Source organism: Bufo bufo, chromosome 1, assembly GCF_905171765.1.
Source record: "Bufo bufo chromosome 1, aBufBuf1.1, whole genome shotgun sequence".
In the NCBI taxonomy this organism is placed as follows: Eukaryota; Metazoa; Chordata; class Amphibia; order Anura; family Bufonidae; genus Bufo; species Bufo bufo.
This window is the reverse complement of record NC_053389.1, coordinates 828,629,835-828,701,923: the sequence shown is the minus strand read 5'-3', so window position 1 is coordinate 828,701,923 and position 72,089 is coordinate 828,629,835. Positions and strand designations below refer to the sequence as shown.

Sequence of the window (72,089 nt, the reverse complement as noted above, 5' to 3'; positions counted from 1 at the left end):
GGAAATAAGCAAATAACACCGTATCAGCATGGCTTCGTGAGGAATCAATGGATGTCGTGAATCTGGACTTCTCCAAAGCATTTGACACTGTACCACATAAAAGGTTAGTATATAAAATGAGAATGCTCGGACTGGGAGAAAACGTCTGTAAGTGAGTAAGTAACTGGCTCAATGATAGAAAACAGAGGGTGGTTATTAACGGTACACACTCAGATTGGGTCACTGTCACTAGTGGAGTACCTCAGGGGTCAGTATTGGGCCCTATTCTCTTCAATATATTTATTAATGATCTTGTAGAAGGCTTGCATAGTAAAGTATCAATTTTCGCAGATGACACTAAACTGTGTAAAGTAATTTACACTGATGAGGACAGTATACTGTATATATACTACAGAGGACAGTATACTGTATATATACTACAGAGGACAGTGTACTGTATATATACTACAGAGGACAGTATACAGTATATATACTACAGAGGACAGTATACTGTATATATATATATATACTATAGAGGACAGTATACTGTATATATACACTACAGAGGACAGTATACTGTATATATACACTACAGAGGACAGTATACTGTATATATACACTACAGAGGACAGTATACTACTACAGAGGGATCTGGATAGATTGGAGGCTTGGGCAGAGAAGTGGCAGATGAGGTTTAACACTGATAAATGTAAAGTTATGTACATGGGAAGGAATAATGCAAGTCACCCGTACATACTAAATGATAAAACACTCGGTAACACTGACATGGAAAAGGATCTAGGAATTTTAACAAACAGCAAACTAAGCAGCAAAAACCAGTGTCAGGCAGCTGCTGCCAAGGCCAATAAGATAATGGGTTGCATCAAAAGGGGCATAGATGCCCGTGATATGAACATAGTCCTACCACTTTACAAATCACTGGTCAGACCACACATGGAGTACTGTGTACAGTTCTGGGCTCCAGTGAACAAGGCAGACATAGCAGAGCTGGAGAGGGTTCAGAGGAGGGCAACTAAAGTAATAACTGGAATGGGGCAACTACAGTACCCTGAAAGATTATCAAAATTAGGGTTATTCACTTTAGAAAAAAGACGACTGAGGGGAGATCTAATTAATATGTATAAATATATCAGGGGTCAGTACAGAGATCTATCCCATCATCTATTTATCCCCAGGACTGTGACTGTGACGAGGGGACATCCTCTGCCTCTGGAGGAAAGAAGGTTTGTACACAAACATAGAAGAGGATTCTTTACGGTAAGAGCAGTGAGACTATGGAACTCTCTGCCTGAGGAGGTGGTGATGGTGAGTACAATAAAGGAATTCAAGAGGGGCCTGGATGTATTTCTGGAGAGTAATAATATTACAGGCTATAGCTACTAGAGAGGGGTCGTTGATCCAGGGAGTTATTCTGATTGCCTGATTGGAGTCGGGAAGGAATTTTTTATTCCCCTAAAGTGGAGAAAATTGGCTTCTACCTCACAGGGTTTTTTGCCTTCCTCTGGATCAACTTGCAGGATAACAGGCCGAACTGGATGGACAAATGTCTTTTTTCGGCCTTATGTACTATGTTACTATGTTACAATGTTACTCCACCGCGTTATAGGTGCTGCCTCCATGTCCTTATTTTGTTCCACTAAATAGCCACTGGGACACAGCTCCTGCAGGGGTGCACGGCATTATTATTATTATTATTTTTTTTGTATGCTTTTCTTTTAGTTTAACTGGGGGTTAGCTAGGAATGTTGGTGACCTGCACAATGATGCGCACATCCATATATGTGAACCGCCTGTCATTCTGATGCACAGTAACTGTTTTGCTACCAGGAAGGACTGGCTATCTATGTTGCTGCACTGCATAGTGATGTACACCAGGATACATTCCCCCTAAAGTTTACCTTCAGCCCGGGATAGATCTGAATTAACGAGCTCCATGACGAGTTAATTCGCTGGGAAGCAAATTTCTTGTAGACACTCGGTGAAGCGACCGAATCAAATTTGTGTAAACTTTGCTCACCTCTAATTATTACCACTACTACTACTTCTACTACTGCTACTGCTGCTATTACTACTGCTTCTACTACTTCCACCACTACTACTGCTGCTACTACTACTGCTTCTACTACTTCCACTACTACTACTGCTGCTACTACTGTTACTTCTACTACTTCCACTAATACTACTACTGCTGCTACTACTGTTACTACTACTACTTCTACTAGTTATAATAATAACATAAAATGATTCTGTACTTACCTCAGATGTCTTCATCTTCTTGAAATCATATTTCTCTGCTGTTTCCTTAGAAATACTTTTCTTCTTCCTTTTATTAATGCTTAAAAAATAAAACACAAACAAATAATGAAATACAGATTCTTCTCAGTGTAGAAATCTTGTGTGAGGAGATCAGGCACATGGTCATATATATACCTACACATACAGTAAAGAGAATGGAGTGTCAAAAGTTTTCACTATGACCTCATGTGTCTCCTGGGCTCCAGGAAACGACTGATAATTAGTTGTCAAGAGATTGTTTCTTAAGTAAGTCAAACTTTATTAACTACATTTTACTTCAAGAAAAAAGTTAAAAGTAAAAGCTCTAGAAATATATAATATGCAAGATCTAGTAGATGGCAAGCTGCCCATACAGGAATGATTACTTCCAAACTTCTCTTTCTTCTAGAGATATCTCCATTCCATCCAATTCCTATTGACCTCACCTGACCTCTCTTTCCTATGCAGATCTCTCTATCCCTTCTATGACCTATCTAAACTTCTCTGTACCATCCATACTTCTGTCTCATCCAGACTGTGTTGCTGGTGGTTTGTGCTCACCAGTTTTTCCTTTCTCACAATGGGCACTGTCACCAAAACTCTAATCCCATCTGCCATTCAAGTGCTCTGGCTGTCTGTGGACACTCTGTGTTCTTTCCCAAAGGCCATGGCCACCAAAGTAGCGCTGCTATCTCCACTCCACATTGGCAGTTGCCTACTCCTCATGCTTGCAGTAACTCAGTTTGCCCGTAGGGTTCACACATACTTCCTTTGGATTTTAAGGGGCAGGACATACACACGCTAACCTATCTTTTGGGGGATTGAAGTTTAGAAAAACAGCATATATACGGTTCTTACAATACGGAGGACAGAGGAGGCAGTGGTGGTCTTGACTACCATGCAAACAAGGTAGTTGCGCGGGGCCTCCTTACAGGCAAATCAAACAATTCCAGTTGACAGTGAGGCAGGTGAGCCTATGGCTCCTGTCTCTGCCGTTCCCTCTCATAGGCCTCAGGCTGCTAGACCTGAACCCTATGAGGCAGTATACTAAAACAGGCCATTGAATATTGTCAGAGGTAGGGGTCAGTGTCTCATCATCTAGTGGTTAGGGCCTCCATATTACAGGGGACGCTTCAGAGCATGTGATAGAGAGTGGATGCTGCAGGTTGGTGTGTGGATGGTACAATCATTTTATTTTAGTTTTTACTTGGGGTCCTTTTTGCAGGTGGCTGAAAGGAGGAGAGTGATTCTCTATAGCCATTTTTTGTGGGTGCAATACACCTCCTTTGCATCCATGATGCAGAAATACAATTGTTAATTCTGTAGGTGACATGAACCCATTTTCTTTTGGGTGAGATATTCCTCCTTTGCATCTGTAACATGGAAATAGAATACTTAATCTGACTGTTAATTCTGTGTGTAACATAAAACCAGTTTTTGAATGGAGATTTACCTCTTTGCACAGAAATACAATTGTTCATCTGTCTGTCAATTTTGTGGGAGACCTCAAATAATGCTAGTGCTGTGGTGGTGGAGCTCCTGCTGCAGGGAAAGGATGTTGTCTATCTGTGCCAGCTACACGTCCAAATGAAACACCTTCCTCTGGTGCACGCAGCCGACAGGACTTTCTGCGTCATTTTGTAGGCCTGAATACCGCTGTATAATTGGTGAGGCCAGAACAAATAGAGGTGGTAGTAGATTGGATGTCTGACATTGCCCCCAGTTCCTGCTCATTGTCTTCCAACCGGTCCCTGGCTGATAGCGGCGGCCCATGGACATCTGTCTTCCACCTCAACTCCAAGCAAATCAGCCAAGCAGCCTGAGCCCCAAGTCATACAGCAGTCACTTATTATTTTTGATGACTCTGCTGGTGAGGGTTGGTTTCGTGGGAGAAACCTAACCCTGCCCAAGAAGTGGAAGAGATTGATTGAACTGATGCCCAACCATTTATGTTTCAGGACAAGGATGTGGAAGGACCATCGCAGCACGTCTCTGAGGATGATGATAAAACATAGGTGTCAACTGCTGTGGCTTTCTGCAGTGTGCAGACCGGCGAGTAGGGCAGGGGAGAGGAGTGGGTAGAAGATGATGTGGAGGATGATGAGGTCTTAGACCCCACAGGGAATCAATGTAATCTGAGTGATGTGTGCAGTTCGGAGGAAGAGGTGGTGGTCACACAGCACCAGCCACACAGCAAAAGAGGGAGCAGGGTGAAAAAGCATAGCGGACAGCCCCTAGCCATTACGCCTGCTACTGCCCACCACGCCGAGGGACAGAGCACAACAAAGCCAGCTCAGAGGAGTTTCCTAACCTGGCAGGTCTTCAGGTAGTGTGCTGACGACAAGACACGAGTGGTTTGCACGCTGTGCAGTCAGAGCCTGAAGGGAGGCATAAACGTTCTAAACCTGAGCAGCACCAGCTGCAGTGGAGTAGACACCTGAAAAACCACAAAATATATAAGGCTTCTCCTGCTTCCATGCCTGCTGTGCTCTTGGCCTCTTACTCACCCTGTGGAGCAACAGGGCCACCTGGCTCCCACAAAGAGGATGTGACAGCAACTCCACCACCACCAACAGTGTCACCGAGCATCTCCACACCGTCCCATGGAAGAGTTCAGTTGTTCATCCCTCAAACACTGGAGAGAAAAAGGAAGTACCCCGCTACCAACCCACATGCCCTGGCCTTTGAAATGCTGCCATTCCATCTGGTGGAGACAGACAGTTTTAAAAACCTTATGGCAGTGTCTGTCCCAAAGTATGTGGTTCCCATCTGCCACTACTTTTCCAGGTGGGCCATCCCTGCCCTGCACAAACAATTGGCAGACAAAATCATGTGTGGGCTGTGCAATGCCATCAGTGGCAAAGTCCACATAACCACTGATACATGGCCCTGTAAGCTTGGGCAGGAACGTTATATCTCCCTAACTGCCCACTGGGTAAATATAGAGGCGGCTGGGCCTGAGGCAGAAAGCGGTTTTGCACATGTCCTACCACCACCGAGGATTTCTGGATGTTTCTCGTTCCCTCCTGTTGTTTCCTCCTCCTACCCCGCTTCCTCATCCTCATCCTCCTTTACCGCCTCCTCATCTGGTTAGCATAACATCTGCACCACCAACTTCAGAACATCCAGGGAGAAATGACAGCAGGCTGACGCTTATCTGTGTGAGGGAAAAAAACATGCCGCACAGGAGCTGTGAATGGGCATCAAAGAACAGACTGATTTGTGGTTGGTGCCACTTAGCCTCAAGCCCAGTCTGGTGGTGTGTGATAATGGGCAAAATCCTGTTGCAGCTATGGGCTTAGCCTGTTTAAAGCACTTCTCTTGCCTGGCGCATGTGCTGAATTTGGTGGTGTAGAGGTTCCTGACAAATTACCCTGAGATGCAATTTGAATCAGTTGGCACTGCGGATGTAGCGTGGCGTTGCACGTGTCCTAGGATTGGCATCCAATATGATTATAATAGCAAAGGACCGGCACTCACTTTGGATTTCTTGCAAAGTATTTCTTTATTGCCACGACTGATGCGTTTCGGCATAATCTGTGCCTTTATAGACATGTGGCAAGAAAGAAATACTTTGCAAGAAATCCAAAGTGAGTGCCGGTCCTTTGCAATTATTATTATTAGAGATGAGTGAATTTCCGCTGCATAACGGAAACGGGATGGATCCGTTTTGCAGCTCTTAGACTTCTATTATCACGGAATGAATAACGGAATGCCTCTAAAGGCATTCCGTTATGCATTCCGTCATAGAATTGCGCTATGCTCCGTGGTAACAAAATCCATAATGCAATTCACCTTTTACCACCAAACGAAGTGTAAACGAATTTTAAAATATAAAATTCTCTCATCTCTAATTATTATTATTAAATTACCCTGAGATGTCAGAGCTTCTGCAAAAGGTGCAGGCCATCTGTGGGCGCTTTCGGTGTTCTCACGCTGCTGCTCGCCTGACTGCACTGCAGTGTAACTTCCGCCTTCCAGCTCACCGTATCATCTCTACTCCTTACCATTTATGATCTAGGTGGGGAATAATAAGTACGACCTGTAATTTAGTAATGGAGCCACCTTTAGCAACAATAGTCTAAAGCTGTGATGGCTAACCTCTACCACTCCAGCTGTGGTAAAACTACGCCTCCCAAGATGCACAATTGATTGGCTGTTCTCAGAACTTAATAGAAATGAATGGAGCATGCTGGGAGTCGTAGTTTCACCACAGCTGGAGTGCCGGAGGATAGCCATCACTGGTCTAAAGTGAATGTTTTCTGTACCTTACTGTTTTGGAGCAATTTTGCTCACCTGTCTCTTTGAACATTGCCTCATTCTTCCCCATGAATGAACTGTAGTACACAATATACATTTTTACCTTTTGTGTTGCAACATGCCGCCCCCAGGGCCAGTCGTGTCCCAGGTTTATAAGATTGAGTGAGTGGTGTGGTACGGCCCTTAATAGTAACAGTGTGTGTCACGGTGCTCCTACCTGGATACCGTCGCTCCCAAAGCAATAAAGAGGATGAGTATCGGTGGAAAAAAGAGATGAGCGAATCGAAGTTGACGAAGTGGAATTCGATCCGAATTTCAGGAAAAATTCAATTTGCACCGAATCCAAATTTCCTCACCCTTTGTGGTAATTATTTTATTTTTTTTCCTAAAATGGCTCCTGCACGTGTTAGGACATGGGGCAAGGAACTCTGGGAACAAGGGATCACCCACAATGCCATGCATGCAGCCAATCAGCAGCCAGCCAGCCCTGTGATGTCACAGCCCTATAAGTAGCATCAGCCATCTGGGATTTTGCCATTTTCTAGTGTACTTAGTGCAGGGAGAGACATCAGCAGGCACTAGGGACAGTGCTAGGAAAAATGTAATTGTGCTATAAAAAGATTTACAAGTTCAGGGAAAGATTAATCAAGGTGTAGGGAAAGGATAGGGAGAAATCATTCCACAGCATTTATGTAGAACAGGGTTCATTAGGGGAGGTTACAGCCTGGGTAATAGGAACAATCCTATTACATCTTGATGCACTGACTGGGGACCAAAATTGCCATTATACAGCTCTGTAATTCCAGCAAACCGTTCTTGTTATTGGGGTACAATATTTCTACCTCTTACTTGCCCTTGTGCGGTGCAGTTATATGTTAAGCCGTTGTTGGGGAAGTGCGAAAATTACAGCCCTTTTTGGCGTGTATTAGTGGCAAAAAATATATATTATTTGCCATTCAGCGGTGCAGTTATATGTTCTAAAGCCATTTTTGTCATGTATGAGTGGCAAAAGAATAATATATTTGCCGTTCATCGGTGCAGTTGTATGTTCTAAAGCTCTTTTTGGCGTGTATTACTGTCAAAAGAAAAATATATTTGCCGTTCAGCGGTGCAGTTATATGTTCTTAAGCTCTTTTTGGCATGTATTAGTTTCAAAAGAAAAATATATTTGCCGTTCAGAGGTGCAGTTGTATGTTCTAAAGACCTTTTTGGCATGTATTAGTGTCAAAATAAAAATATATTTGCCGTTCAGAGGTGCAGTTGTATGTTCTAAAGCTCTTTTTGGCGTGTATTACTGTCAAAAGAAAAATATATTTGCCGTTCAGCGGTGCAGTTATATGTTCTTAAGCTCTTTTTGGCATGTATTAGTTTCAAAAGAAAAATATATTTGCCGTTCAGAGGTGCAGTTGTATGTTCTAAAGCCTTTTGTGGCATGTATAAGTGGAAAAAAATCCTATTTGCCAATTAGCAGTTCAGTTATATAGTCCTGATCAAAAGTTAAAGACCACTTGAAAAAATGGCAAAAAATCATATTTAGCATGGCTGGATCTTAACAATGTTCCAAATAGAGCTTCAACATGCAACAAGAAGAAATGAGAGTGAGACAAAACATTTTTTGAGCATTCAATTTAATGTAAACAACGAATAAACTGAAACAGGCTGTTTTTCAGCTGATCGAAATTTTAGGACCACATGCCTTTAAAAGGCCAAATCTGTGCAAAGATGTGGATTCATTGTCATTTTCTGTCAGGTAGTCACACGTTGTGATGGCAAAGGCAAAAAAACTCTCCCTTTTTGAACGTGGTCGGGTTGTTGAACTGCATAAGCAGGGTCTCTCACAGCGCGCTATCGCTCCTGAGGTGGGACGCATTTGGAATTTCTTAAATGATCCTGAGGGTTATGGAACAAAAAAGTCAAGTGGAAAACCCCAAAAAATGTCCTCAGCACTGAGCCAGAGGATCCAATTGGCTGTCCGTCAAGACACTGGACGGTCCTCGACCCAAATTAAGGCCCTTACTGGTGCTGACTGCAGCCCCATAACTATCAGATGGCATTTGAGACTGAAGGGCTTCAAAAACAAAAAACGTCTTCAAAGACCTTGTCTCCTTGAACGCCACAGAACTGCTCGTTTGGACTCTGCAAGAGAGCACCAAACATGGGACATTCAAAGGTGGAAGAAAGTTTTATTCTCTGATGAGAATTTTTTTTACCTTGATGGTCCTGATGGTTTCCAACGTTACTGTCATGACAAGCAGATCCCACCTGAGATGTTTTCTACGTGCCACAGTGGAGGGAGTGCCATAATGGTCTGAGGTGCTTTTTCCTTCAGTAGAACAATGGAGCTTCAGGAAGTGCAGGGGCATCAAACGGCCGCTGGCTATGTCCAGATGTTGCAGAGAGCATTTCTCATGACTGAGGGCCCTCGTCTGTGTGGTAACAGGACAACGCTACAGTACACAATGCCCGCAGGACAAGGGACTTCTTCCAGGAGAATAACATCACTCTTTTGGCCCATCCTGCGTGTTCCCCTGATCTAAATCCAATTGAGAACCTTTGGGGATGGATGGCAAGGGAAGTTTACAAAAATGGACAACAGTTCCAGACAGTAGATGGCCTTCGTACGGCCGTCTTCACCACTTGGAGAAATGTTCCCACTTACCGCATGGAAACGCTTCCATCAAGCATGCCGAAACAAATTTTTGAAGTGATAAACAATAACGGCGGAGCTACTCATTACTGAGTTCATGTTTAGAAGTTGGATTTCTGATTTGGGGGGGGTTTAGTTTTTTTTTGGAGGTGTGGTCCTAAACTTTTGATCATCTGAAAAACAGCCTGTTTCCATTTATTCGTTGTTTTCATTAAATTGAATGCTCAAATTACAAATGTTTTGTCTCACTCTCATTTCTTCTTGTTGCATGTTGAAGCTCTACTTGGAACCTTGTTAAAATCCAGCCATGCTAAATATGATTTTTTGCCATTTTTCAAGTGGTCTTATACTTTTGATCAGGACTGTATGTTCTAAAGTCCTTTTTGCCGTGTATTCACAGCAAAAGTAAAATATATTATATAAAATATATAAGCCTTTTTTGGTGTGTAATAGTGGCAAAATAAAAAATATATTTGTCGTTCAGCAGTGCAGTTATATGTTCTTTTTTTATTATTATTTAAATTTATTATTGAAAGGTATGCAAACATACAAAAAAGTAAAGTTACATACAAAAGAAAGGAAGTTACAAGTACTGCATGATAGTATAACCTGTATGGTTGGTTACGGAAGTAATATATTGACTGATAAATGACATGTATGCAAATTGTGTTCCTTGACACTATTAATATAAAAAACTGAACATTGACAGTCACTGAAATTTCCCTAAGGAGGACCATGCCAGCCGCCGACTCCTATATTAGGCAATCGTTCTATTCTCCCAAGCCGCAATTTCCTCAAATTTGTAGAGTTGATCCACCTTTTCGATCCATTGAGACATAGATGGAAGTTCAGAGGATAACCAATAATGTGGGATCAAGAGGCGAGCCACACTGAGGAGAGTTTTAAAAAGAGGAGGAGGGTCTTTAGCAGAGTTGGTGGGGAAGACTCCCAACAACGCTAATTGAGGTGATAGCAGGATTGATAGATTGCTTATCTTATTGCATTTGCTGAAAATCTCTGACTACCAGGCATGAACCAGCGGACAACTCCACCAAATATGAAAGTATGACCCTTTCTGTTTATTACATCTCCAACAGATATCCCCTCCATTGGCACTATATAGGCATGTGATGTCAGGTGTCTTATACCATCTGGCTAAGATGTTATACCCATTCTCCTGTGTTCTGACACATCTGGACATCCTGTGAGGCACCAGGAACAACTGTGCTATCTCTGATGGGGTGAAAGAGATAACTAGGTCTCTCTCCCACAGACCAATAAAAGCTGGTTTGGGCATGAGTATAGGGGTGCACAATCTCTTGTATATTTGGGAAATCATCTTAGTATGTATCTTCTGATTTAAAAATTGACTTTCAAGCCATGTTAGTGGGCCCAATAATGCCAGTTTAGGCACATGTTTATAGATAAATGACCATAAAAACGAGATCAGAGGAGGAAAAAATCTAGTTTCAGGGAATAATTGCAATATAGCTTCTCCTCCAAAAACCTCCTCTCCCTCACTGAATAGTGTCAAAACTGATTGTGTAGAGGTCCGTATGGAGTGGGGTAAACTGTCACGTAAAGTTGGAGGGGTGTGGGCTAAAATGTCTTGGATCTGAATTACAGGTGACGGTAGTGGAATAGCATACGGAGAATCCTGTAGCCATTTCCAAGCAGACATAGTGGCTTTAACAGATTGGGTGTTCTATTCTCATATAAATATTCCTTTCTACCTACTAATGGTCCCGAAAAAAGCGAACTGAAGCTCGTCTGTTCCATTGGGACCCATGCTCTACCAAGCCGTCTAGTAAACCAGTTAACTACTTTTGATATGAGAATGGCTCTCCTGTACATCTCCGGATTGGGGAGGCCGATTCCCACAACATACTTGGGTTTGTTGTGGGTAGAATAGTCTATGTGTGCCTTCCCACCCACCCATATACAGGTGAAACTAGAAAAATTAGAATATCGTGCAAAGTTCATTTATTTCAGTAATACAACTTAAAAGGTGAAACTAACATATGAGACTCATTACATGCAAAGCGAGATATTTCAAGCCTTTATTTGTTATAATTTGGATGATAATGGCTTACAGCTTATGAAACCCCAAAGTCACAATTCTGAGGTACCCTTTGCTCAGGGGGTATGGATTAATTAGCTGACTAGAGTGTGAGACTTTGAGCCTAGTATATTTTGAACCTTTTCGCAAAAATTCCTTTTAATTTGCATTGCTGAAATAAATAGACTTTTGCACGATATTCAAATTTTTGGAGTTTCACCTGTAAAGGCTCGGATTCGCTTTTTCAGTGTGGCGTAGTATGATCTCGGGACGGGGATGGGTAATACTTGCTGTAAATAAGTCACTTTGGGCAGAATAAGTGATGTGACAATATCAACATCCCTTTGTGGTGCCGTTCCGTATTGTAAATGAGGGTAAAACCATGTAATTAATCATGACTGAAGCTGAAGCATGGGTATAAAGGGAAAAAACTGCTGAAATAAATGGGTCTGGTAATCCAAAGCTCGACATTTAGAAGCAAATTTAGAAGCCTTGTCCCCATGAGCATAGTATTTGAATTTGTGCTTAGCAAGTTTGTGTTTAGCAAGTCTTTCAATGATGCTCTTAAGCCCGTCAGGGCAGTTAGGTGAGCGTCTAGTAGGGATTGTTTATGTAGTCTCTCCATCCTTTGTATCTGACATAAGAGTGCTTCTATTTGGGCTTTTCATTTATTTTTTTTTGTTTAGCACCCATAGATATAAATTGTCCCCTCAGGTGTGGTATGAGATCCCTGGTAGGGAGTTAAAAGAGAAAAATTCCTCGAGCAGCTTTTGCGCTCGGGTCAAGTGCTCTCCATGAGCAAAAATGTGCTCATCTCTAGTGGAGAATAAATATTGAGTCCAGACATTGATAGAGTTCAACAGTTTTACTTGGATAAACAGTTTTACTTGGCTAACTCTTGGTTCCAGCAGGCTTTGGCATAAACTGGCAGGCAAACTTGATAACTCTGCTTTCTTTCTTTCTTTCTTCTGTTAAACTAGGCTTGGGTATGGTTACTGAACTTTTGGTCGGTTCTAGTATCCTTGGATTGGGGTGCCTTCGACTGTTATCCACCTCCTGACACTCAGTAAAGTAAATTAGCTTGGAGTCCGGGTGCTCTTCAAGCTACTTCTTTTTTTTTTCTCCTGCTCCAGCTCCTCTGGCTGCTATATCTTCTGGCAACCTGAAGAACACTTTCCTCTGGTTGCTACTTCTTTCAGGTCTTCTCAGCTCCAATATGGAGTCTAAATCGGAATCAACTAGAACTGCAACCCCTCCCTCTGGTAGGAAGCAGGACTGGCCCACTTCTGCCAAAAGGGGGAGAATGAAATGGTGAGTTCCATCCTATCTAAGTATCTGTCTCTCTGTCATATACACACCGCCACCTGCTGGTGAACCAGACATATTACATGTACAAAACTGTTTCATAACAATATTATCAATGCACAATTGTGAAGGACCTGGAAATAAATTCATAGAATGACATTGGTGTTAGCAATAAAAGACAGTAGCGCAGTAAAAGAATAGTAACACCACTTCAGGGTTTTACAGTGTCACCAGTACGTCATCATGGATTGTAATCTTTATGAGCAAAGTTTTGATAAATTTGATTTGGCCTATTCGCCAAAGTTCACCAAGAAATTGTATTTGTTCCGAATTAATTTGTCACAAATCACTATAAATATGTTATACCCAGGCCACTCTGCCTAATCATATCTATCCTACTTGGTGGCCCAATCTCAGTATGAAGGCTTGGAAGTCAACTGTTTCCAGACCGCTGTCAGTAAATTTATGTTATCGGCTGGGTATTTAAAAATGGCGCTTGCTGGCGTGTTTTAGTGAGCAGACCCCGGCACTAATGTTTGCGACCAGAAGTAATGGACTTTCGTGGTCGTGGACTTTCAACTCTTCAGATGCCGTGGTCATCCGGGTGTGCTCCGGCTCCCCCTGGTGGGGATCTTGGGAGCCGGAGCATGTATGCAGCAGCCCCTGTCCTCCTGTGTGATGGTACCAGAGATTGCACACAGAATTTAGGCGGGAAAACCTTCCTCAATGCAATAACATTGAGGTATTCTCAACAGGGATGACCATAATCCCATGTGGATCCTCCATAAGGTCTGGGATTCCTCCCTACTATGAACCTAATGGTATTTCACTTTTATAGTTATCAGGGTTAGAGCCAGGTGCCAAACATGGTAGAGAGATAAAACATGGCCGCTGGATTATTACAGCAACACTGTCCCTAGCACATGATCGCTTGCCACGTCTCTTCCATGCATAGCTCACAGGAGAATGGCAGAGACCACGCAGGATGAGGCTTTTATAGGGCTGTGACATCACTGGGGTTGGCTATCTGCGGATTGGCTGGCTGATGGGTATTATGGGTGATCTCACGTTCCAGGGCTTCTTACTTTAACCTTGTGTAGCCACCATTTTAGGGAAAACTGATTAGTTGCCACAAAGTGCAAGGAAATTCGGATTCATATCGAATCGAATTTTTCCTAAACTTTGGACCAAATTCCACTTTGTCTGCTTTGTTTTGCTTGACAAGATTTATTAGCATAGCCTATAAATATATACAGGTGAAACTCAAAAAATTAGAATATCGTGCAAAAGTCCATTTATTTCAGTAATGCAAATTAAAAGGAATTGCATTAATGCTGCTAGAATTTTGTGAAAAGGTTCAATATTCTAGGCTCAAAGTGTCACACTCTAGTCCGCTAATTAATCCATACCCCCTGAGCAAAGGGTACCTCAAAATTGTGACTTTGGGGTTTCATTAGCTGTAAGCCATAATCATCCAAATTATAACAAATAAAGGCTTCAAATATCTCGCTTTGCGTGTAATGAGTCTATCTCATATGTTAGTTTTTAAGTTGCATTACGGAAATAAATGAACTTTGCTCGATATTCTAATTTTTTGAGTTTCATCTGTATATATTAGTTTTTCTTTCTGTAATTCCTGATTGTATTTGTACATGTATGCTCTGAAATGTAAAGAGCTGGAAAATATGTTGTCCTGTATAAAGATTATTGTTAGGGCTCATTCACATGGTTGTTCGGCCGTGCCCATATTGCAGCCCACAAATGCATGACTGCCGGTATTCAGGGAAACATGGGAAGGGGAAAACACCTTTAATCACCTCTGGCCCCTTTACCCAACCTTGACCCATAACAAACAACACAGACAACTGTATCATTTTATTGCTGGATGGTGATCGGCCACAGCTTCTTTATTAAATCGGCAAACCTTAATAAACCATAATATCAGAGCAGTATGCCAAACGCTGGACTCCCAGCGGGCAAGTTAAACCGTAATCATCCGAGCGGTATGCCCACAGCTGGACTCCCAGCGGGCAAGCACGCCATCTGCTCCCACCATATCTCCGCTGTACTCAAATGCCGCCAGCTGTGACTTCATAAACTCAACCAGAATTTGCAGCTCTCCAAAGCCAAAATCATCGGAGCGATATCCAAACTGCTGGACTCCCAGCGGGGGATCTGAAGAAATAGAAAAAACAACACAGAATAACCAAGTATCCATAACTGATCATAACCGCGCACCTCGACCTTCCTCTCAATGATAACCGCAAAAGGGAGGGAGGGCCAATTTCTGCTTCCACTTGCAAGAGGAAGTGCTGGAACAGGGGGAGGGGTATATGTACCTTCCGGATTCCTGCACCGCCCCCATCCTGTCCAAGGAGGTTCCACCAGAGAATTAACCCCTTAACGGCCGTCCTGATCTACTACTACTTAAACCTTACATGACGGGGCCAGCTCCCAGAATGACCTAAAGGGGGAATGGGGGGGCCATCAGTCCCTAAGCACCCTCCCTATACAGTCGGGCGCTTGCCAGGAATGGAAAAGCAATGTCCATGTGAATGAGCTCTTCATCCGCAGCACATGAACACCAAAACCATTACAACCATGAGGCTAGTGGGGGACACCAAGGTTAGGGGCTACTGTATTTTGTTGACTTGTGGCCTGGACGCCTTGCAATCATTGATGGAATGGTAATTTTGAGGCGTTTTAACACATTTCGGAGGAGAAGGTAAAGACAGCCATCCCTGACCTCAAACTGAAGATTGGGTGATGAAACATGGCAATGACCCAGAGAACACAAGTAAATCAACAAAAGAAAGGTTGAAAAAAAGGTCTGTGTATTTTTGAATGGCTAAGCAGGAGTCCTGAGATTAACCTTTTGGAGATGCTGTGACATGACCTGGAGAGGGGGGTGCATCAAGGCATATTGATGAACTGGGTCATCTTTGCAAGGATGAACAAGAATCGATCAAGAATAGTACATGTTCTACGTTTTTGCGGCACAGCTGAACTGACATACGGATGCAGACAGAACATGTTGTGCTGTCCGCATTTTCTTCGACCCCATTGAAATCAATGGGTCCTTATCCCATCAGCAAAAAATGTGGATCGGATGTGAACCAAAAATACAGTTGTGTGCATGGGGCCTAGAAACATTCAGACCACATTTTTTTGTAACAAATACAGGAATCCAGTAAGGGGTCACTTACTTTATCTTGCAGCCATAATGGAGGCCTTTTTCCAGCTGCTTTAACAAACAGAGCCGTGAAAACCTGGCAATACTAGTGGACTTTATCCTTGACCAAGGAAGAAATCAGGATCCCCTGACCTAGTCCCAATATTCTTTTTCAAGAAAAATTTTCATGTGGGGTCATAACTAGTGTTGAGCAAGTCGAATTAACTTTCACCCGAATGACAGGAAAAATTTGTGTTGGCGCAAAGCCAAATTTCCTTGCACTTTATGGTAACAAATCTACTCTCGCTACTCCATCTCTGCCAAAGGACCATATTGCCTAAGCGCTTGGCAGTTAATCATGGCAGTTGTACAGGGCTGGAGACGGAGATGCTATATGTACTACTCAAACAAAGTTAAACACAGCACAGGTATGCTACAATATTGTTTCACCCAGGTTCATGCTACGGCTCTCATTGCTATGGGCCTTGTCTCTATGTCCCATTTCTTATATGCATTTTACCTCCACATTCACGGGCCCTGTTCCTCCTCCATTACCTTCTATCCACATCTGACGCTCTCTCCTTCACTCCCCCATGTACAGCTCCTATACTTTATTCATCTTCCTTAACCATCTGAACCCTTCATGTCCCAAGGTGCAGCACAACAAGCCCTCTCACAAATCCAACAAACATTTGCTCTTTCTCTCTTTACTTTTACTTCTTATTTCAGAGGATATCTCTCATAACCTCGGCTCACCCTTTTTCAAAGTCAGACACTCTCCCATCTCACATAGGAACCCTGATAACCTTATTAACATTTGTTGTCACCTTCTCATCCCTCTTTTAATTGGGCACTCTGGAATCCACGGTCTGTCTGCTGCTGGCTGCTCTTTTTTATGGCAGCCTACATTTCTCCCATACCCCCAGACCTGAGAGCAGACATGATGGCAGAGTCGGCATTCTCCTGTCCCCGCAATGCACTTTCCAGGTCATTCCCCCCTGCACTGCCATCACTCTCATTCCCTTCTTTTGAGGTCCACCCCCTGAGGCTCTTCCATCCTCTCTCCCTTGAGTAGAGGTTGTATACCAATACCATCCCTCACCCACCCAATGCCTGGACCACTTTGCAGCCTTGCTGCCACACTTCCTGTCCTCGTAAATACCAACCCTTATCTTGGGAGACTTCAATATCAACATAAACAGCCCTATCTCCCCATCTGCCTCCCATTTTCTCTCTATAACCTCCTCTCTTGGCCTTTTACAACTTTCTAACTCTCAGACACATAAAGATGGTAACAAACTTGACTTGGTCTTCTTCCAGCTTTGCTCAGTCTCAAACTATAATAACTCACCTCTCCCGCTCTCTGACCACAACATCCTTTCCTTTACTCTCATAAATCCACACCCATCCCAGCACACTTCTACTTATTACACATACCGAAATCTACAGGCTATTGACCTCCATACACTTACTGACATTCTACACTCGTTGTCCCCAATCTCTTCCCTCTTCTGCCTTGATCTGGCCGTAAATCACTATAATGACACCGTCAGAAGCACCATGGACAAAGTAGCACCCCCTACTCTCAGAACCTCCAAACACAGAACAAAACAGCCCTGGCTTACACCGCAAACTCGATTCCTCCAGCGTTGGTCCAGGAGTGCTGAACGCCTATCAAGAAAAACCGCATATACCAAATTCATGCTAAGAACTAGGGTTGAGCGAACCCTAACTGCAAAGTTCGGGTTTGTACCGAACTTTGCGAGTTCGGGTAGCTGGACCCGAACCCGGACTTTTCCAATAAAGTTTGGGTTCGGTGTTTGGGTAATTTTATTATTTTCCATTATAAGATGGTTATTATGAAAAATAATAGCATTCTTAAGACAGAATGCTAAATAAAATGTCCATTGAGGGGTTAAAAATAATAATAAAAAAAAAAACTCACCTCATCCACTTGATCGCACACCCAGTATCCTCTTCTTTCTTCTTTCTGCAGGACCTGCAAAAGGACCTGTGATGATGTCACCGGGCTCACCATGTGGTGAGCGGGGTGACCTCATTGCAGGTCCTTTTGCAGGTCCTACAGAAAGAATAACTAAGAGGATACTGGATGTGTGCAATCAAGTGGATGAGGTGAGTTTTTTTAAATTATTTTTAACCCCTCAATTATAACCATGTTATAACGGAAAATAATAAAGTGAAGTTCAGGTCCCCATTGACTTTAATAGGGTCCGGTCCCAAACCCAAACTTTGACCTGAAGTTCGGCCGAACACGGCGAACCCGAACTTCCACAGGTTCGCTCATCCCTACTAAGAACCTATAACTCTGCCCTCCACTTCGCCAAACAGACATACTTCACCACCCTAACTTCCTTACTGTCCAACAACCCAAAATAAACTCTTTGACACTTTATGCTGCCTCCTCAGTCCCAAAGTTAAGATACCCATCACAGATGTCTCTGCTGAAGACCTGGCTGCCTACTTCACAGAGAAAATTGAAAATATCTGGCATGAAATAAACTCCCAGCCCCTAAATGTTATTGTTCCCCTTCCCCTCACATCTCCTCCGGGTCACTGTCCACGTTTCACCTAGTAATGAAAGGAGAAATCTCCAGGCTCTTTGGCTTGTAACATGCTAGAGAGAGTCTGGGTCCTTTTCAATATATTTTCAAAAAACACTAGTGCCAGAATAAAACCAAAGTCAATGAACTGGCGAATGGATTTTTGCCTCAACTGCTCTCTCAGTATGGGTTCCTTCAGCTAAAATATTAAGCGTTTCCAGTAGAGGGTCAAGCGTTTTAAGTACAGCATTGCAGGCCGCATGTTGGCATGCCCACCTTGTGTCACTTAGTTGCTTAAGCTGGATAGTTGGCTTGCTTGACATTTCTTGTTGCACTTTACAAAATATTGAGTGAACTACTGAAGTACTGCAAAACACATACAGCTTTTCTAGTTTTACAAAAAACTCAGATGCTGACTGTACATTCTTTACAGTGTCCACGATCAGGGCCGCTGATAGGCCAGTACAGCTGGCCCAGTTGTACCGGGCCCGGCTGGCAGGGGGGCCCGGGCTGCCGACTCCCGAGCCCAGCTCCTACCTCCGGCTCCTACCCCGGGCCCCCCCTTGACACGCCACCCCTCCCTGTCTGACCTCCGGGCTGCGGGCTCCCTCCCTCCTCCAGGCTGAGCCTGCGCTCATCTGCATTTCACACTGGCCAATCAGCTTTTAGCAGCGCAAAGATCCTGCTGCTGATTGGCCAGTGTATAGCTGGCACAGCAGGAACAGCGCAGGCTCAAGCACGGAGTGCCCGCCATCTGACTGCCGCCCTCAAGAAAAATCATCAGTGTGCCAGTGAGTGCAGCCCCCCACCCCGGCCCATAATGAAGGAAGGACCGCTCCGGTCAGTGGACATAGAACCCGGGGGATGGAATAAACAGACTTGTGTGCCACATACAGTAAGAGGTCTGACAATAAAAAGTTCATATATGTGTATCAGGATGGGTATTCTTGATGGGGGAAGAAACACCAAAGAAAAAAGGCCAGCACAGAAATGAATATATGATTAATCTTTATTATGGTCTCAAACCAGGACCAGAAGTAAAAATACAGATAAAATACAATACATTGTAATGTATTGTATTTTATCTGTATTTTTACTTCTGGTCCTGGTTTGAGACCATAATAAAGATTAATCATATATTCATTTCTGTGCTGGCCTTTTTTCTTTGGTGTTTCATCCTACGTGCAGGCTTGGCACGAGTACTCACTTCAGTGAGTCATATATTGGTGTACATTGATGGGGGAAGGCAGCAGCAAGCATTGGGATTTTTTTGGGGGGGCCTGTGGGCTCATAGAGGACTCAGGAGGACAATGTGCTTTCCTCCTACTCACTGTACTCCTGAGTCCTCTATGAGCCTACAGGGCCCCCCAGCACATCAGTCACCTTACGGGCGGGATATGATTGGTGGCTATGTATGTGCACACTCAGCATCACACTCAGCATCATCATAACAGTGCCATCCACAGATCCCCTCCATAACAGTGCCATCCACAGATCCCCTCCATAAAAGTGCCATTCACAGATCCCCTCCATAACAGTGCCATTCACAGATCCCCTCCATAACAGCGCCATTCACAGACGACCCCCCAGCGCCATAAATATCACTTGTAGACAAATCTGCATGTTGTTTCAAGGCGGCGTCTGGGGAGGGGCCAAGGGCGGGGCCAGGGGTGTGGCTGAAGGAGGGATCAGGGGGTGGAGCTGAAGGGGGCCCCGTTATGTATGCTGTACGGGGCCCCATGATTTCTATCAGCGGCCCTGTCCACGATGACGAGGTTGAGGCGGTGATTCATGCAATGAATATAAAGTGCACAAGGCACCTCCTTTTTAATGCGTGCTTGCACGCCATGCAGTCGGCCACTCATTACAGACGCTCCATCATAGCCTTGTCCAACACAGTCATTTTTGTCTATGCCTAAAGATGTTAGGACATGGAATATATATCTTGTTAGAGATTCGGCATTAAGGCTATCTGCTGCATAAAATTTTAAATAACGTTCATGGACTGTCTGATCATGAAAAAATCGTACTACGACAGACAGTTGTTCTGTTTTACTTAGATCTTTTGTTTCATCCGCAATGATGGAAAAGGGACTTCCTTTAATGCTCTGTGCAATACCTTCTCTAACAAGAGCAGCCATGATTGACAGCAGTTCATTCTGAATAGATGGGTGTAGATATCTTGCATTTCTTGGTCCACTAATTTTTTTTCTTACAATGCTATCTTTTTCAGCAATTAAATATAAAATTTCCCGAACATTCCCATGATTGATATTATCTGCATTATACCGATGCTCTCGCTGGGCAATTTTGGTCTTCGCTGTTAGCAGCAAAACTTGTGCTATTGTTTTTATATAATGCCTATTTTCGTTAACCTCTCTTGTATGAGCTTTAGTCAGATCCTTCATGATCGATGTATCTTGGGTTACACTTTTTTTTAAATCCTCCCATCTGACATATGAATCTTTGTGTGATGCTGACTTCTCATGCTTTAAAATTCCCTTTCCACTTTCAAGTGCATTTTTCCAGTTCGTGTACCCTATGTTTACAAATGGTACTTTTTTCACATGCCCATGGAGATACTTTGAGGTAGAAAAAAAACGGCATGGGAAACAGTACGCTGCATCCTGGGAAATAGAATACTCCAGCCATTCAAATGATTTAAACCACTGTGGTCGGAATGACCTGAAGCGCTCTCCCATTTTTTTAGAGGGATATTTTTTAAACACAGGCTGTCTTGGCCCTTCTGTGGTGCATTGGCTGATATCATCTGGTCCTTGACCCTTTGTTTTTTCACTGGTGGTAGTAGATGTTTGTTCTCTTTGTGGCAGTACTGCTTCACTCAAAACCTCTTCATAAGCACTGTACTGGATATTGCTTTGTGAGGAGTTGCTTCCTTCTTCAATCTGGAATGAAGGTTCACTCATATTCAACGTCATCCTCAAGCTCTTCACATTCCTCAAACAAAGAAGAAGGACCAGGCTGACTTTTTTCTTGTTGTTGCTGCTGCTCTTCAGCCTTCTTGGCCTTAACATTAAATACTGAATAAAATGAACGGATGTCCATTTTCAACTAATGAGTTAAATCTAAGATTTTTTTTTTAAAAAAAAGCATGTTCTTATGGGACCCTTAACCAGAGTGAGCTCACACGAGTATATAGAAATTTTGTGCCTACTTATTTACCTCTTTATTCTAAACAAATGTTTTCAACAATGGACAAATCTTGTAGATACATACCGCTAAATACTACACATCTACCATGCCCATAGGAGACTCAGTCAGGTGTCTTTTTATTTTTATTTACACTATTCACCTTTCAGGATGAGTAATGTTATATTTGGATAGTTCCAACAATTCTGCATGCGGTCATACCACCTTTTTTTTGGAAAATGGGGAGTTAGTAATTTTTTATTTTTTTTTGGGAGGGGTTTAATTATATATTTAAAACAAATAAATTTGTCCACATAGCGAGCTTGCATGAGGAATCATTTAATCAAGGAGATATGCGCTCAATCAATAGCAGAGTCCGAGCAGCTATATAGGCCTAACAAAGGCCTCTGACTGCCATAACAACAGATCTGCTGCCTGCAATCGCATCGTAGGCAATAGATCGCAACCATTGCACCACCAATAACATGAAAAAAAAGGCATTTTAAATGCCTCTGTCAGTATTGACAGCAGCATCTAAATGGTTAATAGCCAACAGCGGAGATTGCTCTGCTCCGGGTATTAACAACAGCCCTCTGCTGTTGAAAACAGCCAAGTGCCGCTGGGTATGGAGCGGACTCAAGTCCCAAGCCCTCTCCATACTCTCTTAAGGGCCACATGATGTGTATTTACATCATGGGTCGTTAAGGGGTCAAAACAATATCTTTAAAAGGGAGTCTTTCACCTAATCTGAGCATTTTAGACCGCTCAGATCAGGTCATAGACTCTTTGACCCTCATTACAATCGTACCTTTCTCTTGTGTGTCCCTCGTCCAGATAATGAAAATAACACGCCTCCAGCCGACGGACGTCACGAGCGGCACCAGAGGACGGCGGGCTGGGAGCTGGCCCGCACCTGCGCACTGCTCTGCCCATTATGGGGAGAGGAGCAGCTTTTCATATTGCGCATGCGCCGGCCAACTAAAGACAGCCGGCCGGCGCATGCGCAACATGGAGGTGTGTTTTTCTGGGCACATTGCCCAGTAACGCCGCCCCTGGGCACCTTCAGAAGATCATTCGCATAAGTTTAATAAGTGTTATTTTCATTATCTGGACGAGGGACGATTGTAATGAGGGTCAAAGAGTCTATGACATGATCTGAGCGGTCTAAAACGCTCCGATTAGGTGAAAGACTCCCTTTAACAAAAATAGAGGCACAAAGGAAATGGTGGAAAATTGTGTGCAAATATTACTCCTAAATAACTGCAGTGTAAGGAATGCCTTCAGTTTTATACACACCTTTGCAGTCTTCCCTTCTTTTCTGCAGGGGGGCATCAAGCTCTCATGGGCTCGCCACCCTGAAGCTGAGCCTCACCCACTGCCCTTTCACCATACAAGTGTTCGTGTCACAGGGTTTTATCTTGTGTTCTTAGGACCTTCAGCATTGAAAAAAAATAAAAAAAGTAAATAAAAAATATATATATATATATATACACACATTTGAATAGCATATCCCTGTTTACAGTAGAAGAGCAGGGGTTCCTGTCAAAATGATAGAATAACATTAAAGTGCGCCAACTCTAGCTGGGCCTGTGGCCATCAGCACTGCAGTATAGTATGACTGTCAGTATATTATGACAGGTCGTCTGTGAGATCCACTGGTTCTGCCACCGATCTCGAGGTGCAGTGAGAATGCAGGACGTATGCATACGTCCAGTTGTGTGAACATTGCAGCTGCAAGGGCATAGGCATACGTCCTGAAGCGGGAAGGGGTTAAAGGGTTTTTCCCATCTCATTAAGTTATATATATCCACAGTATAGGGGATACCAAGCAGATAGGTGGGAGTCTGACTGCTGGAACCCCTGCCGATCCTGAGAATGTAGACATGCATAGGGAATGGATGGAGCGGTGGACACGCAGGTGCAGTCCGCACCATTCACTCCAGGCACAATTATGTCCCAATCTCAGGATTGGTGGGGGCCACAGTGGTTAGACTTCCATCTGCTGCTTTAGCTTATAGAGCAGTGGTCTCCAAACTGTGGAGCTCCAGATATTGCAAAACTACAACTCCCAGCATGCCTGGAGTGGACAGCCAACGGGAGTTGTAGTTTACTGAGGGCAGTGATACGGCTGAATTCAGGAAAGAGCCCGCAGCTGCTGGCCAAGTGCATGTGCACAAGTACCCGAAGCTCCTAGCGTTAAGTAATTCTGAAAGCATCATTAGGATCTGTGGGTGACACTTATGGAGGGGGATCTGTGGGTGACACTTATGGAGGGGGATCTGTGGGTGACACTTATGGAGGGGGATCTGTGGGTGACACTTATGGAGGGGGATCTGTGGGTGACACATACCGTTTATAGCATCTTGTGCTATATGTGTCATCCACAGATCCACCCCATATCAGTGTCATACCGGGATCCCTCTCCCTATAAGGCCCCATTCACACATCCAAAATTTGCATAACGGAATAGCGGACCCATTCATTTCTATAGGGCAACACGACGTGCTGGCGGATACGGAAATGCGGACACGCACTTCCGGGTCCGCAATTCCGTTCCCCCAAAAAAAATGCTAACCCGCACATTGCCGCTGTTACGGATGTCTGAATGGAGCCTAACAGTGTCAGCCACAGAGTAGCACAGATCTCCCCCCCCCATAATCGTGTCATCTACAGATCTCCCTCCCTATAACAGTGTCATCTACAGATTCCCCCCCCCCCCGTAACAGTGTCATGACATCCACAGACCCCCGATCCCCCTCCCACCGCTCCCATTTGAACATGATTTCTCTAAACAGTAAAGTAGTAAGCACTGTAATCATCCAGGCTGCACTGACAGTAACTTTAAAGGGGTTCTGCACTTCAATTTAACTGATGATCTATACTCTGATAGATCGTCAGCTTCTGATCGGCGGGGGTCAGACACCCGGCACCCCCGCCGATCAGCTGTTTGAGAAGGAACCTGCGCTCCAGCAGCACTGCGGCCTTCTCACTGTTTACCGCCAGCCCACTGAGGTCACGACTAGTATCAACTAGCCTGAGCGCGGCTAAGCTCTGTTCACTTAAATGGAGCTTAGCCGCGCCCACGCTAGTTGATACTAGTCGTAACTCGCGACATCACTGCGCCGGTAAACAGTGAGAAGGCTGCCGGTGCCTTCTCAAGCAGCTGATCGGCGATTCGGCGGGGGTCCCGGGGGTCGGACCCCTGCCGATCAGATGCTGATGATCTATCCAGAGAACAGATCATCAGTTAAATGAAAGTGCAGAACCCCTTTAACTTTTAAATCAGGAAGATTCAGGGAATCGGGGCAGCCGCCAGCCAGCTCTCCTCTCAGACTCAGTCAGATCTAATCTGTCTAGTTAGAAATATAGAAAGAGACTTAGTCCACTAAGTCACTAGTAATTCGTACCTGACTCTGTGTCCTGCTACACACCTTCACCTGTTCACCACTAGGTCTGGTCTGGTCTGGTCTTTGGTCAGTCAGTCTCAGTCCAGTCTGTGTCTGTTCAGTATATCGGACGGTAGTAGTAGGTTAGGGTAGGGCCTCGCCAACGCCACACACTGTCTCGTCTGTTTCTGTCTCTAGTCTGGGCCTGGCTGGCTTAAGCAGGTTAGACTACAGGCAGTGGGCGGGCTGCTCACGGTGACGTCACGCGCCGGAGGAGGAGCAGGAGCGCCGCCCGCACTGCTGCCAGACGGCGACACCAGTAATGAATAATTCTAATCACTCAGCACTCACAGTCAGCAGCTGAGCGGCGCCTGAGGCTCTGAGCTAGTCTCGACTAGCGGCAAGCTGAGCTGATTCAACTCGTCAGGTCCTGGGGGCGGGGCTGAGGACGCGGCGCGGCGGCGAGAGTCAGTGAGACTAAATGAAGATGTTGCTTGTCCGGTTACGGTACAGTGAGTGTGCACAGCAGCGCAGCAGGCACGACGCAGCAGCATATGTCACACAACAGACAACTAGTAGTACCAAAATGAATGGGGGCATTTTAGTTGGGGGGGCACAGCTTGATGTAGGAGGGGCCGTGGCCCCCTCTGGCCCACCCCTGGCGACGCCACTGGCTGCATTAGGCCCAAAATGTGTCAGAGCTAAGCCAAGCTAAGCTGTCTCTAGCCCTGTATAACTATCTCATATCTGGCAGTTTTTCTCCATGCTGCTGGAAGACAGAAGCTTTGCCCTGTGTAAGCTCTGCAAGAGTAAAATATACTTTCACTACTACTACCACCACTACTACTATGACTACCCATAGACAGCTGACCTACTGCCTTCAATGCTATGTTCAATGCTATGCTGCTTCTGTTGACGCTACTATTGCAACCAAGTGCCTCTAATATCCTTTCCACATCCACACTGCACTGCTGCCCCCAATTAAAAGGCAGATTTTTTCGGCTTGTTCAGAATGAGTCACTTTTTCTTCTGACAATCAACCCATAATGTTTGGAGGCTTGGTCCCAAAAAAACAAAGACAATGCTACAGCCATCTGCTAACACAACTAAAGTAAATTCAGTAGTGCCATACTCACTATAGATAATGTACTAGTGCTAATGCTACATTTGGCACTATTGAACTTACTTTGTCTTTGCAGAGTGCTGACGCATTGTGTTTGTTTTGCTTTTGTGCTTTTAGCCATGGTGACGTGCACCTGCGCACTTGGTCCCAACAAGCCACTCTTTCTTCTGACACTTGGACGTCTGGTCCCCAACAATCCAGTCTTGTTTTTTTTGTTTATCCCATAACACCATCTGCTCTGATAAGGGACAATTTTTGGAAGCTTTGGAATATAAAAAAGCCATGAGACATGTGCCGGCGTGGTGTGTTTTTAAACATGCTCTACGTTAATGCTGTCAAATATGCATTTACCCATAGCTATGTAAGTCTGTGTCACTCAAGATTTACTACTGCTGGTACCACCAGGCTGGTACATCTTGATGTAATCTCTTCTCAGTGACTGCTGACTCAAGAGATACCAGTGTATAGCATTAGGGAGACAAATTAAGGTGTGCATTTGGTGGCCGTTTAAAAGCCAAAGGAAGTCTATGTGAATCCTATGGCCAGATTAAGGAATTTCAGACAAGAGGATTTGGCTGCAGCCATTGAGGAGTGGGCAAAGCAATGCTAAATTGGTGGATGTGTGTATCTGTCTGCGGGGGCGTGGCCTGACCGGCATGGAGTGAGGACGCTGGTGGCTTCAGCTCCGATTTTATCCTGTTTGTATCCTGACCATCCGCTCTGATAAACTTTGAACTTCTGCCTAAAGACCCTCAGTGAGCCTCTGTGAGTGCCCCCCATAAGTTTTACCTGTCCCGGTGCCCTGCGGTGACTGCCGGATAAAAAGCCCTGGGACTGGGCCTACTTACCAGACGGCACTACCTGACGCCATCCCTGCCTGCTGGCCGGATCGATCGGTGGGGGAGCCGGTGAGAGGGGATTCCCTGCCATACTTACCTACACCGGAGGCCAAGCGGGATCTGGAACTTTAATCCGGTGGGTTCTTTTCACTCCTTCCTTGGCCGGACGGCGAACCTGTGACCCCGGGGCGTCGGACGCTGCGGGCGCCATATTGGCTGCAGCACTGCAGGCGGCTATACCTCTCCCCCTGTAGGCCGTTACCCAGGTAGAGAACTTTTTCATCTACTCTGCCATTATAGAGATTCACCTGGGGCGGTGTGACGCTGGTTGGGGACACTGTGTCTGCGTTATCCTCAGCAGAGAGAGATTTGACACTTATATTAAGCCACAAGCGTTGGTTGCTGAAGTTTTTATGGGCCGAAAAACGGGCACCTCAGGGCCTGCTATCCCTCCTAAATTGATGCTTGACAACATGAGCCAGACAGATGGCCACAACCCTGGGGCTTCTTCTGAACGTCCGGAGGTGGATCTTGCAAAAGTCATGGCAGCCATTACTAACTGCCAAACGACACTCACGGTCAAAATTGATCATGTACAGGCCGACCTAACTCTCCTCAGGCATGATATTGATAAGATCCGTGAGAGGACAACTGAGGTGGAGAGGAGGCTGGGAGAGGTGGAAGATACGGTCCAACGTGAGGATTCGGTGGTCCGTGATTTGAAAAACCAAGTTAAAACCCTGGCGGCAAAAGTGGAGGACGCTGAAAATCGAAACAGGAGAAATAATATTAGGATTATGGGCTTACCGGAGAGGGCAGAGGGCCCTTCCCCTGAGGAATTTACGGAGCGTCTCATCAAGCAACTCCTGAACCCAATTACCCTCTCGGGGATGTTTGCAGTGGAGAGGGCGCACAGGATTCCTACCCGTCCTCTGCCCCCTGGAGCCCCGCCACGTCCTTTTATCTTTAAAGTGTTAAATTATAGAGACAGGGACGCTATCCTGGCTACGGCCCGTCGTATGAAGGACATTCATTTTGACAACGTCCGGATTTCCTTCTATCCGGACTTTTCTACAGAGGTGCAGAAACAACGCAGGCAATTCACGGCAGTGAGAGTTCGGTTGCGGGAGAAAGGCCTGGTTTATGCCATGATGTATCCAGCACGTCTCAGAATCCAGGATGGTGAAGTGGTGAAATTCTTCACCTCCCCAGAGGATGCGTCTGACTGGCTCGATCGCAGGGGCTGAGTATAATGGGACTTATGTTCTGAGAGTCTTATTTTATGTTGCGGATGGTCACTTTATATGGGGAGCTGTTTGTGCTAAAATTGTATTGCCCTACTGCCTAGGTTCAGTTCTTGAGTTTACCTAGAGTGGTGGGTGGCAGCACGGGCCTCCCCGTCCTGATCTACTAGAGAGGAGATTGTTCATGGGATATTCAAGCTTGGATAGGTTGGGGTTATCTGGGCAGGGTGGGGGGATTTGTCCGCTGTTCTGGGCACGTTGGGATGTTCTCATTGCATTCTTGATGTATGGGTGTGATTGTGTGTATGTATGGCTTGGGTGGTGCATTTTCCTCGTATGGTATAACTTTGACACTCCGCCGTAATGGCTATCTGTCGGTTTGTCTCCTGGAATGTCAGGGGACTAAATGATAAAATGAAAAGATCACTGGTCTTTAATTTTATAAAGAAACATAACCCCGATATGTTGATATTGCAGGAGACACATCTGCAGGGGAGGAAGCTCCTAGCGTTGAAAAAGCCTTGGGTGGGAGCAGCTTACCATGCGGTATTCACTTCCAGAGCGAGAGGTGTGTCAATTCTGGTGGCGAAGTCCCTTCCCTTTCGTTCCTGCTCTGTTCAGACTGACATGATGGGACGTTTTGTGATCCTTCATGCTGCAATAAGAGGCATCGAGTACGTGGTGATAGGAGTATATGTCCCCCCCCCTTTTCAGAGGGATGTGTTGGATGAAATTATGAAACGAGTGGCAGCGTTGCCTCCGGTGCCTCTGATTGTACTTGGGGATTATAACGCGGTGTTGGACCGGACAATGGATAGGCTTCGTCCTGGGGGGTCGCATACTGATTCGTTGAATTCCTGGGCAGAGGTATTTGCTCTAACAGAGGGATGGAGATATATGCACCCTGATATTCGACAATACTCTTGCTATTCGGCTTCCTATGCAGCACTCTCCCGGATTGATTTAGCATTTCTCAGTAGGGAGCTGCTGCCCTCACTAGTAGCCACGGAATACTTGCCAAGAGGCATTTCTGACCATGCCCCCCTGTTGGTGGTTCTGAGACAGCCGCTCACACCTGCTGAAAGGCAATGGAGACTGAATAGCAAATGGCTTGAGGTGCTGCCGGTGGTTTGGGCGGTGCAGCAGGGGATGAAAGATTATTGGGAACTTAATGAGGGCTCTGCTAACCCTTTGGTGGAGTGGGAGGCATTTAAAGTTGTCCTGCGTGGTACACTGATTCAGGCAATTGCTTCTTACAGAAAAGAGCTGAGCGCCACCAGAATTAAACTAGAAAACGAGGTAGTAGATAAGGAGCAGGCTTTCATCGCAGATCCTAATGATGTGAACCGTATTTCATGGGACGAGGCACAGAGGAAACTTACCTTGCATCTCACTGAGTACACCCAGAAGAGGTTGCTATTCCAGAGGCGCCTGGTCTTTGCAGATGGCGACAAAAATGGGAGAGCCTTGGCTTTCCTGGCTAAGACTGAGACGCAGCAGACGGTAGTCCCGCACATTACCTGCGGGGATGGCTTGAAGGTATATCGACCCGAGGACATTTGTGAACAGTTCGTTCAGTTTTATACTGACCTATACAGTTCTAAATCCACCTCCTCCCCAGATGGGATCCGTTCATTCCTTCAATCCATCCCACTTTCTCCTTTGGCTGCGGCTGATAATAGATATCTAGGGAGACCTATTGATGTTGGAGAGGTGAGGGCAGCAATCGAGGACATGGCTCCTGGGAAGCCACCTGGACCGGACGGCTTCCCGATTGAATGGTACAGGTTAGACGTTAATTTACAATCTACATGTTTACTCAGACTTTTTGAGTATGCATGTGAATCCGGGAAGTTGCCTTCTTCCTTTGGGGAAGCGACTGTCGTTGTAATTCACAAAGTCGGGAAGCCTCCGGATCAGTGTGCATCATACAGGCCGATTTCCCTCCTAAACACGGACGCGAAAATCTTGGCTAAAGTCCTGGCTAGGCGTCTTGGCGAGGTGATACTGTCCGTTATTGACCCTGATCAATCTGGTTTTATGCCCGGGAAGACGACTGATATAAATCTTAGGAGATTATTCACCAATTTACAGGTCAGGCACGATAATGCGGGTTCAAGAGTCTTGGCGTCCCTGGATAACGAGAAGGCCTTTGACTCTGTGGAGTGGCATTTTATTTGGGAAACAATGTTCTGTCTTGGTTTTCCTTCCTCCTTTGTCAAGTGGGTCCAATTGTTATACCAGACACGTATAGCACGGATTAGAGTGAATGGAGTCATATCCCGGCCCTTCAGGTTGTATAGAGGCACTAGACAAGGGTGCCCTTTGTCCCCATTGTTGTTCGCCCTGATAATGGAACCCTGGACACAATTAATCAATAACAGCTCTTTGATAGAGGGGTGGACGGTAGCGGGGATTCAGGAGAAGGTATCATTATATGCGGATGACCTGTTAGTCTACTTGGCGGACCCTGGCCCCTCCTTAGAAACCCTGCTGGATGTAGTGGATGGATATGGGAAATACTCGGGTTTACGGGTTAATTGGGCCAAGTCTAGTTTATGTATAATAGATGCAGATGAAGATGTGGATATTTCCCCGATATCTCCCCTGAGAGTTGTAGATAATTTTCTTTACTTAGGGATACATATCCATAGGGACCCCAGACAGTTTTGTCAATTGAACTTGAGGCCCACCATGGAATATGTCACGCGTAAGCTGGAAGCCTGGGAAAATCTTCCGCTGACTTTGGTGGGGAGAATTAATATTATCAATATGGTGCTACTACCCAAACTTCTGTATATTTATAGAGCAGCCCCAGTGAGGATCCCTAAGTCCCATTTTGATATTTTAGATAGATCCTTTTCCCGTTTCTTGTGGCTCCATCGGTCCCCCAGACTTGCGAGAAAGACGCTGAAGGCCTCCTACATTCAGGGGGGCTTGCAGCTACCAGATATGTATATTTATTATATAGCCACGCGCCTAATGTATGCATCTTGGTGGATTAGGGCAGATGCCAATAACCCTGCGGTGGTACTAGAGGCGGCGCTGGCTGGTTCATATGAAGCTCTAACTAATCTGGTATACAGGGGGGGGAAACCCGTAGGACTGGGGACTTATACGGACTCTATGGTAACAGTTAGCGAGGCTTGGGTGAGGTTTGTGGAGATACATACAGAAAATCTGGAGGGTGACACCTGGTCCCCCTATATCCCACTATGGCGTAACAAGCTTCTCCCAGAGCTCTTGCATCTTCCTGACTTTGAATTCTGGCCTAGGAAGGGTCTTAAATATCTAACACAATTGTTTCAGGATGGGACCTTCCGTTCCTTTGAGAGCCTGCGAGCTGAGTTCCAGTTGCCCCAGACGAGTTTTTACCGCTTCCTCCAACTGAGACATGCCTGCGAGAAACAATTTAGAGCCCTATCCCTAAATTTAGAGTGCGGCCCATTAGAGTCAATAGCTAGGAGAAAAATCCCTTGCAAACCTATCTCCTCCTTTTATGTTGAAATTGTTAAAATGCAAGAATCTCCTATTAGGCGTTCCTTTGCTAAATGGGCTGAGGATATTCCAGAATTGGAGGATTCTCATTTGGAGGAGTGGCGTCTGAGATGGAGGACGTCGGTTATAAGTGCGAGAGATCAGCTCATCCAAGTGAAGTGGATGCACAGAGTGTACTTGACCCCACTGCGTCTCTATCAGATGCGACAATTACCGAGTCCGGGATGTGATAGATGTGGAGAGGCGAGGGGCTCTTTCTTCCATATGGTGTGGCTATGCCCGGTGATAAAGACATACTGGAAGGGAATTTGTAATTTTATCAATGTTAGGTTAGGGCTCCCAGGGATTTGTAATCCTGTAATATGCCTACTAGGGTTGGTTTCTGATGCCACTCCTTCCAAATATAATAGAACACTGTTAAGATTGTTGATGTTTTATGGGAGGAAAAATATACTTTTGAACTGGAAACCGCCCAAGTGTCCTACAGTGGGCCAATGGGTACTCCTTATAAATAATGACCTGCAAATGTATAAATTGACATACAAGGCAAGGGGATTGACTGATCGATTTGATGATATCTGGGGCCTTTGGGTCCAGGCTGAAGGCACGACTTAAGTCATTGACGGTGGCAAATGTATCACCCATTGTATGTATGTGTGAGTGTATGGGATTGAGTAAGTTCTAGAAGCTTCTTAGAGACAACAGTGACACTTTGTACTAAAGTCATTTATATGTCTTTTATGGTCAAGATATACGTTAATAATGGACTTGCTGATGTGACTGTTGTATCATGGAAGATTGTTTCTTCTTTGTTCTCCCCATGGGAGTGTTGTATTTTTATGCAAAATGTTAAATAAACACTATTAAAAAAAAAAAAAAAATTGGTGGATGTGCCCTCTGGGAAGGAGAAGTAAGTCACCAATGGTTACAGACTGCTGGAGCACTGCAGTTTCAGATGGTGCAAATATTTTGGCATCTGTGCCCACCAGGAGCAGAGAGATGCTGATGTGGACATACCACGAGTATCACAGTCTGGATGGGACAGTGACGTCTAGAGAAGCCTTTGAAGGGATAGAGAAGACTGGATAGGAAAGAGGGGTCAGGAGAGAATATTAAGAACTGCATGGAGCAGAGAGGTCTCAAGAGGAAATAAGGGTCTGGATTCTGGAAGAGGAATAGGCGTCATCTTCTGTAGGGCCAGTTTTTCCTTGCCATCCACCAGATAATGTCTATTAGATAATTATAGCAGATTTGAATGACTTTAACTTTTTATTGAAGTTAACTACAAATGTAGTTGATAAAGTGTAACTTTTTACTGAAGAAACTTTTCGTGATCCCCTGACAAGAGGTAATTTTCAGAAGTTTTATCTTCTTTAAGTTGGAGCCCAGGAGACACATGAGGTCATGGTAAAAACCTTCCACGCTCCATTCCCTTTACTGTATGTGTGTGTATATATATGACCATGTGCCTGATCTCCTCACACAAGATCTCTACATTGGATGGAATCTGTATTTCATTGTTCATTGTTTTACTGTATTTATCGATGTATTAATAAAGGGAAGATGAAAAGTATTTCCAAGGAAACAGAGAAATATGATGTCAGGAACAAGGATACATCTGATGTAAGTACAGAATCATTGTACAGTATTAGTAGTAGTTTCTGTATATGATGCTGTCATCTTCAGTAACATTGCATAAAATACTATAAAATCTATTCCTGTAGAGATACAATAATTACACATAGAAATTTGTAGAACCTGAAATAAAACCCAACTCTCGGCCGAGCTTCCAGTGCAGGATAAACCCTGTATAATGTCTGCTGCTGTAGGACACCTGCACATCTCACCATAGGCTTCCATACATTTCTTCTCCTGAACTGTTTCCAAATCCACTTGGTTTCTTCATCAAGTATATTGTAAAATATGAACCGCTCTCCATATTGTGTACAAATGGCTTAAAGGAAGAACCAAGTCCCCCCCAATATATAAATAGTATTCTATGTGTGAATATAATAAAACTAGTACAGCAAATTTGAAAAAGAATTGATTCGACCGGCTCGGCGATAGTAGCTATAGCCTGTAATATTACTACACAGCAGAAATACATCCAGGCCCCTCTTGAATTCCTTTATTGTACTCTCCATCACCACCTCCTCAGGCAGAGAGCTCCATAGTCTCACTGCTCTTACCGTAAAGAATCCTCTTCTATGTCTGTGTACAAACCTTCTTTCCTCCAGACGCAGAGGATGTCCCCTCGTCACAGTCACAGTCCTGGTGATATAGATGATGGGATAGATCTCTGTACTGACCCCTGATATATTTATACATAGTAATTAGATCTCCCCTTAGTCGTATTTTTTCTAAAGTGAATAACCCTAATTTTGATAATCTTTCAGGGTACTGTAGTTGCCCCATTCCAGTTATTACTTTAGTTGCCCTCCTCTGGACGCTCTCCAGCTCTGCTATGTCTGCCTTGTTCACAGGAGCCCAGAACTGTACACAGTACTCCATGTGTGGTCTGACTAGTGATGTGTAAAGTGGTAGGACTATGTTCTCATCACCGCCATCTATGCCCCTTTTGATGCAACCCATTATCTTATTGGCCTTGGCAGCAGCTGCCTGACACTGGTTTTAACTGCTTAGTTTGCTGTTTATTAAAATTCCTAGATCCTTTTCCATGCCAGTGTTACCGAGTGTTTTACCATTTAGTATGTACGGGTGACTTGCATTATTCCTTCCCATGTGCATAACCTTACATTTGTCAGTGTTAAACCTCATCTGCCACTTCTCTGCCCAAGCCTCCAATCTATCCAGATCCCTCTGTAGCTGTATACTGTGCTCTGTAGTGTATATACAGTATACAGTCCTCTGTAGTATATATATATATATATATATATATACAGTATACTGTCCTCTGTAGTGTATATACAGTATACAGTCCTCTGTAGTATATATATATATATATATATATATATATACAGTATACTGTCCTCTTCAGTGTAAATTACTTTACACAGTTTAGTGCCATCTGCAATTTTTTTTTTTTTTACGGTGCAAGCCTTCTACAAGATCATTAATAAATATATTGAAGAGAATAGGGCCCAATACTGACCCCTGAGGTACCCCACTAGTGACAGTGACCCAATCTGAGTGTGTACCGTTAATAACCACCCTCTGTTTTCTATCATTGAGCCAGTTACTTACCCACTTACAGACATTTTCTCCCAGTCCAAGCATTCCGATTTTATATAATAACCTTTTATGTGGTACAGTGTCAAATGCTTTGGAGAAGTCCAGATATACGACATCCATTGATTCACGACTGTCAAGTCTAGAACTTACCTCCTCATAGAAACTGATTAAATTAGTTTGACATGACCGATCCCTCATGAAGCCATGCTGATATGATGTTATTTGCTTGTTTTCATTGAGATCCTCCAAGATAGCATCTCTCAGAAAACCTTTAAACAGTTTACCCACAACAGATGTTAAACTTACCGGCCTATAATTTCCAGGCTCTGTTTTTGTACCCTTTTTGGATATTGGCACCACATTTGCCATGCGCCAATCCTGTTGAACACTCACTGTCAGTATAGAGTCTGTAAATATCAGAAATAAGGGTCTGGCTATGACATTACTTAATTCCCTTAGGATACGGGGGTGAATGCCATCCGGTCCTGGCGATTTGTCTATTTTACTCTTTTTAAGTCGCTGTTGTACTTCTTCCTGGGTCAGACAGGACACTTTTAATGGGGAATTTATTTCAACATTCAGCATTTCATCTGACAGTTTATTTTACTCAGTGAATACAGTTGAGAAAAAAAAAATATTTAATAGCTTTGCTTTCTCCTCGTCGCTCTCTGAAACTCTCCCTCATTACTCTGTAAAGGGCAGAAACCTTCAGATTTATACTTTTTACCATTTATATAATTGAAGAACATTTTAGGGTCAGTTTTGCTCTCCTTGGCAATTAATCTCTCGGTCTCTAGTTTGGCCGCTTTTATCAGTTTTTTACATATTCTATTTTTTTCCTTATAGTTTTTCAGTGTTTCCTCGCTACCCTCCTGTTTTAGTGATTTAAATGTTTTGTTTTTGTCATTTATTGCTTTCTTTATAGTTCTATTTATCCACATTGGTTTCTTCTTGTTCCTCAACCCTTTATTCCTATAAGGTATGTATCTCTCACAATTAGATTTTAGGATGCGTTTAAAAATATCCCATTTTGTGGCGGTATTTTCATTTTTGAGGACTTTGTCCCAGTTAGATACACCTATGGCTTCTCTTAGTTGGCAAAATTTAGCTTTTTTTGATGTTTGGTAGGATAATTGGAAGGTTATTACTTTATGGTCACTATTTCCCAGGTGTCTACCAACCTGCACGTCTGTTTTTCTGTCAGGTCTATTGGTTAATACTAAGTCCAGTATGGCCGTCCCTCTAGTCGGGTCCTGAACCAGTTGCGAAAGGTAATTGTTTTTGGTTATTGTCAAGAACCTGTTTCCTTTATGAGATGTACAGCTTTCAGTTTCCCAGTCTATATCTGGGTAGTTAAAGTCCCCCATAATAACCACCTCATTATGATTTGCTGCCTCGTCTATCTCGTTTAGTAGTTGATTTTCCGTGAACCCTGGTATATTAGGTGGTTAATAATAAACTCCTATGAGTAATTTATTATTATTTTTGCCTCCATGTATTTCTACCCACAGTGACTCCACATGTTCATGTCCCTCACTTATATTTTCTCGGACTGTGGGCTTTAGACAGGACTTTACATAAAGGCAGACCCCTTCCACTCTCCGGTTTTGACAATCCTTTATAAACAGACTGTAACCTAGTACATTAACTGCCCAGTCATAGTTATCATCCAGCCATGTCTCAGTTATTCCCACTGTCATAGCTATCATCCAGCCATGTCTCAGTTATTCCCACTATGTCATAGTCCTCCTCACACATCACTAATTCCAGTTCCCCAGTTTTATTAGACAGGCTTCTGGCAGTAGTATACATACAATTAAGAGGTTTATGTATTTTTTTTACCCTACACCTTTCCTTCTGAACTGTTCTAGACCCTCCCCCAGTTCTATTACCTTGACCCCGGTCTCTATCTTTACTATCTCCCCATCCTATAACGTAATTACCCTCCCCCATTGCCTAGTTTAAACACTCCTCCAAACTTCTAGCCATCTTTCCCCCAACACAGCTGCCCCTTCCCCATTGAGGTGCAGCCCGTCCCTACGATAGAGCCTGTAGCTGACAGAGAAGTTGTCCCAGTTCTCCAGGAACCCACAACCCTCCTTCCTACACCAGTTCTTGAGCCACTTGTTAAACTCTCTAATCTCCCGCTACCTTTTTTGCGTGGCTAGTGGTACAGGCAGTATTTCGGAAAACACTATTTTGAGGTCCTTGCCCTAAGCTTTTGACCTAAATCCCTGAAATCATTTTTAAGGACTCTCCACATTACTCTAACTTTGTCATTGGTTCCGATATGGACCATGACCGCTGGGTCTTCTCCAGCCCCTCCCAGTAAACTGTCATGTGTCGAACTCTAGCATCAGGAAGACAACAAACTGTTCGGCGATCATGGTCTTTGTGACAGATTGCCCTTTCTGTACCCCTAATAATTGAGTCTCCCACTACCAGCACCTGTCTGGCCTGCCCTGCTCTCCTGGTCCCCTGCTTACTGGAGCGGATATTCCCCTGACTGGCAGAGGAAGTGTCTGGCTGCAGCAGTGCCGTCCCCGGACTGATATGCCCCTCATCTGCCAACCGTACAAACTTGTTGGGGTGTGACAGATCAGGGCTAGCCTCCCTGGCACTCTTCCCTCTACCCCGCTTTCTAACTGTTACCCAGATAGCTACCTCACTTTCCTCAGCCTCCTCGCTTTCACCCTTCCCCTCATCTACCCCATAGAGTGCTTGCTCAGTGAGCAGCAAACTCTTTTCCAAATTGTTAACGCCTCTCAGTGTTGAAACTCACCTGTTTAGATACTTAATTTGCGATTCCAAACTGGTAATTTGCTCACATTTTGAACAATGATATACACCCTTGAACGGCTGTTCTAGGACTGCATACATCAGACATGATGTGAACTGGACTGTGCTGTCAATAATGGAACACATACTAGATGGGGATTCCACAACAAAAGCGAAAAATACAATATAATGCAGTATTAAGAAACTGATTTACTGCAGTCCCCCACTGAAGTTCCTGACTCTGAAGTCACTTAATCTAAAGTCGCACACTTATACAAACACACACTTAAATCAAACACGTGACGTTAAAACTCGCGTTATGTGCCTGCTTATATAAATGGAGCTCTCAAAGCCAGCCTGTTTTGCTTCTTCTGGGTTCAAACCTGTTTTATTAAATGCTTATACAAGTAATGCCCCCCTGACAGAGTGCAGAGGGTGTCAGCAGTAAGTTTGTGTTGACGTCACTGATTATTTTCCCCTTCCTCTGATCCGTCAGAACAATAACCCCCAAAAAACGGATCCTGTCTGTTGAGCATCCGACTTCACTCGGTCAGCATTTGGTCAGTAATCCATCAGTATTGCTAATGCCAAAAAAAACAGGAGTGGATCCAAAACAGATGACACGTGAATGGAATATTTGCATGTCTTCAGTGTTCTGTACCCACTCCTGCTTTTGGCTACCTAATCATAAGCCAATTCTGATGGGACCATACAGGCCTTACAGCTCTGCTAGACAGACAAGATCCGTTATGTGTCTCGTTTTTTTCTTCCTTCTGACAGATCAGAAGGGTCAAATAAATGATGATGTCAACCAGGCCAAAAAGGCAAAATAGTGGCCCAGTCATGATCCGCCGAGCAGCTTCCGGGAAACCAAAGTCTTTGGGTTCCAGGGGGAGAATGTTATAAATATTAACATAATTTTTCAACCCAGATACCCTCCCACCCTATGATGCGTCCTTCTTCACCACCAGCCCTCTCAGTAACACGACCGATGGAGGATGGAGAACGGAGGAAGCTCTATAGATTCCAATCTCCATAAATTCTACACCCCATTTTATCTCAGTGTCTCAGTGAAAATATATTCATATCTCTTGTTGGTATTTACCAAATTCAGCCATGTATTAATACTAGGAACATCTCGGGCAAACCAAGAACGTGCTATTAGGAGTCTTGCCAGGAACATTATCTTAAACAAAGTTTTTTTTTATTTTTATATTGCTGACAGCCCACCTTGGCAAGATCTCCCAATACCTAACATTCAGCAGTAAAAGGAATCCGCACATTCAGTTTTCCCTCTATGTAATCATGAATAGTCCCCCAATATTGTTTCAGCTCTGGGCAAAACCAGAACATATGTAAATAATCCGCATCAGGAGCATCGCACCTAGGGCAATTTGAATGATTCCTAATACCACATCTATTAAGCCAGAGAGGAGTAACATAGAGTATATGTAGGATATTAAACTGCACCAAAACGTTATTAAAATTATGTGAAACCAATTTTAGATCCTGAGCTACCTTCTCCTGATCTTGTCTGGTTAATTCCGATAACGAACAAGACTCCTCCGTGCTAACTAGTTACGTGACCCCCGCGGTGAGGATTGTTTTGACCAGACTCTTGGATAGTGAGACTGGACTTGTAGGTGAGGGCCTGCTGGTGAGCTGACCCTGTTAAAGATTATATTCGAGGGCCTGCAGGTGAGCTGACCCTGTAAAACATTATATGCGAGGGCCTGCAGGTGAACTGATCATTGAAAACATTATGGGCGAGGGCCTGCTGATGCTTTGTTGACTCTAGATAACTTCTGGCTGATCGCATGTCCCCGTGACGTCGACGATGCATGCATTTGGATGTCTGCCCTATCAACTTTCGATATTACTTTCTGCGCATACCAAGGTGACCACGGGGAATCAGAGTTTGATTCCGGAGAGGGAGCCTGAGAAACGGCTACCACATCTAAGAAAGGCAGCAGGCCGCCAATTACCCACTCCCGACTCGGGGAGGTAGTGACGATAAATCACAATACAGGACTCTTAAGTGGCCCTGTTATTGGAATGAGTGCCCTATTAAATCCTTTAAAGCCGTTTGTCAGGGCACGTATAATGTTATGGGACAGATGTTGGTGTAAGGCGGGCATACGTGACACTGGAGATGTGGCACTGGTAATGTCACTGTCAGAAGCGGACACCGTCTATTGAAAAAGTACACTGTATGTCACAGATACATTTTCTAAATGCACAAGTTACACTTTAGATGTGGCCCTGGTAATGTCACTGTCCGCAGCGGACACCGTCTATTAGAAAAATACACTGTATGTCACAGATAAAAAAAAATAACACACACGTTACACTGGAGATGTGGTACTGGTAATGTCACTGTCAGAAGCGGACACCATAGAAACCTAGAATGTGTCGGCAGATAAGAACCATTTGGCCCATCTAGTCTGCCCAATATACTGAATACTATGAATAGCCCCCGGCCCTATCTTATATGAAGGATGGCCTTATGCCTATCCCATGCATGCTTAAACTCCTCCACTGTATTTGCAGCTACCACTTCTGCAGGAAGGCTATTCCATGCATCCACTACTCTCTCAGTAAAGTAATACTTCCTTATATTACTTTTAAACCTTATATATATATATATATATATATATATATAAATCACAATAAAATAAAGACTAAAATAAGTAAAACAAGAACATATATAATATAGAAAAGGATGTGACATGTAAAATAATTCATGTGCCCAGTTATAGACACCAAAATAATAACGAGGATGAAAAGTGAAAATGTAGATTAATTGTATATAGCTGTCTACAGATGTAGCAGCCATTAACCTCTTTTTGACGCATAGACTTTCTGTTTTTGCATTTCCGTTTTTCTCTCCCTTCATTCCCGAAGTCATAACATTTTTATTTTTCCGTTCACGTTGCCATATTACTGCTTGTGTTTTGTGGGGCAAAAAAATGCAATTCCAACACAGTTTTATGTGTTTTGTTTTTATGGTGTTCACTCTGCGGTAAAATTAACGTGTGCTCTTCATGCTCCGGGTCGGTGTGATTACGGTGATACCACATTTGAATCGTTTTTCTTGTGTTTTAATGCTAAATAAAATAAAAATCTTTAGAAAAAGTTTTTTTTTCTTGTCATTGCCGTATTCTGACCCCTGCCTTTTTTATAGTTCTGTTTACAGAGATGTGTGATTGCTCATTCTTTGCAGGACAATCTGCAGTTTGATAATACCATTGTGGGATGTGTATGGCTTTTTGATCACTTTTTATTCCATATATAATGATACAACATCAAAGCTGACTAGCAAGAACTTCTTAGGTAATCTGATTTCACTTACAGTTGCAAGAAAAAGTATGTGAACCCTTTTGAATGATATGGATTCTGCACAAATTGGTCATAAAGTGGTCATATTTACTTTTTGGCAAGTAAAGTTAAGAAAAACAGCGAATGGGCCATTTTTATTTTTTTTCTGTTACCCCATTCACCGTAAGGGCTAAGTGATTTTTATATTTTAATAGTAATGGTGTTTATGCATACGGTGATGCCCATTTATAGAGATGAGCGAATCGAAGCTGATGAAGTGGAATTCGATCCGAATTTCAGGAAAAATTCGATTCTCACCAAAGCTGAATTTCCTCGCGTTTCGTGGTAACTGCACGTGTGAGGACATGGAGAAAGGAACTCTGGTAAGGCGGAATCACCCAGATTGACATGCATGCAGCCAGCCCTGTGATGTCACTGCCCTATAAATAGCGGCAGCCATCTTAGATTCTGCCATTTACCAGTGTACTGAGTGCAGGGAGAGACGTCTGCAGGCGCTAGGGACAGTGCTAGGAAAAAAATATTTAATTGTGAAGAAGAAGCGATTTACAAGTGCAGGGAAAGATTATTCTAGGTGTAGGGAAAGGATATAGAGAAATCATTCCACAGCATTTATGTAGAACAGGGTTCAGTAGGGGAGGTTACAGCCTGGGTAATAGGAACAATCCTATTACACCTTGCTGCACTGACTGGGGATCCAAATTGCCATTATACTGCTCTGTAATTCCAGCAAACCGTTCTTGTTATTGGGGTGCAAGTGCTGTGTGATACAGCCATTATTAGGGTTTATTACAAGGAAATATTTATACGTCTTATTTGCCCTTGTGCGGTGCAGTTATATGTTCTAAACCGTTTTTTTGGCTTGTATTAGCAGGAAAAAAGGGCTCATTAGCCGTTGTGTGGTGAAGTGAGTAAATTACAGCCCTTTTTGTCGTGTATTAGTGGCAAAAGTAAAATATATTTGACGCTCAGCGGTGCGGTTATCTGTTGTAAAATCAATTTTTCTGTGTATAAGTTGCAAACCAAAATATATATTTGTCGGTCAGCGGTGCAGTTACCGTATATTTTTTAAAGCCTTTTGTGGCGTGTATTACCGTAAAAATAAAAAATAAAATATATATATACAGTACAGACCAAAAGTTTGGACACACCTTCTCGTTCAAAGAGTTTTCTTTATTTTCATGACTATGAAGGCATCAAAACTATGAATTAACACATGTGGAATTATATACATAACAAACAAGTGTGAAACAACTGAAAATATGTCATATTCTAGGTTCTTCAAAGTAGCCACCTTTTGCTTTGATTACTGCTTTGCACACTCTTGGCATTCTCTTGATGAGCTTCAAGAGGTAGTCCCCTGAAATGGTTTTCACTTCACAGGTGTGCCCTGTCAGGTTTAATAAGTGGGATTTCTTGCCTTATAAATGGGGTTGGGACCATCAGTTGCGTTGAGGAGAAGTCAGGTGGATACACAGCTGATAGTCCTACTGAATAGACTGTTAGAATTTGTATTATGGCAAGAAAAAAGCAGCTAAGTAAAGAAAAACGAGTGGCCATCATTACTTTAAGAAATGAAGGTCAGTCAGTCAGCCGAAAAATTGGAAAAACTTTGAAAGTAAGGGCTATTTGACCATGAAGGAGAGTGATGGGGTGCTGCGCCAGATGACCTGGCCTCCACAGTCACCGGACCTGAACCCAATCGAGATGGTTTGGGGTGAGCTGGACCGCAGAGTGAAGGCAAAAGGGCCAACAAGTGCTAAGCGTCTCTGGGAACTCCTTCAAAACTGTTGGAAGACCATTTCAGGTGACTACCTCTTGAAGCTCATCAAGAGAATGCCAAGAGTGTGCAAAGCAGTAATCAAAGCAAAAGGTGGCTACTTTGAAGAACCTAGAATATGACATATTTTCAGTTGTTTCACACTTGTTTGTTATGTATATAATTCCACATGTGTTAATTCATAGTTTTGATGCCTTCATAGTCATGAAAATAAAGAAAACTCTTTGAATGAGAAGGTGTGTCCAAACTTTTGGTCTGTACTGTATATAAAAATAAATAAAACACCAACAATGGGGCATATATAGCTATATAGTCGCCTACCTGGCACTTCCCTCTACAGTGGTAAGGCTTTTAATGCCTTAATCAGTAGAAAAAGAATACTTTATTCTGTGTTCAGCCTTGCAGTTATCTGTTGAAAAGCCTTTATTGGCGTATATATACTTGGAAAAAGAAAAATATATTTGGCGCTTTTATGGGTGATTTCCTTTTTATTTATTTTAGCTAACAGTATGTCAGGCAGAGATATGCCAGGCCCTGCACAGAGGATTCTCCACACTATGTCACCTTTCCACTCTATGGTATCCTGATGCTGTTGCTGCCATCTCCACAGTGTGTCATCTTGCCACTCTGTGGCCTCCTAATGCTGCTGCCACCTCCAGACTCTGTCATTGTGCCACTTTGTGGCCTCCTTCTGATGCTACTGCTACTTGCAGACTCTGTCATTGTGCCACTCTGTGGCCTCCTCCTGATGCTGCTGCCGCCACCTCCAGACTCTGTAAATATGCCACTCTGTGGCCTCTTCCTGATGATGCTGCTGCTGCCGCCACCTCCACGCTCTGTCATTCTGCAACTCTGTGGCCTCCTCATGCTGCTGCCACCTCCAGACTCTGTCAATGTGCCACTCTGTGGCCTCCTCCTGATGCTGCTACTGTTGCCACCTTCAGACTCTGTTATTGTGCCACTCTGTGGCCTCCTCATGCTGCTGCCACCTCCAGATTCTTTCATTGTTTCACTCTGCTGCCTCATGATGCTGCCGCCACCTATATACTCTGTAATTTGGCCACTGTGTGGTCTCCTCATGCTGCTGCCACCTCAACACTGTCATTGTGCCACTCTGTGGCCTCCTCCGGATGCTGCTGCTGTTGCCACCTCCACACACTGTCATTGTTCCACTCCGTGGCCTCCTCATGCTGCTTCCACCTCACCACTATGTGATAGGGCCACTCTGTGGACTTCTCATGCTGTTTCCACCCTCCCCACTTCATGACTGGGCCACTATTTTGCCTTTCGGCCTGGCTGACATCATCATTTATTTGACCCTTCTTCTGATCTGTCAGAAGGAAGGAAAAATGAGACGCACAACGGATCCTGTCTGTGTTGCAGCTGTAAGGCCTGTATGGTCCCATCAGAATCGGCTTATGATTTGATAGACAAAAGCAGGAGTGGGCACAAAACACAGAAGACATGGAAATATTACCTTCACCTGTCATCTCTGTTTTGGATCCACTCCTGTTTTTTTTGGCATTACCAATACTGATGGATTACTGAGCAAATGCTGACCAAGTCAAGGCGGATGCTCCACAGACAGGATCCGTTTTTTGGGGGTTATTGTTCTGACGAGTCAGAGGAAGGGCAAAATAATCAGTGACGTCAACACAAACTTACTGCTGACACCCTCTCCACTTTGTCGGGGGGACTCTACTTGTATAAGTGTTTAATAGAACAGGTTCTGTAGACATCTACGTGAATAAAATGGATGAACAAATTTTTTTCAAAAAATTTGGCGAACCGGCCGAATCGAATTTTTGAAAAATTACCTCATCTCTACTTGCAAGGGTGAGAAATTTAAGCCCACAACATATTGTATTGGTCAAGATCCATACTCAGTGGAAGCAGAAGTCTAATTTCTTCAAATATGTTTTTGCAAATTGCAGCCTGGCTGAATTTAATTTGAATTTTGCTTTACATTCTTTTTGTACTTACAGACAAATCTGACTGTGGTCACAGAGTTTCTCCTCTTAGGATTTCAAGGCAGCCAACTTTTGAGAAATCTTCTATTCCTTCTTTTCCTTGTTATTTATAATGCAACAGTATGTGGGAATCTCCTGATCATCACTCTGGTGTCCACCAGCAAGAACCTCCACACCCCAATGTACTTCTTCATCTCACAACTGTCCATCAGTGACATCTTATTGACCACAGATATTGTCCCCAATATGCTCTACATCCTACTGAATAATGGAGAAACCATCAGTGTTATTGGTTGTTTGACTCAGTTTTATTTTTTTGCTGGCACGGATGGATTTGAATGTCTTCTTATTGCTGTGATGTCTTATGACAGATATGTGGCCATCTGTAATCCTCTCCGTTACTCGTCCATTATGACTGATAGATTTTGTGTTAAGTTAGTTGCTGCTTGTTGGATATTGGGTAGTTTTAGTTCATTCTTTGTCACCATAACACTATCTAGACTGAACTTTTGTGGGTCAAATATCATTGACCATTTCCTCTGTGACCTTGTCCCATTACTTGAAGCTTTATGTTCTGACACCTCCATTGTTCACTTGGAGATTTATGTTGTAAGTGCTCCAACTGTAATAATCCCAACCACAATCATTGTAGTGTCTTATACTTATATTGTTATATCAGTGTTAAGGATCCCATCCAGTACTGGTAGACAGAAAGCCTTCTCCACTTGTAGCTCCCACCTCATCGTGGTCTCCATATTCTACTGGACTATATTTGGTGTTTATGTTCCTCCATCAATGGAAAAAATGGAAAAAACATCTGATGTTAATAAAATTACAACTTTGATGTATACTGTATTTACCCCACTGATTAACCCCATTATATACAGTCTGAGGAATAAAGACATTAAGAAAGCCGTACAGCAAGCATTACATAAGCACATCATGTAATAAACTGACATTGACTATAATGGTTATGCTTGTCCTACATTTGGTGGTATGTTTGTTTTTCCCCAAAAATACAGATGCAAGAATCTACTTCTTCTTGATCCCATTCTAAAAGTAACAAACAATAAAAAAAAAATAAAAAAACATTTCTATTGGAATAAGAAGTACATAAAGAATATTTCATGTCTATTTCACCCTATGAGGACTGGCTTTTTGCTGGATGGGTTACATTTTTTCATAGCATTGTTTAGAGGAAACCTCTCATGTATCGTATAACTTCTAAAAATGAATTTTGTGGTTACAGCAGAAAAAAAATCCACCATTTTTTGGTTTATCCAGTATTTACAGTATATTGTCTCTTTAATGTCTTTCTACTTTTGCATAATCAATTTCTTGATTTATAAATTTTTTTCTTGTTTCTGTATTGATGATTAGTGTTGATCGCAAATATTCTAATCACAAATTTTTATTGTGAATATCAGCACTTTGAGAATTCACAAAGATGTAGAATATGGTGCTATATATTCGTAATCGCAAATATTCTCGTTTTTTTTTTTTTCCATCAGTAACCTCCCTTCTTGCTTGTGGGCCAATGAGAAGGCTGCAATGTTTTTGTCTGAGCTTAGCAACATCCCTAGCAACCAATAGGAAACTTGCCTACCCCCTTACCATATAAGAACCTCCCCAGCAGCCATTTTCTGCAGTTTTTTTGCAATTCTGAGAGAGAGAGCAGTGACATTGCTGTGCTCTGTGCTTTCATCTGGATCCTATTCCTTATCCAATTACATTAGAGAGTTAGTTAGTTAGTTAGTTAGCTCATATACACTACGTGCAGAATTATTAGGCAAATGAGTATTTTGACCACATCATCCTCTTTATGCATGTTGTCTTACTCCAAGCTGTATAGGCTCGAAAGCATATTAGCATATTAAGCATATTAGGTGATGTGCATCTCTGTAATGAGAAGGGGTGTGGTCTAATGACATCAACACCCTATATTAGGTGTGCATAATTATTAGGCAACTTCCTTTCCTTTGGCAAAATGGGTCAAAAGAAGGACTTGACAGGCTCAGAAAAGTCAAAAATAGTGAGATATCTTGCAGAGGGATGCAGCACTCTTAAAATTGCAAAGCTTCTGAAGCGTGATCATCGAACAATCAAGCGTTTCATTGAAAATAGTCAACAGGGTCGCAAGAAGCGTGTGGAAAAACCAAGGCGCAAAATAACTGCCCATGAACTGAGAAAAGTCAAGCGTGCAGCTGCCAAGATGCCACTTGCCACCAGTTTGGCGATATTTCAGAGCTGCAACATCACTGGAGTGCCCAAAAGCACAAGGTGTGCAATACTCAGAGACATGGCCAAGGTAAGAAAGGCTGAAAGATGACCACCACTGAACAAGACACACAAGCTGAAACGTCAAGACTGGGCCAAGAAATATCTCAAGACTTATTTTTCTAAGGTTTTATGGACTGATGAAATGAGAGTGAGTCTTGATGGGCCAGATGGATGGGCCCGTGGCTGGATTGGTAAAGGGCAGAGAGCTCCAGTCCGACTCAGACGCCAGCAAGGTAGAGGTGGAGTACTGGTTTGGGCTGGTATCATCAACGATGAGCTTGTGGGGCCTTTTTGGGTTGAGGATGGAGTCAAGCTCAACTCCCAGTCCTACTGCCAGTTTCTGGAAGACACCTTCTTCAAGCAGTGGTACAGGAAGAAGTCTGCATCCTTCAAGAAAAACATGATTTTCATGCAGGACAATGCTCCATCACACGCGTCCAAGTACTCCACAGCGTGGCTGGCAAGAAAGGGTATAAAAGAAGAAAATCTAATGACATGGCCTCCTTGTTCACCTGATCTGAACCCCATTGAGAACCTGTGGTCCATCATCAAATGTGAGATTTACAAGGAGGGAAAACAGTACACCTCTCTGAACAGTGTCTGGGAGGCTGTGGTTGCTGCTGCACGCAATGTTGATGGTGAACAGATCAAAACACTGACAGAATCCATGGATGGCAGGCTTTTGAGTGTCCTTGCAAAGAAAGGTGGCTATATTGGTCACTGATTTGTTTTTGTTTTGTTTTTGAATGTCAGAAATGTATATTTGTGAATGTTGAGATGTTATATTGGTTTCACTGGTAAAAATAAATAATTGAAATGGGTATATATTTGTTTTTTGTTAAGTTGCCTAATAATTATGCACAGTAATAGTCACCTGCACACACAGATATCCCCCTAAAATAGCTAAAACTAAAAACAAACTAAAAACTACTTCCAAAAATATTCAGCTTTGATATTAATGAGTTTTTTGGGTTCATTGAGAACATGGTTGTTGTTCAATAATAAAATTAATCCTCAAAAATACAAATTGCCTAATAATTCTGCACTCCCTGTATATATAATACAGATAGTTAGTGGGAGATAGTCAGTGTAGGTTAGATAGTGATATAGTGTAACTGATAGGTTCCAGTGCAGGGTGTTAGGTAGTGTGATAGGACTTACTGTTTCTCTGCTGTCCATACATACAGCTACAGACATAGTGCTGTGATGTCACCACAATATTTATTGCACCAATCAGTAATATCTACAAAGACCTGATAAAATGTGAAGTTGCACATATTGTGCAAAAAATCTGTGCATCATTAGTGCTGATTTGTGCAACTGACAAAATAATGAGTGGAGATCATAAATTTGCGGATTTAGTGTGAATATTATGCGGAAAATTTTTGAGAAATAATTGATAGAACTATGCTAGGGCTTGCTTTTTGTGGGGTAAGTTTTCATTGGTGTACTCATGAAACTTTTTGATTGGCTTTTTATTGCATTATATAGAACCAAAAAAGGTATTTTTCTTAATTTTTTTATGTTGTTCAGCATACAGGGAAAAAAAAATTTGATCATTTTATTGTATGGGTCTTAACCAGCTCCCGACCGCCTAACGCAGGGATGCGTCCTGCGGGCGGCCGGGTTATTCCTCGTTGACGCATCTACGCGTGATCTCGCGAGACGTGGCATTACGCGCATATTCGGCCCGCACATGCGCAGTGCGGGCCGGCAAAAGTTTCAGAAGGAGTTGGTCACCAGCCTGCCAGCCAATGATCATCGCTGGCAGGTTGGTGACTTTTAAATAAACAAACCAAAAGCCATATAACACATTGTATTTATAAATATAGTGTGTTCAATGGCTTCTGTGCTCTCTGCTGGGTCCTTTTCGTCGGTTGGTCCCAGCAGAGAGCACACATCACAGTGAGTAGTACCAAACACTACACATTTAGCCCCAGATCACCCTCCATCACCCCAATTAACCCCTTGATCCCCCCTGTCAATCACTAGTGAAAAGGAAAAAAGTGATCAGTGTAAACTGTCACTTTTTTTCCCCCACCAGTATTGACTGTTAGGTTTAGGTTAGTTTAGGCCCCTTTGGTAGTTAGCTTTAGTTAGCACCCAGCCCACCCCACCGCACCGCAGTCACTGATTCGCTGATTAGCGTATCGCTAATCAGCATTGGTACTGTTATAGTATCTGTAAGTGATCAGAACTGATCACAGTCAGATCTATAATAGTATTAGTGTCACCTTAGTTCGCCCTCCACCCAAAACACAGTGTTTGCCCGATCAGGCCTGATCGGTCGCCCACATGTGCGTTCACCCACGCCCACCCCGCCGCAGTGACAAAATATTTTTTATTTTTTTTTATCACTGCACAATCACTACACAAGCGCTGCGGCGATAAAAAAAAACAGTTTTTATATTTTTTATCAACCCAGCGGCCTCCGGTACTTCGCTAGCCTCCCATTTGTAAGGCAGGCTTGCTTTTTTTCTTGGGTAGTCCTAGGGAATACCCCCTAAATTTAGTTGACCAAATGGCAAGTAAGGGGTATTCTTCTGAAGAGGCCTACAGGCTTCTGACCCAGTCGGATGAGGAATGGGAACCCTCATCTGACGAATCCAGCGGGTCAGAATACGAACCTGTAGAAAGCAGTGGCAGTCTGACCCAAAGTTCGGACGATGAGGTTGAGGTCCCTGATACCACCAGGCGTACCCGGCTCCGTGTTGCTAGACCACAGGTTGTGCAGGATCCGCTTCAAGGGCAGCAGAGTGAGGCTGGCGCTGTCGGATTACGTGGTGAGGCATACACCAGCAGCGCAGCCCATCCTGGACTTAGTACCAGCACTGCCGTAGAAGATGGTGAAGTGGCGAGCACCAAAAAGGGCAGTTGAAGCTGGTACGGTGGCACATGCAGTAGTTCCCCCGTCGTAGCCACCGCACAGACAGGCCCGTAGAGCCCCTAGTGTCCCTGAGGTGCTGGCAAACCCTGATTGGCAGCCCCCATCTTCAGCCGCACCAGTAGTTCCCCCTTTCACCGCCCAGTCTGGAGTTCGGGTTGAGACAGCTCAGATCGGTTTGGCACTGTTTTTTTTTTAGCTGTTCTTGACTGCGGAGCTCTTTGACTTAGTCGTGGCAGAAACAAACCGTTATGCCACTAAATCTATAGTCGCCAACCTGGGAAGCTTTTATGCCCAGTCTTTCCGGTGGAAACCCGTCCAAGTTTCCGAACTTAAAACTTTTCTGGGCCTTCTCCTCAACATGGGCCTGACAAAAAAGCATGAATTGCGGTCATATTGGTCCACAAACCCAATTCATCACATGCCCATGTTCTCTGCTGCCATGTCCATGACACGATTTGAGACCATCCTGCGTTTCCTGCACTTTAGTGATAACAGCACCTCTCGTCCCAGAGGCCACCCAGCTTTTGACCGGCTCCACAAAATTCGGCCCCTCATAGACCACTTTAACACCAAATTTGCAGATTTGTATACCCCTGAGCAAAACATCTGCATAGACGAGTCCCTGATACATTTTACCGGGCGCCTTGGCTTCAAACAATACATCCCAAGCAAGCGCGCCCGGTATGGGGTCAAATTGTATAACCTCTGTGAAAGGGCCACAGGCTATACGGACAAATTTCGTGTCTATGAGGGTAAAGATCAGACCCTGGAGCCAGTCGGTTGCCCTGACTACCTGGGGAGCAGTGGGAAGACAGTCTGGGACTTGGTGTCACCCTTATTTGGCAAGGGGTACCACCTTTATGTGGACAATTTCTACACAAGTGTGCCCCTCTTCTGGCATTTGTTTCTAGAACAGATTGGCTGCTGTGGCACTGCGCGACCTAGTCGCCGGGGCTTCCCCCAATGGCTCATTACCACCCGTCTTGCAAGGGGGGAGAGGGCTGCCTTGTGTAACGAAGAACTGCTCGCGGTGAAATGGAGAGACAAGCGTGACGTTTACATGCTCTCCTCCATTCACGCAGACACGACAATCCAAATTGAACGGGCAACCAGTGTCATTGAAAAGCCCCTCTTGGTCTACGACTATAATTTGCTCATGGGAGGGGTGGACTTCAATGACCACATGTTGGTTCCTTATTCACTCTCCCGCAGGACCAGACGCTGGTTTAAGAAGGTGTCTGTATACCTAATTCAATTGGCTATGTACAATAGTTTTGTTCTCTACAGCTGGGAGAACAAGATCCTTCCTCAAATTTCAGGAAGAGATCATCGAGAACCTCCTGTATCCAGGAGGTTCCGTGGCCCCAACCACCAGTGTAGTGAGCCGTCTACACGAGCCAATGTCCCCAATGTCGTTGCTGGTACCTCAAACCAAGCGTCACCCCGAAAAAGATGTTGTGTCTGTAGCAGGAGTGGAATAAGGCGTGACACCCGCTATTTCTGTCCTGACTGCCCTGACCACCCTGCCCTATGCTTTGGGGAGTGTTTCCGGAAGTACCACACACAGGTACACTTAGTATAGGGATTGCGTGACACAGGACAGGCACACAGGGGTCTTAGGGCCCTTTCACACAGAGCTGCTGCAAACCTCTCCTTTCACCTGGGACAAAGTGCATAATGTACTTCACCACATCACTGGGCGATTTGCGCTTTGCACATTGTCCCATGGGGAAGGAGAGGTTTGACCTCTAAAGGTAAAAAACCAAAAAAAAAAAAAAAAATCACAGGTAAGCAAAAAAGTTAATGTTCCAAAAGTTCAATAAAGTTTATAAAAGTTAATGTTCTGCTCAAATGTTATATAAAGTTAATGTTAATAAATGTATTGCTTTGTGGCCTGTTTTTTTTTTTACCTTCTAGGTGGACCAAGCGATCAACCAGCTGCAGCACTGATGTGCATTCTGACAGAAGCATTGCGCTGCTGTCAGATTACACAAAAGTCGGTGTATGCAGCGCTGCAAGACGAGATTTCTCCTCTGCAGTAAAAGATACGTTTGCCGAGGCTTATGAGCTGAGGGGCGGTGTTCATATGCTTTGGCAAACATTTTTTATAAAAAAAAAAATTCCGGCAATGATTTATTCATCCACATCGATTGATGTGAATGGAGAAATCGGGTTTGCCAGGGCATACGGGCTGAGTGGGTTTGAATGTTGGGCGGAGCTCCTATGTCCTGGCAGACTCCTTTCCCCTCCTTTTTTTTTGCACATTTTTTGGCAGAGATTTTTTCATCCACATTGATCGATGGGAATGAAGAAATCTGTGCCGTTCATTTTTTCTTTCAGCCCAGAGGCTGAACGGGGAAAAAAAATCTCATTACCCGTATGCTCAATATAAGGAGAATAGCAGAAACTCCTAATGCTGGCCATACATGTAATGATTGCGGAGACCCTCAAATGCCAGGGCAGTACAAACACCCCACAAATGACCCCATTTTGGAAAGAAGACACCCCAAGGTATTCGCTGAGGGGCATATTGAGTCCATGAAAGATTGAACTTTTTGTTCCAAGTTAGCGGAAAGGGAGACTTTGTGAGAAAAAAATAAAAAATATAAAAATTCCGCTAACTTGTGGCAGAAAATCCAATGAGTACCTTTTAGGAGGGCATTTTTAGACATTTGGATTCCAGACTTCTTCTCACGCTTTAGGGCCCCTAAAATGCCAGGGCAGTATAAATACCCCACAATACCCCATTTTGGAAAGAAGACACCCCAAGGTATTCCGTGAGGGGCATGGCGAGTGTAACGGATCTCCTGTCACCCCGACCGGGTACCTCCGTTGATAGTTGCTCCTAGTGCTTTCCGAGGACTCCAAGCACTCCACTTGACACCGTACGCACTGCAGACCCCACGAACCGCCGAAGCTTGGTTGAGGTCTCACCGTCTCCTACCCACCCTGGACCTACGACAAGGCTCCAGGCTCCAGTGGGTGAACCTCTCCTAAAACGAGAGAGCAGGAACAGCTCTTAAAAGAGCTAGTAGTTATAGCCAGGGGAGTATAGCAAATCTCCCAGCATATAGCAATCCCCCAGCGTCGATCAGTTACCCAAACATCAGCCTCAACATGATAAAGGGTAAAACAGGAACACTTTATTGAGGGCTACCCGCCCGTATTTATGCAGGTCCCCATCTGGTGGACACGCCCCTATGGGACCAGAATGAAGACTGTGACACAGGACAGATATGCAGCAACTCAGGATACACAGACACAACACATCCCCACAATGCATCATGGTTTCCTCCTCTCTGCCCTGGAGACACCCGAGGAGTAATCCAATTATCTCTCAGGACAAAGGGAAATCGCCAATACACATGTGGATACAACAGGACAGAAATCACCACCCAAACACACAATGTCACACCCCCACAGCAAACACTGAAATTTAACATATTCCCAGACAGCTCAAGTCTGAGTGCATATTATTAGGTGAATGGCACTCAGACAACATGAATACAATAAAATGAGCTAACTGGGTACCCTCACATAACTTACAATACAATTACACAGACAGATGGTTCTGTCACACATTTCAAAACCCCACATGTCCCCATATGGCTTGGATCTGAGCGCTCAGATGCCACAAACACAGTCAAATCGCCATGGGGTTTAAGTTTTGCATGGGCTGATGAGAGGGCCCATAATCCTGGGGCAAGAGGCTGGTAGCCAGGCCCCTCCAAAACCCAGTGGCGAGGTTGGTTTCGCCACAGCGAGTTCATGTAAAATTTTATTTTTTGTCATAAGTTAGTAGAATATGAAACTTTGTAAGAAAAAAAAAGAAAAAAAGAAAAAATTATAATTTTCCACTAACTTGTGCCATAAAAAAAGTTCTAGGAACTCGCCATGCCCCTCACGGAATACCTTGGGTGTCTTCTTTCCAAAATGGGGTCACTTGTGGGGTATTTATACTGCCCTGGCATTTTAGGGGCCCTAAAGCGTGAGAAGTAGTTTGGAATCCAAATGCGTAAAAAATGCCCTGTGAAATTCTAAAGATACTCATTGGAATTTGGGCCCCTTTGTGCACCTAGGCTGCAATAAAGTGTCACACATGTGGTATCGCCGTACTCAGGCGAAGTAGGGCAATGTGTTTTGGGGTGTATTTTTACATATACCCATACTGTGTGTGAGAAATATCTCTGTAAAATGACAACTTTTCCCACTTTTAAAATGAGTACGGCGATTGAGTGTGGAAGATTTTACCATACACAGGGATAAAATGTCTCAGCATGTGACTCGTCATACCCCCTAAAACACATTGCGCTACATCAGCTCCACGGAGCCCCCGGCCAAAGTGTTGAAGTGGCGTCCGAGATCCCCAAGGGTCAAGCCAAGTAACTAAGTTTTTATGTGAAATATGTTTGTTTGTAGTTGATCTTTTTTATCGATTTTACATTGCAGATTATTTATTTTTTTTGCAGCATATGGGTGAAATTTTATAAATATTTTTATTATTTGGTCGAAAGGGTCATTGGGGGGGATTGTAACAGGATTGCCGTAGAATATCTAAAATAGCTGGTCAAGTAAAATGTTGCATGCAACAATCATTAAATAGGTGGCCAACAAAAAAGGGGCGGGTCAAAGGGCGTGGTAAAATACTGTCTGAGCATGCTGAGAGTTGTAGTTTTGCAACAGTTGGAGGCATCCTGGTTGGGAAAACACTGTGATAATATGAACAATGGGGGTTCTACAAAAGAGCTATCGTGGGGCAAAGTTCATATTCGTGTTTACACACTTGTTTTAAAATGAACGCTTTCTCCTATTATAAACAAGTAAATAATGACGCAATGCTGTGGGGCTGGTATGCAACTTTTTCCAGGGCTGGTTTTTATCCCCAGTCCGGCCCTGCCAAAGGGACTCGTACTTGTACAGCCTGGAGGCTGGGGAACTGTTAGGCTGGGAAAGCCGGATCAGATGCAAGGTATGAACTGTAACCTGTAGTTAAGTCAGGCACTAGGTTATGTTTATGTTTAGCTGAAGCCCAGCCGGGCGAGTATTTATTATTTTGTATAATTGTTTATGATGTGCTGCAATAAAGCACAGTGTTTGGACCTTAAACTTGGTGTCTGGTGAAGATATCTGTGAGAATGTCGCCCGAAAGAGAGCTAATCCCCCACAATTAGTGTCGGATGCAGGCAGGTGTCCTTGCTGAAAACTAAAAAGCAGCGCGGTTGCTAGGGGCGACGATAACTCAGGAGCCTGTTTATTCGTTGGAGCAGGTGCTGCTGGCGTTTATCTGGACTTTTTTTCTCTGTGGTGCAAACTGTGAAGGATTTAAAGGGCCAGAAGCCTGGTGAAAGAGACTGACTTGTGAAAAAAAAAAAAAACTTTTTTTGGGGTCTCTGGCTAAGTGGACATGGTTGCCGAAATGTCTGTTACCGTGACTTTCATGACGGAAAATGCCAGATGGTGGCAGCCTATAAAACGGCGAGAAAACCTGGCCAAGGAGCTGGGTTATGGTCCAAGTGAAATGGCGTGCTTTTATGTAGAGCTGGAGGCTTTGAAGGCTCAATTGCAGTGGGCCCGCGAGACAAATTCTCCAGCGCTGAGTGGACCCTTTGTGTCAGTGCTGCAGTCCAAGGTGTCAGTGCTGCAGTGGGAGTTCCGGAGACAAAGGTGTGTGTTGTTGCCAAGGGCAACCGTCGGGAAGACAAGATGAAGAACAGTGCGATTTTCTGGAGTTCCTATGTTACCTGTGACTGTGCACAGAGTTCAAAAGGGTGCTGCTGAAGTGACAGTCCAGGAAAAGTGGGACTCCAGGCCATGCTGTTTCCGGTGGCAACGGTTCCAGTAAAGAGTCGGTGTTTGGGATACCAGGAACCAAGAGAAGTCTGGTGATCTTGGTAGAGATGTCATGGGAATATCGTCGTCTCCCGAATCCACAACGTCAGGTTGGTAAGACTGTTCCTGTTAATAGTTTTGTGGCAGTTCCAGTTATCGTGCGCCGGCCACAGTGGAAACCGGCTGGGTCAGTGACTAAAAAATTACTGATGCAAGAAACCGTCTCGGAAGTGTATGTTATTGGGAAAAACGCAGTGTCTGAACATTATTTGAAAAGGTTGTGGTCTTCAAAGTCATAATCCACTTGATACCCTGGAAGGGTACTCTACAGCGTAGGATCCTATAGTCCTGATCTTTGGACTCAATGGAGAAACCAGTTACACATAGTTCTCCTGGGCAAGGCGTCAAATCGGCTGCTATGAGATTTCACCCGTTATCGCACACCACCAGGCCAGGCTTGAGGCTCAGCGGCACCAACCACTGATTGGTCTGTTGTTCCATGCCCGTCCACAGCTTCTGCGCGGTGTGGGTTTTTTCCCCCAAACAGATGAGTTTCAAAACAGCCTGCTGTTGTTTCCCCCTGGCTGTGCTGAAGTTGGTGGTAAAGGTGTTACACTGACCGGATGAAGAGGCGGTAGAGGAGTAAGCGGAGGAGGAGGAGGAGGCAACAGGAGGCAACAAGAAATGTCCTGCAATCCTCGGTGGTGGTAGAACATGCGCCAAATTTCTATCCGCCTCAGGCCCAGCCGGCACTGCATTTACCCAGTGTGCAGTTATGGATATATAACGTCCCTGCCCGTGCTTACTGGTCCACATATCGGTAGTTATGTGGATCTTGCCACACATGACGTTGCGCAGTGCACACCTAATTTTGTCCTCCACTTGGTTGTGCAGGGCAGGGATGGCTCACCTGGAAAAGCAGTGGCGGCTGGGAGCCACGTACTATGGGACAGCCACCGCTATAAGGTTTTTAAAAGTATCTGTCTCCACTAGACGGAATGACAGCATTTCAAAGACCAGGAATTTTGAAATGCTGGCATTCAGGGCCAGGTATCACGGGTGGGTAGGGGGGTACTTTCTTTTTCTCTTCGGTGTTTGGGGGATGGACAGCTGAACGCTTCCATGGGACAGTGTGGACATGCTGGGTGACGGTAGTGAAGGTGGTGGTGTTGCTGACACATCCTCTGTTTGCGGGATGGCAGGTGCCACTGTCACTCCAGAGGGGGGTGAAGAGGCCGACACTGCAGCAGAAGTGGAAGCAGGAGGAGCCAGAGACCTTTCTTTGTTTTTGAGGTGTCTACTCCACTGCAGCGCGTGCTTTGCACTTAGATGCCTGGTCATGCAGGTTGTGCTCAGGTTTAGAACGTTTATGCCTCGCTTCAGGCTCTGATTGTACAGCGTTCAAACCACTCGTGTCTTGTCATCAGCACATTGTCTGAAGAACTGCCACCCCAGGGAACTCCTTGGAGCTGGATTTGGGGTGCTCAGTCCCTGGGTGCGGTGGGCAGCAGCAGGCATACTGTCTAGGGGACGGCCACTCTGCTTTTGCACCCTGCTCCCTCTTTTGCTGTGCGGCTGGCTCTGTGTGACCACCACATTTTCCTCCGAACTGCACACGTCACACTCATGACCTTGATTCCATGTGGGGTCTAGTACCTCATCATCCTCCATATCATCTTCCACTGACTCTTCACTCCTGCCCTGCTTGCCTGTCTGCACACAGCAGAAAGCCGCAGCAGTTGTCACCTGTGTTTCTTTATCATCATCATCAGAGACGTGCTGCGGTGGTCCTCCTATGTCCACATCCTGAAACATAAACGTGCACTTGAGGAAAGTGTTTCACTTGTGCGTGTAGCTGGCACAGATTGACCACGTCCTCTCCCTGCAACATGAGCTCCACCAGCACCACCACGACCTGGGCCACGTCCCTTATTTGATGCTCTCCTAATTCTTTGAGGTCACCCACTGAACTAACAGACAGATTAACTATATTAATTTCCCTGTCACAAAGAAAATAAACACAATGCAACAGCACTCTGCAAACCAAATAAAGTACAATAATGATATAGTAAATATTCTGGTGCTAATTCTACGTATATTTTGTACATTTGAGATTCTTGGCAAATACATTTTGTACAAAATTATTTAGACCCGTCTGCCACACGTTAAGGTGATCTCTGTTAGACGGGAACCTAACACTAAATACTACCTGTTATGTGCCATAACGGCCACCATAAAATTCAGGGACTGCAGGTTCTACATGCATGCTGGGTACAGTCTGCTTTTTATATTTTGTGGTGCCAAAATGGCCTCCATTAAATTCAGGGAATGCTGGTACCAGCATGCATGCTGAGCCCACTATATACCTCTCCTGGTGCCAGATGGCTTCCAATGAATGCAATCAGAGTCCACTCTATAACTCTCCTGGTGCTAAAAGGCTTCCGAAAGTGAGTGCAGGGACAGCAGGCTACAGCTTTATACTTACACTAATTAAAATCAGCCTATGGGGCAGACAGGCTGGTCAGCAGTGCACAACTAAATGGAGTCAGCCACAACTCCAGTACAAACTGCAAAGAAAAAGTGAGGTCAGTCAGCACATCCCAATGCGCAGGTGCGCGCTGCCATGGCTAGAAAAACAAGGAAAAAATATACGATGCAACAGCACTCTGCAAACCAAATAAAGTACAATAATGCCATAGTAATAGAAACTATTCTGGTGCTGGGGGCGGAGCTTGCGCCGGATCTGTATGGCTGCGTCTGACTGAGCTCCGTACTTAGACCTGCTGGGAAAACAGCTAACGCAAGCTGCAGAGACCTTCAAACATGGTCAAAATCGGAGGACAGAGACCCACCGACCCAGGAGCCATTCCTAAAGCACCGAATCCAAATTCGGGGATGGCCAAATACCTTAAAAAGCAACCGGCTGCTCCTGGTATTAAAGAATCCAAGATGGCGCCGCCGAGTGAACGCGCCTCTGATGGCGGTGATGAAGGTCAGTCGGAGGTAGAAAGTGAGACAGGAGACGTAGGATCCCCTCGGACATTGCCTGTGTCCAGGAGATTTATAAAACAAGCACTGGCTGAAGCCTTGATGCCTCTGCGCCAAGAAATATCAAGCCTAACGCAAGAAATTCAACATGTGGGCCACAGAGTGGAAACTCTGGAAACGTCTCAGGCCGCTATGATTGAGCACAGTACAGCAGTCACTCAGTCCCTTTCTATGTGCCAGTCACACATTAATACCCTCTTCAACAACCTGGAAGACCAGGAAAATCGCGGACGTAGGAATAATTTGCGCTTTAGAGGGCTCCCAGAGCACATTACAAATGAAGAAATCTCACCTGCGATCCTGTCCATTGCATCCTCACTCTTGGGCGGCGAGGATCCCTCAAACATCTTAATTGAAAGAGCCCACAGGGCCCTTAGGCCCAAGCCAAAGGGTAATGAACCTCCAAGAGACATAATATGTCGCTTCTTAAATTATGCTGATAAAGAAAGAATCCTCTCAGCTGCAAGACAGGTGAAGAATGTTACCTATAGCAACATACCTATCTCAATATTCCAAGATTTAGCTCCTGTTACGCTCCAGAAGAGAAAGACCCTCAAGCCCCTTACTGATCTTCTCCGTGAAAAACGGATCCTTTACAGATGGACATTTCCATTTGGAATAGCATTCAATTACTCTGGGAAATCCGTCAGAGTCTCGTCTTATGAGGACTTGCAAGAATTTCTCTCATCCTCAGATGTCCCTCCTCTGGATATAGCCTGCTGGGACACTGTATCAGATGTCACTTCTCTTCCAGATTTGCCGAAAATGACACCTTGGGAAAGAGCAGGCACTCCTAAACAGCAAAGAGCAAAGAGAAGAAACAGCCCCATGGCACCAAAAAGAATTGCATGGTCCACCTCTTAGTAAATAAAGGACAGTCTGAGGCACCACCCAGATGATTCTTTCAAATGAGACTTCCTCTGTCCTCCTCCCTACCTTCCGTCCTTTCCTTTTTCCCTTAACTCTCCTTTTTCCCCCTCTATCAACCCTTATTTTCCCCACCTCCCTTCCCTCCTTTTCCCTCCATTTTTTCCCTCTTCCCTATCCCCCCCTCACATTTTCCTTCCCTGTCAATTTACTATCCTAAAGGTCTTACCACTTAATTCCTTAAATTTCCCTTTGCAGGTCATCTTATATGGGGTTATAGCCTCTTTTCCCCCCTCTCCTCCTCTTCTAATTGATAAATATCACTTAGTACCTACGTTATTGTTGGTTGCTCGTACGCGACCTTGTTTCAGTTGTTTCATGTTTGAACTTTTTCCTTTTCTTTTTCCTTTTTTATTATTTCACAGTCAAGCTACATTGATAAGCTGTACGGATATTCCTGGTGATGTGACATACTGCATCCTGACTCCTCTTGGGGCCGCCGATCATATCCATTTCTCCCTTTCTGATACCAAAAACCATAGAGAAACTCCCCCTTTTCCCCTCCCTTCCCGTTTAAGCCATTATGGTAGATTTTAAACTAGCATCCTTTAACGTGAAAGGATTAAGATCACCTTCTAAAAGATCTCAGATATTCTCCCTCCTTTGGAAGGAGAAATGCTCAGTTATCTTCCTTCAAGAAACTCACTATAAACAGGGAAAATACCCTGATTCCTCATATTCTAGGTTTCCTGAATGGTATCACTCTGGTTCTGATGGGGCGGCCTCCAGGGGAGTCAGCATTGGCTTTAAGAAAAATTTCCCTTTTCAATACTCCTCCCATGTGGCAGACTCGGAGGGAAGATATATAATATTAAAGGGTCTTATTGGCCATAAAATGTTTACATTAGTAAATATTTATGCCCCTAACCATGACCAAGTCCCTTGGCTCTTAGAAGTTCTTTCCACAGTAGAAAATGTTAGAGAGGGAACTGTTATTCTGGCTGGAGACTTAAACTTAGCTTTACTTCCAACCTTAGACACCTCGTCTAAAAAGTCTTCTACTTCAGGTAGACTCCTAAAAAAAATAAAGAGCAAGCTACACGATATGGGTTTGATTGATATATGGAGATGTATGAATCCAACAGGTATTGATTACACCTTTTATTCGGCTCCTTCTCATTCATACAGCAGAATCGACTACGTATTCGTGCCAAAAGACTTCCTGCACCAGTCCTCTGACCCCCAGATTGGAAACATTACCATTTCTGATCATTCTCCAATTTTCTGTTCCTTCCACCCACAACCTGGATCTGGTAAGTTCTCCGGTTGGAGACTTAATGAGTCCATATTGAGCGACCCTAGCCATGTAGCCTTTTTCACCTCCCTCTTAGAACAATACTTTAATTCTAATGATTCCCCTGAAATTTCCCCACAGACATTATGGGATGCCCACAAAGCTTATATTCGTGGTCACTTCATAAGCAAAAGCTCCCACTTAAAAAAATTAGCTGACAAATACTTTACATCTCTTTTAGACCGTATCCACATTTTAGAAAACCTACATAAACAGTCATTAGATCCTCAACAACTCACTGAGCTATCAGCTCTTAGATCTGAAATCAAAAACGTTTTAAATAAAAAATCAGCTAAGTACTATCTTTCCTCCCAACAAAAATTTTATGCCCACGGCAATAAAGCCTCAAGATTCCTAATGAATCGTATAAAGAAGAGAAAAAATGCTAGATATGTAACCTCTATTAAATCCCCTCAGGGCCATCAACTCTACTCCCCTGAATCCATTGCAGAACAATTCCGTCTTTTTTACAAGGACCTCTATAATTTACCACCCCCCTCTGACATCCAACTTGTCACTGGATCACACCGTCACCCTAACTCTTTTTTAGACACCCTCAAATTACCCTCTCTGACTTTGACCCAGAGGGTTGACCTTTCAAAACCATTCGACCTAGCGGAGCTCTCTAGAGCCCTAAAATCTTCTCCAAAAAATAAATGTCCCGGCCCAGATGGTCTCCCGACTGTTTATTATTCAACCTTTCAAAACACAATTTCCCCTTATCTCCTCCGAGTCTGTAACCAAACTCTCCTAAATTTTCCCCTCTCCTCGGACATGACGAGAGCTGTGATCTCGATCATCCCTAAGGAGGGAAAAGACCTTACTAACTGCGCCAACTTTCGTCCAATTTCACTCCTGAATATAGATCTGAAACTATTAGCAAAAATGTTAGCATCTAGAATACAAAGTATTCTACCTATCTTGATCCACCCCGACCAAGTAGGTTTTGTCAAAGGAAGGGAAGGAAAGGACAACACCACTAAGATCTTAAACGCCCTGTACTATGCCTCTAGTAAAAAACTACCCTTGGTTCTCCTAGGTACCGACGCGGAAAAGGCATTTGACCGCATTGACTGGTCTTATATTAAACTTACGTTACAGAAATTTGGATTCCCGGATCCTTATATCCAAGCAATCTTTGCAATGTATACTAATGCTTCCGCGTCGGTCCTAGTGAATAACTATATCTCAAATAACTTTCAGATTAAAAATGGGACTCGCCAAGGTTGCCCCCTTTCACCCCTTATTTTCGTATTAGTTATGGAAACCCTTATGCAAGCACTTAGGCAGGAGGAATCCATCAAAGGGTTAAGGATTGGCTCTCAGGAATATAAACTAGCCGCTTTTGCGGATGATCTCTTAATCTTAACCACGAATCCCAACACATCTATGCCCAAAATACTCCTTACATTAGATGTCTTCAGCTCTTTTTCTAACTTTAAGGTCAACCCTCAAAAATCCCAGATTTTACATATTGGGTTACCCCCTACGTCTGTTAAAAAGCTTCAAACAAATTCCCCTTTTAATTGGAGTACCCAATGTATTACTTATTTAGGTATTAAAATTAATGCCCACTTACCAGACCTTTTCCATCTGAACTATACCCCTCTTTTAAAATCTATGGCCGCTCAGTTGGACTCTTTAGAAAAACATTTTCTTTCTTGGTTCGGAAGGAAAAATATGATAATGTCATTGGTCATCCCAAGGCTTACTTACCTTCTCCAGGTCCTCCCTATCATGATTCCCCGTTCATTTTTCAGAAAACTAAATGCACTAATAAGACGGTTTTTATGGGATAAGAAAAGACCTAGAATCTCTCTTGCCTCTCTCATCAGACCAAAACATCTAGGTGGTATAGGCCTTCCCGATCCCGAACTATACATGAAGGCGATACACCTCTGTAGAGTGATCGACTGGATACGTTCCCCTGCACATAAACTATGGCTCCATATCGAAAACTCCAACTTTGCCTCTTCTCTTAGATCCCTTTTGCTCTCAGATAAACCACTTATTCCCCTTCCTCATATGACTAACCCTTTGATTAAGACTACCATCAAAGTATGGAAGTGGTTTTCCTCCAATTATGATATACAATCATCTCTATCCTCCCTCCTCCAAATCAGAGATATATATTCACTTGCCCCTACAGAAGTAAAAACATCTATCCCCTCCAAACTTGGATCCTTATCTACTCCTATATCTAAGCTACTGGATGGTGATGGTTGTGTCCCTCCCGAAACCACTCTAGCTTCCATAAGCGGTATACAGCCTTCTAACTTTCTTGCTATTAAATACCTTAAAGACGAACTGCTCAATTACTCCAAGACTACCCCCACAAACCTTACCTCTGGGTGGTTTGAAAACTTAATGTCCACTAATAATTATCCCCCAAAATTAATCTCCTTCCTTTACAAAAGACTTATCCAGCCTCACACGAGAGTTAAACCCTCATTCATAGGATTATGGGAAAAAGATTTGTGCAAACAATTCTCTGATAAGGAAATTAATACATTGTTGATCACCCCTCATAAGTCCTCAAGATGCGTCCGGGTACAGGAGAATGGTTTCAAAATTTTATCCAGATGGTACAGAACCCCTGATAAAATATCTCTCATGTACCCTAGCGTACCAGATTTGTGTTGGAGATGCGGTTCAAGTAAAGGCACTTTCATTCACATCTGGTGGAACTGCCCTTCCCTATTGAGTTGGTGGGAACAGATATTCCGCATTAGCAACTCCATTTGTGATTCCTCGGCCCCATGCACGCCAGAAATTGCCCTTCTATCCTTAAACACATTCAAATATGATAAAAGTCACGGGCTTCTCATACACCTTTTATCAGCTGCTCGCCTCCTAATTCCTACAAAATGGCGCTCTGATGAAATCCCCTCCATTGTCCAATGGACGAACAAGGTTGATCAAATCTATCGCCTTGAAGAATTATCTAACTGGGAGCTGAATACCAGAAAGAAATTCCTTCTGACCTGGTCGGCTTGGAAGAGATATAGAAATTTCTCCTAAACTGTCCTCTTCTAAATAAAAAATTGAGCTAGTGCCTTAGGTCACTTGGGATATATGTCAACTTTACTACTACTAACCTAGTGATTTCCTGTTATGCTATTACTCCCTTGAGTTGGAACGTGGCTTTCCTTTCTCTGTACAGCTATCACACTGGTTGCTCATTTACCATTTCCTGCTGCGTCAGGATACATTTACTCCTTGTGCTGTGATGTGTTCCTTTTTTCCTTTTCTTTGTATTATAAAATAAAAATCAATAAAAATTGTTAAAAAAAAAAAAAAAAAGAAACTATTCTGGTGCTAATGCTGCGCTTATTTTTTAAATATGAGATTCTTGGCAAATACATTTTGTACAAAATTTTTTAGGCCCGTCTGCCAAACGTCAAGGCGATCTCTGTAAGACGGGAACCTAACACTAAATACTACCTGTTATGTGCCACAATGGCCACCATAAAATTCAGGGAGTGCAGGTTCCACATGCATGCTGGGTACAGTCTGCTTTTTATAATTTTTGGTTTCCCTGTCACGTACAAAGTGCGCATGTACCTCACACCAAAAATGGGTATATGTCACCCACCGAACTAGCAGTCAGATTAAATATATTAATTTCCCTGTCACGTATGCAGTGCACGTGTGTCTCACACCAAAAATCGTATATAATCGGCTGGATCACAAAATGGCGCAAAAAAACACCTCACCAGGCACTCATGTAGAGAATGAAAATTCTTCTTCTTTATTTCATATTCTTTTTGCAGTGTAAAAACAACGTGTTTCGGGTGTCTAGAGCCTCCTTCATCAGGTTAAAAGGCTTCATAAGGGATGGAACATGATTCATAGGTATTTAAACATAAAAACGCGCCAAAAAAGCATCTCTGGGCAGTCCAATGGGAGTGGCTCTGTCCCAGAGATATAGCTAATTTGCATACAATAAAACAATCATTGGTATGTAAAACAAAGCATATGAACCTACTCAGAGGCTCAGGAGAACTGGCAATAGACATTGCAACACTTCTTTATACATTTTTATTTGTACATTCTCGTATACATACACGTAAGGGTTTGTCTTGTAGTCATGTGATCGCAATCGCGATCTCATGGTCCCATTACTTAGCAGCAATGACCGCTGCTCATGTCATGATTGGGCAGTGTGGGAGGATAGGGATCGGACAAAGGTCACATAGTCTAGCCCATACCACGTGACCACACTGCCATGGGAACGTCGGGACGCTAACGGGAAAGAGCTAGCGTCCGGGCATGGGTCATGTGATCTGTGTGCAAATTAGCTAACTCTCTAAGACAGAGCCACTCCCATTGGACTGCCCAAGGATGCCTTTTTGGCACCCTTTTTATGTTTAAATACCTATGAATCATGTTCCATTCCTTATGAAGCCTTTTAACCTGATGAAGGGGGTTCTAGACACCCGAAACGCGTTGTTTTTACACAGCAAAAAGAATATGCAATAAAGAAGAAGAATTTCCATTCTCTACATGAGTGCCTGGTGAGGTGATTTTTTGGGCCATTTTGTGATCCAGCCGATTATATACCACAAATTCCTTTGGAGAAGTCTTGGGCTCAGGGCCGGTGCTACCATAAGGCAGATCAAGCGGCTGCCTTAGGGTGGACCCTGGGGGAGGGCGGAAAAATGAACTTTTTTCTGCGTGCACGAGATAAATATGTTTCAATTTACACAAACAACAATCATAAATGGAGGGGGGGGAGATGGTGACGGTGACATGATGGGAGGGGGGAAGATGATGTGCCATGAAGGGGGGGGACTGAATGGTGCCATGGTGGGGAAAAAATGTGACATTGAGGCCTTGAGGGGGAGAAATGTAACATTGAGGGGGTGACATGTGACAATTTTTGACATGGAGGGGGATAAATCTGACATGGGGGGAGAAATCTGATATGGGGGTGATGTGACAGAGGGGATTATGTAAAAAGGAGGGGGAGAAATATGTCATGGAGGGGGGAAATGTGACATGGAGGGCTGATGTGACATAGGGGGGTGATTTGACATGGAGGGGGAGAAATGTGACATTAGGGGTTGATGGCTTACATGGGGGCATAATGGCTTACATGGGGGCTGATGGCTGACATGGGGGGCTTATGGCTGACATGGGGGGCTGATGGCTGACATGGGGGGCTGATCTGAGGCATTGGGGGTCTGATCTGAGGTCTGATTAACATTGGGGGTCTGATTGCTAACCTGAGGTGTAATGGAAAATGTTTTTTTATTATTATTAGGGATCGACCGATATTGATTTTTTAGGGTCGATACCGATACCGATAATCTATGTACTTTCAGGCCGATAGCCGATAATTTATACCAATATTCTGTGAATTTTCATTAAAAAAAGAAAATTCCTACACAAATCTGCTGAAAATGAATATGTTTATTGTTAACGTGTAGGTTTTTTTTCTTGAAAATCTTTATTTTTCATTTATAATTAATATTTTAGTGTGTTTTTTTTTTTTTACTATTAGTCCCCTTAGGGACTAGAACCCTTGTCCTATTCACCCTGATAGATCTCTATCAGGGTGAATAGGACTTCACTCTGTCCCTGCTGCTCTGTGCTTTGTGCACACAGCAGCATGGAGCTTACCATGGCAGCCAGGGCTTCAATAGCGTCCTGGCTGCCATGGTAACTGATCAGAGCCCCAGGCTTACACTGCTGGGGCTCTGATCAGAACTTCCACTGAGGAGGAGGGGAGAGGGGACCCTGTGGCCACTGCCACCAATGATTAATACTGGGGGGCTTGGGTGGGGGGTGCACTGCGCCACCAATGTCTTTAATACTGGGGCTTGGGGGGGCGCACTGCGCCACCAATGTTTTAATACAGGGGTTGGGGGGGGCACACTGCGCCACCAATGAAGATAACTCTCTCATTCATTCATATACAGGAGGCGGGAGCTGGCTGCAGAATCAACATAGCCGGCTCCTGACCTCCATGAGCGTTAGCTGCGATCCGCGGCACCTGAAGGGTTAACTACCGCAGATCGCAGCTACTTGTCATAGAGGTCGGGAGCCGGCTATGTGATTCTGCAGCCAGCTCCCGCCTAATGTATATGAATGAATAAGAGAGTTATCTTCATTGGTGGCACAGTGGCCATAGCCCCGCCCCTCCTCTTGTCCCCTGTCCTCTCATTGGTGGCAGCAGCAGCACAGGGGGAGGGAGACACTGCTTCCTTCTCCCCTGTGCTGTTGGGGGAACACGGAGAGCGCTGTCAGCAGCGCGATCCTTGTTCCCAATACGTTATCGGTATATCGGCAAAATAAATGCCGATACCGATAACATTCAAAATCCTGAATATCGGCCGATTGTATCGGTAAAACCGATAATCAGTCGATCCCTAATTATTATCCTCCTCTAAAACCTAGGTGCGTCTTACAGGGCAAAAAAATACTGTCCTCAAACTAGCGATTGTATGAAGCAGAGAGAAGATACCAGGACCACACAGAGGAGAAGCCAGCTGCTGCAGATGGGACCAGGGCCAGGTGAGCTGCGAGGTGGGGGGCACCAAAATGTAGCTTCGCTTGTGTTGGCAAAAATCCTTTCACCAGCCCTGCTTGTGCTCCATCTCCTGAAGCTTTTGGATACAGCGGCAGCATCCACCTAACCGGACACACCTTACCCACAATCGCACGGTAGAGTTGTGCCTATTTTCTAGCACAACTCGAGAAGTTGAGCCTCCATTTGGTTTGCTCTAATCACTCTTACTAAGTTGTGAACATACTACCCTATGGTGCGCCCTTTACCTGTCACAAGCAGACAGCTGAGAAGTTCTGACAGGAGCCGTTCAGATCCTCCCCCTTGAGTTTCTTTGTTTTGGTTTCTGTTCCTCACCTCGTTAGGCTATCTCAGCTGTCATGCAGTCAGACTCATTACCTCCCTTTATATTCTCCCCCATAAGGTAGTTGGGTGTGGCTGATACAACTTCCTGGAATGAGTGTGCATGCTGTCTTCAGCTCCCAGCTCCCAACTACCAGTTCTCAGTTCGTCTGCAGATAAGTGTTGTTTTAGTATTTATGATTTTCTGTTGTCTGGATCCAGGTGACCCTGACTCCCTCCGTGTCTGTGTAGGGAGCCGGTGGTCGTGTCCCCTCACTATTGTAGGGCCTTCAGGTTCAGATAGCCGAGGTACGTGGATATGCGCCCATTCACCTTTAGAGTGGTCGCATAGGCTGAGCAATAAGGGAGAGCGGCAGGTCGATTGCAGGGGTCTCCCTTTTTGTTCCTTAGTTGTGGATCCAGTGAGTCATCGTATGTTATTTGTATCATCTTGTCTCCTGTACACCATCCGTGACATTATCAGCCACCAAAACCGTCTAGCATGGATCCGGTTTCACTTTTGGCTGAACGCTTTCAGGGTCTTGCTTTGGAGGTAGCTGATCTCCGTAAGACTTTTTCTCAGTTTCAAGTGACCGGTTCAGCTTGCGTTCATGGAGTTTGTGCTGAGCCTAAGATTTCGCTCCCGGATACGTTTTCCGGGGGTAGTGAGAATTTTGTACGTTTTAGAGAGGCCTGCAAACTCCATTTTCGCCTTCTTCCCCATTCTTCCGGTGATGAAGAACGAAGGGTGGGCATCATTATATCGCTGCTCAGGGGTAATGCTCAGTCCTGGGCCTTTTCGCTGCCGGAGAGGGCACAACCCCTCCGTTCAGTGGATGAATTCTTTTTAGCCCTGGGTCAGATATATGATGATCCGGATCGTATTGCTCTGGCTGAGTCTAGACTACGTCTGTTATGCCAGGGTAAACAATCTGCAGAGATATACTGCTCAGAATTTCGGAGATGGGCAGCAGATACGGGTTGGAATGATGCTGCACTCCGAAGTCAATTTTGTTATGGTCTTTCTGAGGGATTGAAAGATGCATTTGCCTTTCATGAAAGACCTACCTCCTTGAATTCTGCTATGTCTCAGGCTGTTCGTATTGACAGGCGTCTTAGAGAAAGAGGAGAGATTTCTCCTTCTTATCATGCTCAGTCCCGGGACAGTGCAGCGGTGTCATTCTGTGCACAGGGGTCTCAGTCGCTGTCAGCCCCTTCTGAGCAGGAGCCCATGCAGCTGGGGTTGATTGCCTCTGACAATAGAGGATTCAGCCCGCAGGGGAGGGTTTGCTTTTGTTGTGGAGGTATAAATCATCTGGCAAATGTTTGTCCCTCTAGGAGATTCAGGCAGTTTTCTGGGAGTAATAAAGAGACAAAAAGGAAGAAATCTTTTAAGAATATTCCGTCTGTTACTATTGGCAGGGTTGAGGCGGAAATTGAAGAATTGTCTTTTGCTTGTAGTTCCCGTTTTGTCCTGCCTGCTAGGGTGGCGCTAGAGAGCAAGAGCATTTTTTGTGAGATTTTTGTGGATAGTGGAGCAGCTGTCAACCTCATTGATAACCAATTTGCAATAACTCATGGTTTCCAGGTTTGCACTTTGCGAAAAAATATTCCTGTTTTTTCTATTGATTCAGCTCCACTTTCTCAGAAATCATTAAAGGGCATAGTTCACAATATCCGTTTAATTGTGAATGATACTCATGTTGAGGATGTGTCATGTTTCGTCCTTAGCGGTTTGCCTACTCCTCTAGTGTTGGGGCTACCCTGGCTCTCTAAACATAACCCCACCATTGATTGGCCAGCGAGGCAAATAAATGGTTGGAGTGACTTTTGCAGAGAGAATTGCCTCATAACATCTATTTCTGAGGTTTCTACTAAAACTGTACCACCTTTCCTCTCTGAATTTTTGGATGTTTTCTCTGAGAGTGGAGTTCAGGATTTGCCTCCGCACAGGGAGTATGATTGCCCTATTGATCTCATCCCAGGTGCCAAGCTGCCTAAATCTCGTTTATACAATCTTTCCCAACCTGAGAGGGTCGCGATGCGTGCTTATATCTCTGAGAGTCTGAGAAAAGGACACATACGACCCTCAAAGTCACCTGTTGCCGCTGGTTTTTTCTTTGTTAAGAAAAAAGATGGTTCTTTAAGACCTTGTCTGGATTTCAGGGAGCTGAACAGTATCACTATTCGTGATCCGTATCCGCTTCCTTTAATCCCAGATTTGTTTAACCAGGTTGTTGGGGCGAAAGTCTTTTCCAAATTAGACCTAAGAGGGGCATACAACCTGGTTAGGGTCAGAGAAGGAGACGAATGGAAGACGGCTTTCAATACCCCTGAGGGCCATTTTGAGAATTTAGTTATGCCTTTTGGTTTGATGAATGCCCCAGCCGTTTTTCAGCATTTCGTCAACAGCATTTTTTATCATTTAATGGGAAAATTTGTATTAGTGTATTTGGATGACATTTTGATTTTTTCTCCTGATTTCAAATCTCATAAGGAACACTTATGTCAGGTCTTACTCATCCTGCGGGAGAATAAATTATACGCGAAACTGGAAAAATGTGTGTTTGCGGTTCCAGAGATCCAATTTCTGGGGTTTCTTGTCTCCGCTTCTGGTTTTCGCATGGACCCCGAGAAGGTCCGCGCTGTGCTTGAGTGGGAGCTTCCTGAGAATCAGAAGGCGCTGATGCGTTTTTTGGGCTTTGCTAATTATTACAGGAAATTTATTTTGAATTATTCCTCTGTTGTTAAACCACTCACGGATATGACCAGAAAGGGGGTAGATTTTTCTTCCTGGTCGGTAGAGGCGCGTAAGGCCTTTTCTGATATCAAGGAGAGTTTTGCTTCCGCTCCCATCCTAGTACAACCTGATGTTTCCTTACCCTTCATAGTTGAGGTTGATGCTTCTGAGGTAGGGGTGGGGGCGGTCTTGTCTCAGGGTTCCTCTCCTGCCAAATGGCAACCGTGTGCCTTTTTCTCAAAGAAGCTCTCCTCCGCAGAGAGAAATTATGATGTGGGAGATAGGGAATTGTTGGCCATCAAGTTGGCTTTTGAGGAATGGCGCCATTGGCTAGAGGGAGCCAGACACCCTATTACCGTGTTTACTGACCATAAAAATCTGGCCTACTTGGAGTCAGCCAAGCGTCTGAACCCGAGACAGGCCAGATGGTCTTTGTTCTTTTCAAGGTTTAATTTTGTTGTTACGTTCCGCCCTGGGGTTAAGAATGTGAAGGCAGATGCCCTGTCACGTTGTTTCCCGGGAGGTGGGAATTTTGAAGACCCGGGTCCCATTTTAGCTGAAGGTGTGGTGGTCTCTGCTCTTTTTCCTGAATTGGAGGCAGAGGTGCAGGCAGCCCAGTCAGAAACTCCTGATCTTTGTCCTCCTGGGAGGTTGTTTGTGCCTCTCGCTTTGAGACACAAGATTTTTAAAGAACACCATGATACGGTCCTTGCTGGGCACCCGGGGACAAGAGCCACACTGGATCTCATTGCTCGGAGATTCTGGTGGCCTGCGCTTCGTAAGTCGGTTGAGGGTTTTGTGGCAGCTTGCGAGACTTGCGCTCGTGCCAAGGTCCCTCACTCACGGCCATCAGGTCCTCTCCTTCCTTTGCCCATTCCTTCCCGTCCTTGGACACATCTGTCCATGGACTTCATAACGGACTTGCCTCGTTCCTCGGGGAAGTCTGTGATTCTGGTGGTGGTGGACCGTTTTAGCAAAATGGTGCACTTTATCCCTTTTCCCGGTTTGCCCAATGCTAAGACGCTGGCGCAGGCATTTGTTGACCACATTGTCAAATTGCATGGGATTCCTTCTGACATAGTCTCTGATAGGGGCACGCAGTTTGTTTCCAGATTCTGGAAGGCTTTCTGTTCTCGCTTGGGGGTTCGCTTGTCATTCTCTTCTGCTTTCCATCCGCAGTCGAATGGCCAGACAGAGCGTGTCAATCAGAATCTGGAGACATATCTGCGCTGTTTTGTGGCGGAGAATCAGGAGGATTGGTGTTCGTTTTTGTCCCTTGCTGAGTTTGCTTTAAATAACCGTCGTCAGGAGTCCTCTGATAAGTCACCATTTTTTGGTGCATATGGGTTTCATCCGCAGTTTGGGACTTTCTCTGGAGAGGGCTCTTCTGGTTTGCCTGATGAGGACAGATTCTCCTCGTCTTTGTCATCTATTTGGCAAAATATTCAGGATAATCTAAAGAATATGAGTGAGAGATATAAGCGTGTGGCGGATAAGAGACGTATGCCTGGTCCGGACCTGAATGTTGGTGATTTGGTGTGGCTGTCTACCAAGAATATCAAATTGAAGGTTCCCTCCTGGAAGTTGGGTCCTAGGTTTATTGGGCCTTACAAGATCCTGTCTGTCATCAATCCTGTTGCCTACCGTCTTGATCTTCC

General features: G+C 44.2%; 1 protein-coding gene across 1 annotated transcript; it reads left to right on the top strand.

Annotated features, from left to right (window-relative positions):
• The first annotated feature begins 33,080 nt into the window (after window positions 1-33,080).
• LOC120989931 (olfactory receptor 1009-like) lies at window positions 33,081-45,521 on the top strand. The gene is made up of 2 exons (XM_040418387.1): window positions 33,081-33,140; window positions 44,589-45,521. The coding sequence occupies exons 1-2, from the start codon at window positions 33,081-33,083 to the stop codon at window positions 45,519-45,521; spliced, it is 993 nt and encodes a 330-aa protein (XP_040274321.1).
• The last annotated feature ends 26,568 nt before the right edge of the window (window positions 45,522-72,089 follow it).

What these genes read in the sequence shown, in the direction of transcription:
- LOC120989931 (XM_040418387.1), top strand. Translation starts at nt 33,081, where the DNA reads ATGAAAAGTATTTCCAAGGAAACAGAGAAATATGATGTCAGGAACAAG. An exon ending in GGAACAAGGATACATCTGAT is followed by an intron (nt 33,141 to 44,588) that starts GTAAGTACAGAA and finishes TTGTACTTACAG; the next exon opens with ACAAATCTGACTGTGGTCAC.